A 65,281-nucleotide genomic window follows, 5' to 3' on the forward strand; every position below is an offset into this window, starting at 1 on the left:
AAATCAACTATACTTCAATAAAAACTAAATTTAAAAAAAGAAATAGGCAACAAAAAACTAAACAAGAGGAGAAAGACATTGTATTGAACAAAAAGCATATGTTAAGGTCTGAGAAGGCTCATAAGAACTGTTCTTTACCTTGTAGCTTCTATTACCACCCTATCAGTCTGCATTGCAAATACACATATATTTACATATATGTAAATACCTCACGGTCCTTGAGAGCAGGGGCCCTGCCCTGTCCTTTTTATTCTATGATTCTTGCTGAGGGAAGATATCCTCCAACATAGGGCGTAGTACACAGTAGGCTCTTAGTAATTGTCGATTGAATGATAGGGATGAGAAACCAGTGACCCGGAAGGCGGTGCTGGCCTCCGGGGGATTGGAGGTTCCGGGAGGATGAGTAGGGAGCCAGGGAGCGGTGGGATGGGATACGGACTGCGCTCAAGACTCGGTTTTGCGGCTGGAAACCAAGCGACAGGAATGTGACAACCGCAGCCTCACGCCTTCAATTCTTGCCTTCCCTGCTCAGGAGGGTGAAGAGGGGCCTTGATTCCCAGTGGCGGGGGTGTGCAGTGGGTAGGTCGGCCGCTCTGCACCGTCCTCTGCCCAGAGTCCCGAGGCGCTGGCCACGGTGCTGAAAGCAGTGCTCTCGGAGGAGGGAGGGAGGAGGAGGAGCCGGGCCGCGCGAAGGGGGCGGAGCTCTCTGGTGCTCTCAGCTGGCATTGGGGGCGGGGCAGGGCGGCGCCAGCAGGCCCGAGACCACGGCGGGTTTGAGAGGAGGTAGGAGACAGGAGACAGCCCGGCTAGAGCAAGAGGGGACACAGGCACCTGGACAAGCTTCCCCTGAAGAGGCCAAGGTCATCTTCCCTGTCCTATTAGTCCTCTTTCTTCTACCTTGGAGGGAGCCTTACCTTGTGCCCTGACCTCCGCCTTCTCCCCAAACCTGGCTGAGGGGTGACCCACTTCTGGGCCTCCATCCATCCTCAAAGCCACTTCCAGCCCACAAGTCCCCAGCCCAGGACCCAGTGCCCTCACCATGGTGAAGTTGCTGCCTGCCCAGGAGGCAGCCAAGATCTACCATACCAACTATGTGAGGAACTCGAGGGCTGTAGGTGTGATGTGGGGCACACTCACCATCTGCTTCTCCGTGCTGGTCATGGCACTCTTCATCCAGCCCTACTGGATCGGTGACAGTGTCAACACACCCCAGGCAGGCTACTTTGGGCTTTTCTCCTACTGCGTGGGCAACGTGCTGTCGTCTGAGCTTATCTGCAAGGGTGGCCCGCTGGACTTCTCCTCCATCCCCTCTAGAGCCTTCAAGACTGCCATGTTCTTTGTGGCCTTGGCCATGTTCCTCATCATTGGCTCCATCATCTGCTTCAGCCTGTTCTTTGTCTGCAACACTGCCACTGTCTACAAGATCTGCGCATGGATGCAGCTGGCTGCGGGTGAGCAGGGATAGCCGGAGGGATAGCGGGAGGGCAGGCAGGGGCCCACCATCCCACTTTCTGTGGAGTCTCTGAGCCTCCTACTCAGCTTTCCTCCTTTATAGCGCAACCATACTCAATGCTCTGCAGATGCCTTGGAAGAGTAATTAGAGAGTCTTAGGATGGCTGAGACCAAAAAGGCCTTAGAGATCAAATTGTTCAACCTCCTCTTCTTGTAGATGAGGAACTGAGGTCAAGAGAGGGGAAATGATTTGCCCAGGAGCAAGTCACTTATGGTAGAGTGAAGGTCTTTGTTCCCTAATTATAGGATTCCATGCTTGATGCAGCAAGTGTGAGCATTTGAGGCAGCAAGTGGAAGTGATATTTTGTGATGGGGGAGGGGAATAGGGTCTTTTAGAACTATGTGGGGTAGGTGGCTACTGGTGGTGCTCAGAGGCAAGGCCTTCCCTGTCCCCCTTTTCCTGCTCCTGGCCCTAGGCAGGCCACTGGGTCCTTGGGCCAGCTGGTCCTGCTCTCCTCTAAGCCCAGGAAGCGATGCCTAAGACCTTGTCCTGCAGCCCTTGGTCCCTCCAAGGACCACACACAGACTGTCCATACTAGGGAAACGTCCAGGAGCCTTGTGAGGGACTGAAGTCTAGAGTGAAATCATCTTGACATCATTGGTTAGAATGAGAAGCAGTGTTAGCAGGGAGAATGGAATAGAGATCAGAATCTCATACAACCAAACACGTAGACTCAGGACTGTCAGAGTTGGAGGGGACCCTAGAGAGCTATAGCATCCTCCCCCCAACTATAGATGAGGAATCTGGGACTGAGAGAGAAGATAAGACTTAGCCAAGGCTACAGCAGATCATCTGGCAACAAAGGCAATAGAATAAAGGCAGTGAGTCCCAAGAACTAGCTGTATTCCAAAGACTTTTTTTTTTTTTTTTTTTTTTTTTTTTTGCGGTACTTGGGCCTCTCACTGTTGTGGCCTCTCCTGTTGCGGAGCACAGGCTCTGGACGCTCAGGCTCAGCCTCCATGGCTCACGGGCCTAGCCGCTCCACGGCATGTGGGATCTTCCCGGACCGGGGCATGAACCCGTGTCCCCTGCATTGGCAGGTGGACTCTCAACCACTGCACCACCAGGGAAGCCCCCAAAGACATTTTCTATTGAGGCACACATTTACATAAGTGTAATGATTTGTAAAGTACTTTCACATGTATCATCTGGAGGAGCCTCATCATGCCACAGTGAGGTGGGTTTTCCTCCTGTTTTACAGAAGAGGCTCTTAGCCGGTAACTTGTCTTTTAGCACACAGGTAGTGAGGGACAGAACCTTCGACTCTGAATCTTGTACTCAGGCTACTTACCTGGTTCCAGAGCTGCCTCCCCAATCCCCCTGCCATCTCCCTCTCTCTGTACTCCCTCTATATGATGAGGGAGAGGCTGGGGCAGGGATGAGGTACGTCTCAGTGAACAGTGGGGAGGAAGAAGGGAGAATGAAGATTTAGCAGTTCTGTGACAAAGAGTAGTAGAATGAACCCTGGCATGCTTGCCAGCTGGTCCTCCATATCAGAGCTATGGGATGCTGGAAACACAACCCTCCCTCTCTCATTCTCTCCACTGTCCCACTCCCCCAACCTCCTGCAACAGGTGCCATTTGCTGAACAGGCAGTGCTGGGAGGGCCTGGGTAGGGGAGGGGTCACCAGGCCATTTGAGTCAGATCCTGTCTGGGTCATGGAGCTGAAGACACCGATAGCAGAGGTGGCCAGGTGCCATCCCATGAAACATTTACGTTGGGGGAGAGCAAAGGTGGTGTCATGTTCCATTCTTCCGTGCTGGGGAAGGGAAGATGAGCCAAAGGGAGGGGTGAGGAGGAGGTGTGCCCCACAGCCAGCAGCTGGGAGATTCCTCCATTTGAAGAAACCTAAACCAGCTGGCTTAACCTTGCCAAGAAGCCTGGGGCCAGGGAAGGGAGCAGGAGAAGGGGAAGAGGACTGATGAATGGGGCAGTGTGGGGCTGTAGCTTAACAAAGTTAATTGAGCTTCTGGATGCCAGGTGTAGGCAGAATGTGGTCCCAGATCCTAAAAACACAGGTAGGGCAATTTGCTTGTCTGAGTTCTATTAAACTCATCTGTAGAAGGTAGCAACAGTACCCCCATCACAGGGTTCTTGCGAGGATGGGATGTTATAATGCATGTAAAACACCTTGCATGGTGCCTGACACATAGTAGGTGCTCAGTAAACATGAAAAACACAAAACAACTTTATCAGTCAGGATGGATGGGGTGATGCCACAGTAACAGACAACTCCCAAATCTTAGTGGCTTATGACAAAGGTTTATTTCTTGATAATGGTACACGCTCACTGAGGATCAGTGGAGGGCTCTGCTCTCACTGTGCTCTTCCAGAGCCCAGGCTGATGGAGCATCAGCTGTCATCAGGCTGTCATCATTGCGAAGGGAAAGGGAGCTCTGGAAAGTCTCCATCAGCAGTTAAATGCTCCGGCCTGGAAAAGCACACGGCATTTCTGCTCACATTTTATTGGCTGAAGGAATTTTTATGAACTTGCCTAACTTCAAGGGAGAGAGGTGAGGAAGTATAATCCTACTATGTACCTGAAATACTTGTAAACAGCTCTAATGACAGCCACATCCATCGAGGTTGCTTCCATCTGACTTCAATGCCAATAACAATAGCAACAACTAACATTAATTGGCCACTTACCATGTACCAGACACTGCAGTAAGCACTTTCTATACATGATCACACTTAACCCTCATAACCCTGTTCCAAGTCAGGTATTATTATCCTTATTTTACAGATGAGAGACTGGAAGTCAGGGTAAGTAAACTTGCCTGAGAATACCCTGCTGGCCTCTATTTAGAGCCCTGAGGCACCACAATGTGGTGGACCCCCACTGTGCCCAGGTAGATGGGTGGGGTGCTCCTAGAGGGCTGTGGCACCCATAGTAACAACCTTTTTCCAAGTCGGAGACCCTGCGATCTTTTCTGAACCCCTGTAGGGAGGTGCTATAGAGGAGAAGGGGGCCATGCCAGGTACCACAGGACTTGTCACACACCAAGTGGGAAGAGCACAGGTTTTACCAAAGAGCTCTGGGAGGGTCCCCCTCCTCCATCCTAAGGATCTTCCTGTTTGTCACTAAGTCTGAAATGTCACCACTAAATACATTCGGCTCTTTGGAGAGATGTCTGTCTGGGAGGCTGGGGGAATTAACTTTGAAGTCAAGAAAGTCAGGAGCCATGACAGCAGGTCTTGGCTCTGCCATCGCTAAATGACTGGGCAACTCACTTGGTTTCTGAGACCTCAGTCTTTTAATCTGAAGATGGGATATTAATACATGGCCTACTTCACAGAACTGTGGTAAGGGTCAAGAGAAAAATGGTACATGAAGTATTCTGTAATCTATAAGAGAAGTATGTAAATGAGCTCCTCCTAGAAAAAAACAAGGATGGTTGATACATTTAGGTGGGGAGGTGGGATCCTTTATCTTTACACTTTGTTGTGCTTTTGTTTGATCTGCTAACCTTCCTTGCAAGAACAAGCGGAGCCCCAGGTTGGTGACTTTGGGTCCTGCGAGGTGCTTCTCCATGGGGCTCCCAGGTAGGGCACAGCTTTAGGACTAAAGAGCCTCCAGGCCTGTGAAAGGAGGGCCAGGGGTGGGAAAGTGGCACAGACAAGGGAAGGAAGGCACCCCTTGCCTGCCTGGTGGTTGTCCTTGGGTTGCCCCAGTCACATCCCAGGAATATGTACCTGTCTGGGCAGCTAAGTTGGGGTGGAAATTTGGTGGGAGGGTGTGGGAGTAGTGGAGGGAAGGCGGGGAAGATGAAATTTTTGGCTGTCAACGCTAAATCAATGAAAGTACAGTGTGGCATACTAGCTAACACTCAGGAAATGCCAACTGTGTGTCGGGCAACCTTCTGAGCACTTTTCCAGTATAAACTTATTGTAACCTCGCTGCAATCCAAACAGGTAGATACTATTATTATTCCCATTTTACAGATGAGGAAACTGAGGCAAGAAAACTTAAGTATCTTGCTCTGAGTCACACAGCTAGTTAGTAAAGAGCTGGGCTTGAGATCCAGGCAGCCTTCCCTAGTGTTTCCCAGCTTTTCCTGTTGAATCACCCAAAAGAGTGCTTTTAAAGACAGGGATTCCTGAACCCAACCCTGACCTGGGAATCAGCATTTTAAACACATTCAGGGAAGTGTGGACAACTGCACTGTTCCGTAGTGGGTAATAGTGTGGAGACCTGTTTGCTTGAATGGGAGGTTCATGAAGGAAGCAGCCAGAGATGGGGCTGGAAAACTTCCTGTATTCATTCAATCTAAGATACCTGAGTTGTTAGGACACACCATTATTCTATGTGCTGTAAAAAGGAAAAATACTTCTAATCAAATTATAGCCTAAAGCTTTGTTATTACACTTATTTCAGAGATGTTGGAGTATGAACAAATGTACATCTGAGGAGTGATGAGTTCTCTGGGCTGGGACCAGATTTAGGGAGGACTTTGAAGCCAGGCGCCTCGTCAAGTCCAAAGTGAGGGGTACAGCTGAGGGCCTGGTAGAACCACCTGGTGCTGTGGCAGAACCTCCCAGGGCTGAGGAGCTCTGCTCTCAGCCTCCACCCCTGACCACTGGCCCCCAGGGGCAAGTAGCTTTAGCTCTTGGAGCCTCAGTTTTCTCCCCCGTGTTCTACAAGAAGGATGGCAGGAGCTGCCCCTTGTGCCTCTCAAGGCTGTTAATAAGAAGGGAGGTGACACAATGACAGCAGTGCAAGGTGGGAGGCAGCAGGTGAGCACACACAGCTTGACACCATCTGTACCCCTCCTGCCCCCTCAGCCACAGGCCTGATGATTGGCTGCCTGGTCTACCCAGATGGTTGGGACTCAAGTGAGGTACGGCGCATGTGTGGGGAGCAGACCGGCAAATACACACTGGGCCACTGCACCATCCGCTGGGCCTTCATGCTGGCCATCCTCAGCATTGGAGATGCCCTCATCCTCTCCTTCCTGGCCTTTGTGCTGGGCTACCGCCAGGACAAGCTGCTCCCTGACGACTATAAGGCCGATGGAAACGGTAATTCTCTCTACCCCAGGGAGGTGAGGCTTCCTCTCTGCCAGGTGCCTGAGGTTTGGCCACTGGCCAAGGGTGGGGACACCAAGACCAATCAAACACAGCCCTTGTCGCAGACGCCAAGGGCCAGTGGAGGGTTGCAGGCTGGCATGCGATAAGGCATTGACAGACCTACGTGAAAGGCTGTCTGTGATAGAAGCGTGTCCCCCTGTCCCCCTGCACTCTCAGGGCCTACAGGGGAGACAGCCCTGGTTCAGCTTGGGGAGCTAGGTGTGGCCTCCCGTAGGTGGCACTGAGGCTGGGTCTTGAAATAACAGGGGAGTTTGCTAGGTGGAGAGATGAACAACAGGGGAGCAAAGGGGATGATGAGTTGTTGGGGAAGGAGGAAAGGCAGGTTAGGGCAGAGATGTGACAGCTCCTGGACTGCAGATGGTGGGAGCCTAGCTCCCTTGGGTTAGAGTAGCCTGGGGGTTCTCCGTATATCCATTTTCTGGTCTGAGCCTCATTTCCCCTCATTAGAGGGTAGGAGGCAGGTTTTTCCTCATTTGTAAAAAATACCTACTTCACAAGATTGTACTCAGGAACAAGATAAGGATGTCTGCTCTTGTCGCTTCTATTGAAGATTGTACTGGAGGTTACAGCCAGGAAAATTAGTCAAGAAAAAGGAATAAAAGACATCTACTTTGGAGAAGAAGAAGAAAAACAATCTCTATTAGCAGATGACATGATTTTGTATATGGAAAATCCTAAATAAGCCACTAAAAACTATTAAAGCTAACATACAACTTCACCAAGGCTGCCAAATATAAGAACAATATACAAAAATGTATTTGTATACACTAACAATGAACAATCTGAAAATGACATTAAAAATTTATTTTGCAATAGCAACAAAAAGAATAAAATACTTAGGAATAAATTTAACAAAAAAGTAAATGAAATGTACATGAAAATTAAAAAACATTGTTTAAAGAAAAGGCCTAAGTAAATGGAAACATCCATGTTCATGGATCAGAAGACTTAATATTGCTGACATGTCAATACTCCCCAAACTGATCTACAGATTTAATGCAATTTCTATCAAAATTCCAGCTGGCTTTTTGATTTTAGGATTGGCTTGTCAAGTGGAAATGCAAGAGACCCAGAATAGCCAAAACAATCTTGAAGAAGAACAAAGTTGGAGGACACACATGTCCTGATTTCAAAACTTACTAGAGGGGCTTCCCTGGTGGCGCAGTGGTTGAGAGTCCACCTGCCGATGCAGGGGACACGGGTTCGTGCCCTGGTCCGGGGGGATCCCACATGCCGCGGAGTGGCTGGGCCCGTGAGCCATGGCTGCTGAGCCTGCGCATCTGGAGCCTGTGCTCCGCAACAGGAGAGGCCACAAGAGCGAGAGGCCTGCGTACCACAAAAAAAAAAAAAAAAACTTACTAGAAAGATACAATAATCAAGACGGTGTGGTACTGACATACGATAGACATACAGATCAGTGGAATAAAATAGAGAGTCCAGAAATAAAACCAAACATCTATGACCAACTGATTTTCAGCAAGGGTGCCCAAGACCATTCAATGGGGAAAAGAATAGTCTTTTCAATAAATGGTGCTGGGACAACCAGATACCTACATGCAAAAGAATGAAGTTGGGCCACCTACCACACATCATATACAAAAATTAACTCAAAATGCATCAAAGACCTAAATGTAAGATATAAAATTATAAAACTCTTAGAAGAGATCTTGGATTAGGCAATGGTTTCTTAGATTTGAGACCTAATACACAAGTACCAAAGAAAAAAATAAACTAGATTTCATCAAAATTGAAAACTTTTTTTTTTTTTTTTGCGGTATGCAGGCCTCTCACCGTTGTGGCCTCTCCCGTGTGGAGCACAGGCTCCAGACGCGCAGGCTCAGCGGCCATGGCTCATGGGCCTAGCCGCTCCGCGGCATGTGGGATCTTCCCGGACCGGGGCACGAACCCATTGTCCCCTGCATCGGCAGGCGGACTCTCAACCACTGCGCCACCAGGGAAGCCCAAAATTGAAAACTCTGTGCTTCAAAGTACACCATCATGAAAGTGATAAGACAACCCATAGATTGGGGGAAAATATTTGCAAGTCATAATCATAATGCTATTATCCAGAGTGTATTAAGAACTCCTACAACTCAACAATAATAAAAAATAACCCAATTTTTTAAATGGGCAAAGGATTTTTTTTTTTTAAGTATACAGTTTTAATTATTTATTTATTTGGCTGCGCCGGGTCTTCGTTGCCATGTGCGGGATTTTAGTTGTGGCATGCGGGCTCTTAGTTGCGGCATGCGGGATCTAGTTCCCTGACCAGGGATCCAACCTGGGCCTCCTGCATTGGAAGCATGGAGTATTAACCACTGGACCACGGGGGAAGTCCCAAATGGGCAAAGGATTTGAATAGACTTTTCTTCAGAGAATATATACAAATGGCCAAAAGGCACATGAGAAGATACTCAACATCATTAGTCATTATGAAAATGCAAATCAAAACCACAATGAGACCCTCAGAATGGGAGAAAATATTTGCAAATGAAGCAACTGACAAAGGATTAATCTCCAAAATCTATAAGCAGCTCATGCAGCTCAATAGCAAAAAAACAAACAACCCAATCCAAAAATGGGCAGAAGACTTAAATAGGCATTTCTCCAAAGAAGATATACAGACTGCCAACAAACACATGAAAGAATGCTCAACATCATTAATCATTAGAGAAATGCAAATCAAAACTACAATGAGATATCATCTCACACCAGTCAGAATGGCCATCATCAAGAAATCTAGAAACAATAAATGCTGGAGAGGGTGTGGAGAAAAGGGAACACTCTTGCACTGCTGGTGAGAATGTGAATTGGTACAGCCACTATGGAGAACAGTATGGAGGTTCCTTAAAAAACTAAAAATAGAACTACCATATGACCCAGCAATCCCACTACTAGGCATATACCCTGAGAAAACCATAATTCAAAAAGAGACATGTACCAAAATGTTCATTGCAGCTCTATTCACAATAGCCCGGAGCTGGAAACAACCTAAGTGTCCATCATCGGATGAATGGATAAAGAAGATGTGGCACATATATACAATGGAATATTACTCAGCCATAAAAAGAAATGAAACTGAGCTATTTGTAATGAGGTGGATAGACCTAGAGTCTGTCATACAGAGTAAAGTAAGTCAGAAAGAGAAAGACAAATACCGTATGCTAACACATATATATGGAATTTAAGAAAAAAAAATGTCATGAAGAACCTAGGGGTAAAACAGGAATAAAGTCACAGACCTACTTGAGAATGGACTTGAGGATATGGGGAGGGGGAAGGGTGAGCTGTGACAAAGCGAGAGAGAGGCATGGACATATATACACTACCAAACGTAAAGTAGATAGATAGTGGGAAGCAGCCGCATAGCACAGGGAGATCAGCTCGGTGCTTGGTGACCACCTGGAGGGGTGGGATAGGGAGGGTGGGAGGGAGGGAGACGCAAGAGGGAGGGGATGTGGGAACAGATGTATATGTATGACTGATTCACTTTGTTATAAAGCAGAAACTAAAAAAAAAAAAGAACCCCACAATGAGATATCACTTCACACCCACTAGGATGGCTGTAACAAAAAAGATGAACAATAACGAGTACTGATGAGCATGTGGAGAAATTGGAATCCTCGTATGTTGCTATAGAAAATGTAAAATTGTGCAGTTGCTGTAGAAAACAGAATGGCAGTTCTTCAAATGATTAAACAGAGTTACCACGTGACCCAGCAATTCCACTCCTAGGTATATACACAAGAAAATTGAAAACATATGTTCACACAAAAACTTGTACACATGTTCATAGTACCATAACAGTCATGCATCTGATGACTGAATGAACATAATGTGTATATCCATACAATGAGTTATTATTCAGCCATAAAAAGGAATGAAGTACTGGTAATTGCTATAGTGTGGAAGAAAACATTGAAGCCAGATACAAAAGACCAGATACTGTATGACCCCATTTATATGAAATGTTCAGAACTGGCAAATCCACAGAGACAGAAAGTAAATTTTAGTATTTCCCCGGGGCTGGGAAGAGGGGGGGAATTGGGAGTGATTGCTAAAGTTCACAGGGTTTTCTTGGGGTGATGAAAATGTTCTAGAAGCAGATAGTAGTGATGGTTGCACAATGTAGTGAATACACTAAAACCCACTGAGTTGTATACTTTAAATGAGTAAGTTTTATGTTAGTAAATTATACCTCAATAAAAAAATAAAAGATTGTGCTGAGGATTAGATAGTGTATATAAAGCACCAACAATACCTGCATATTTTAGGTGATGAATAAATGTTAGTTCTCTCCACCTTCTGTCTTTCCAGTACCTCCACTCTTTATATCATCCATCTGCCCAGCCAATAATAGGACATGTGCTCCAGGTGCCCACCGACACCGTTAGGTCCAGGGGGTACAGTGAGGGAGGAAGTCTACATTTGGACCTTAAGTCTAGTAAGGGAGACAATCATGCAAGATGGAATCACAAGCTGATAAACATTATGAACAAAAAGTGCAAGCTTTCTTGAGAGTGAATAAGAGGAATTAGAACTAGTTTGGAGAGGGAATAGTGTGCAGGGAATTATCCTGAAAACAAGGCTTGGTTGTAAACACATACTCTTCTCTTTTTTTTTATTGCAGAGGAAGCCTGAAGCAACAGGAGTGTTGGTGCGTAATTTGATTGGAGAGTGGTCTGTGTTCCTTTGGAAGTGCTGTGGGCTCGCAGAATGACTCATGAAGCTGGGCTGTAGGGCCTAGGGAGAGAGGGGGTTAGGGGGGTGGGTGTGGGGTGGGAGGGGGCAGGAGCTGGCTGGCATCTGAGACCTTCACTGAGGGGCAAACAGGAACCCTTTAATTTTACTTGTGTCTTTAGAAGTGGTAAAAGCACAGGGAGAGAAGAAATAATTTAAAACAGGCAGGTGGTTTCATAAACTCATCTTTTTGTGGAGCCTGGCAAACAAGAACAGACTGTTTTTAGAAGTCATTATTGTCATTTGGACCCTTATTTTCAGAAAGAAGTTTACATGATTTTAAGAGACATAGTGGAAAACCTAATAAAATAGGAAATAAAAGTCATAGAGAAGAAAACAAATATTACAGAAAGCTAGGCTAACAGAATTAGTGTATTGAGTATTAAATTTAGCTCCCTGCTCCCTGATAGCTGAAGCAAAAAGCAAAACACGAATTTAACCAATTTTAATGTCTGGTTGCAAATGAAACACATGTTAATTTCCTTATTGTCATTTCAGTTTCTAAAATGTGATTTAACAAGAACATGAAGGAACACCTTTAAAAAGAAAGAAAGGGCTTCCCTGGTGGCGCAGTGGTTGAAAGTCCGCCTGCCGATGCAGGGGACGTGGGTTCGTGCCCCGGTCTGGGAGGATCCCACATGCTGCGGAGTGGCTGGGCCCGTGAGCCATGGCCGCTGAGCCCGTGCGTCCGGAGCCTGTCCTCCGCAACGGGAGAGGCCCACGTACCGCAAAAAAAAATAAATAAATAAAAAATAAAAAAATAGAAAGAAAGGGTGGGGGAGGAGGGAGGGATGGAGGAAGGAAGAGAAGGAATAGCCCACAACAGTATCACCTCCCTGATAGCTGTCATTTATTGAGGACTTACAGCAGGCCAGGCACTTTGTGTGGGTCGCAGGGATTATCTCCATTTAAAGTATCTTATTGATAATTTTTGCTAAGAACCTTCCCATCTCTGACCACAGACATACTTTTTTGAATAGTGATAAATTAGCATCGTCCACCCCCCCGCCACACACACACTTACGATTCTTAAACGTTAATGTGCATAACTCACCTGGGGACCTTGTTAAAATTCAGACTGATTCAGTTGGAGTGGTGCCAAGCACTGCATTTCTAACCAGCTCCCCAGTGATACACTGCTGGGTAGGGGTCACACTTCGAGTAGTAAACAGAGTATAAATGTTTTCTCATGTTTTTGCCATGTTCCTTACTGAAGTTTTTAAGAGCCACAAACTCCACAGTACTGGTGTACCATTTCATTGCTAAACGAGACCTTAGTTAGGCATTTAACACTGCTATCATAGATAACTTTTTGCTCCTGTTGATAAATTCTGGAGTGGAATTACTGAATCAAAGCTAACTACAGCTGTCTGCTTTCTTCTTTTTCTTGCACTACATTTATTTACATCTTAAAAGACATTTATGAGTTTTTACTTGAGGGACACTGATACTATCTTATATACTAGTGAGGAAGTTTGCACGTCTGGAGTAGAACTGAATCAAAATGTGAGCATACATGGGGAAGTTTTGTGTTTTTATTGGCTTAAAAAATGTCAAATTCTATAATCTTGCAATCTTTTTTTTTTTTAATACCACAGGTCATCTATTTCCCTGACAATGGAAAATGAGGGAATCAAATTCTTCAGAAACAGAAACTTGTTCCTTCCATGCTTCCCTGTATCTGCTGCTCTAGGCCTGAAATCCTGAAGCCTTTCATTATAGGATGACAATCTCCTGAGACAAGACCTCTTACTGTATCCGGAAAACTCCAGCGAGGAAGAACTGTAGTGATCACATCCAAGATGTTCAGAGACATGTGTTTAACTCTCCTGACTGGGGACCCACTTTCTCTTCCTATCCTTTCACACCAGCAAATTGCTTTACCCTCTTGAGGCCTCTCGGTAAAATGAAAGCAGGACAAGTCTATGTCTAGGGGCCTCCCAGGTGAGTCCCTGACAGTCTAATTCACTGAGGATACTTGTTTGAAAGCACCCCAAAATTGACACCCAGCTCTAAGAGGGCGATGAAGAAGAGGTGGCTGTAAGCATGCTGGATCATTTCAGGTTGAGGTTTAGGGGGTCCTTTGCTCTTTTCTTTTCAGGTTTGTTTTCTTATTGATGCTCAGAGATGGGTAAGGATTGGAGAGGTCACCGGAGCCTGAATCCATCAGGATTGGGTGACTTTAGGATCTAAAAACTTTCGAGACTAAATTCTTTTTTTCCCTTTGGAACCAAAAATCACGTTTTTTCAGTGTCCACACTGACCCAATCAGAATGGGCTACCAGTTTTGGAAAGTTGTTACTTGTGGCCAAGTAATTTGTTAGAGTAATAGATGAACTCTCCTGTAAAAAAATACAACTTTGGATTTGGTACGTTAAATGGTGAATCTTTTACCAGTCTCTAGAGGGGAACTCAATTTAGGTAATACCTCACTGTAGCAAATGCCAAGACAAAGATTAGATTCTTTAGGCTGTTCCCTGCCCTAAGGATGTTATGTATTGCAATGGAAACAGGGTTTTGTTGATTATCTGCAGTGAATGATCCAGGAAGAACAGGTGCTTTTTTTCTGGTCTTTTGTCTGTTTGCTCAGTAAAGAGAAAATGTGGGTGCCGTTTTCTCACAGGCAGAAAATGGGTAAATGTCAAACAAAACCTCAATGGATCTTGTTGTTGATCAACCAGCAGTGACACGGAAAACAGGCTTCTTATTCTGGGCTGCAGAGATTATTTAGAGTGCACTGGTTTAAAAGATGCTTTTTAACCAGTGCACTCTGACAACCTGCCCAGTCAGTGCAGTGTTTCTTCTCCAGTTCAGATAGGCTAGGTATGAGTATCCCAGCGTTGTCCCAGTTGTTGATGATGGGGACTATTAGAATGGGATTTAAGAATGATCACTTTCGGGCTTCCCTGGTGGCGCAGTGGTTGAGAGTCCGCCTGCCGATGCGGGGGACGCGGGTTCGTGCCCCGGTCTGGGAGGATCCCACATGCCGCGGAGCGGCTGGGCCCGTGGGCCATGGCCGCTGAGCCTGCGCGTCCGGTGCTCCGCAGCGGGAAAGGCCACGGCAGTGAGAGGCCCGCGAACCGCAAAAAAAAAAAAAAAAAAAAAAAAAAAAAAAAAAAAAAAAAAAAGAATGATCACTTTCATGTTTTCCTGTGCTGATAAAATTATTTCATTGTCAGGCATCTACTTTATGCAAGCTTTTATTTATTACTTATTTTTATTTTTGGTTGCGTGGCTTGTGGGATCTTAGTTCCCTGACCAGAGATCAATCAAACCTGGGCCAACTGCAGTAAAAGAGGTCTTAACCACTGGACCGCCAGGGAATTCCATATGCAAGCTTGATGAATGGATGAGTGACAGAATTTGGCCAATTCTGTAGCTTTGTGACTTTTCTAGATAGACTTGTTCAGTTATTTCTCATTTTACTTTTTTATAAAAGGCAAAAGAAATATTTCTAAAAGCCTCCCTAACTTCAAAATATTTCTGAAATGGCAACCATGGTGGTCCACAGAAGTTTCTGGGGGGCTTAAGGTGCATCTGCCAATAGCCTACACCTTGCTCTCGAGAACAGTGAGTTTCACCAAAGCAGGAGTGGATGTTTACTAATGACCAGCTCTGGGGACGATCTGAAATCTGTTTGAGTCACATGACTCAGCATTTCACCTTTTGCTTTATCAAGGAAACTCAGAATTCAACCTCTCCAATAAAGTAATGATTTTGGCTGACACTTAATAACTGCTTATCAGCCCTTTTCAAGTGGCTTTACCTTTAAATTCTTAAAGATGCCTCAAATATCATCTTTGAAAGGATACAGAAAAATTAATAACCAGCACTCCTCTAAACCAAGTTGAGTTACTTTACTCCTTCCTCTGCCTTGGGCTGGAGCACAGGAATGGTTGTGATGCCCAAGCTTTACCAGTGACTAGCACTGAGCAGGTCAAGAGAAGTAAGAAGGCCTTATCATTTACATCTGAAATGCGAACCAGAAGGGTGTCTTTCCTAAATGCTTTCATTATCTTACATCTCTGTATTAGTTACCTGTTGCTGCATAACAAATTACCCCTCGACTCAGTGGCTTAAAACATTTCAGTTTCTGTGGGTTAGGAATCAGCAAGGCTTAGCTAGGTGTCTCTGCCTCAAGGCTTCTCACAGGGCTGCAATTAAGGTGTTGGATCTGCTTCCAAGCTCAGTGGTTGTCTGCAGGACTCAACTTCTCACAGGTTGTTGGGCGGAAGGCCTGAGTTCCTTGCTGGCTGAGGGCCTCTCCAAAGGGCTATTCACCTGGCAACTTGCTTCCCCAGAGCAAGTCTTCCAAGACAGAGCAAAAGCAGGTGCACAGAAGCACCCTTTGTAACCAAATCTAAGTGACACCCTGCTACATTTGCCTTAATCTGATTGTTAGAACAATCACAAAGTCCAGCCCACGTTAAAGGTGAGGGAATTGCACGAGTGTGTGAATACCAGGAGGTGAGAATCATTGGAGTATTTTAAAAAGTTGTTTCTCATAGTTATTCATAATTAATTTTCTGCTGAAACGGGCATTTACTAGAATGCTTTACTGGAACAAAGATTAGATTCTAGTAACCTTACATACTGATGGATACATGTTTGTTTTGTAATAAATTGCTGAAAATGAAGGGCCCTAACCCTCAAACTCATCCCACTTTTGCTATCTAACCTCAAGGATTTATAGTAGGGTCCACTAATTTCCAACACTGACCATACTTTCCTCTATATTTAGTAAATCCAAAGCAACCAATGAAATGTCTTAAGGGCACAACTTCTATGAACATAGCTCAAATTGCAGGCAGCTGATACACTGATAACACAATCCAGTTCTGCCAAATGGGAGGGCAAGGCTTGTTATTGTATTATAATGGGCAACAACTAGATATGAATTAAGGACAAAAGAGAAGATTATGATAAAAAATTGAACTTGGGAGGATATAAAATCAGATTGATCATCTATGTATTGAAAACCCTCATCCCTTTACAAGGAATGGTACAGTCAGTAACAGAGTAGGTACTAATGTAAACTTGCTTACTTAGTTAAAACTTCTAAACACAAAATGATCTCAAATATTTTTTTTGAACTGAGATATTTCTGATATCATAAGGACTTGGTGTGGATAAATATTTGCACAAGGACTTAAAAGACAAATGCTTGTCACTTTAGTTTTAAAATTCCACCTTTTAAAAACAAGACTAAAGTGACATAAAAACAAACTTCCTCCTCAGTAGGTCTCAAGGTTCGTATATTATCTTTATATAAGTTTACACATCTTTTCATATTGCTTTGTAGACTGAGAAAGAGCTGTAAATTATCAATGCTTTGCTAACTCCAACAGCACCAAATTGGTGGGCAAAACACAAAGGACTATTGAAACTTCTCTGGTGTCATAAGACCTTATTTACAGAGCAAATATAAGTTCAGATTCTATTATCAATAAATCATCAATTTTTTGTGATACTCTAAGAGCAAATCACTTTCCTTATAAGGCCAAACTGGAAGATTCTACAGGCATCAAAAATAAAAGAATGGGGCTTCCCTGGTGGCGCAGTGGTTGAGAGTCCGCCTGCTGATGCAGGGGACACGGGTTCGTGCCCAGGTCTGGGAAGATCCCACATGCCGCGGAGCGGCTGGGCCCGTGAGCCATGGCCGCTGAGCCTGCGCGTCTGGAGCCTGTGCTCCGCAACGGGAGAGGCCACAACAGTGAGAGGCCCGTGTACCGCAAAAAAATAAAATAGGGCTTCCCTGGTGGCGCAGTGGTTGAGAGTCCGCCTGCTGATGCAGGGGACACGGGTTCGTGCCCAGGTCTGGGAAGATCCCACATGCCGCAGAGCGGCTGGGCCCGTGAGCCATGGCTGCTGGGCCTGCGCATCCAGAGCCTGTGCTCCGCAACGGGAGAGGCCACAACAGTGAGAGGCTCACATACAGCAAAAAAATAAAATAAAATAAAAAATAAAATAAAATAAAAAAAATAAAAGAATGAGCAGTAATGAAGTCGATTTGTAACCTGGGCCTGCTCTGGAGCATCTAAATGGTCTCCTGTGGACACTCAGGGCTGTAACTCCACCTCAGTTTGACAGTTCTTTTGAGATAGCTACAAGCTCCCTTAGAACTTAAGTTTTCCAAAACCCTCAGAGTTCAAGGTCCATACATTTAACACAAAGCTTAGAGGAACTGCCTAAGTTTGTCAGTCTGATGAACATACTGGTTTGATGAATTCCAATTTAATTTTTTTGGTTGTTTTTTAAACAGGTTACATTCTAGTCAACACTACAGTATGAACACACTACGTATGTCTTAAGCATGGCTCAATTAAAACAAACAAACAAAACCAGTTTATGTAGCTCAGGGCTGGAGGACTTTTTATGAATAACTTTAAAAATACCATAAATAGGGACTTCCCTGGTGGCACAGTGGTTGAGAGTTTGCCTGCCAATGCAGGGGACACGGGTTCAATCCCTGGTCCGGGATGATCCCACATGCCACGGCGGAACTAAGCCTGTGTGCCACACCTACTGAGCCTGTGCTCTAGAGCCCGCAAGCCACAACTACTGAGCCCGTGCGCCACAACTACTGAAGCCCATGCGCCCTAGGGCCCACACACAACTACTTAAGCCCACACACTCTAGGGCCCACGTGCCACAACTACTGAGCCTGCACACCTAGAGTCCGTGCTCTGCAACGAGAAGCCACCGCAATGAGAAGCCTGCACGCGGCAACTAGAGAAATGCCCGTGTGCAGCAACAAAGACCCAACGCAGCCCAAAAATACCACAAATAAAAATGAAAGGCAAATTAAAAACTGGAAAATGTGATGGAAAAATGACAAAGATGTTACCAAATCATCAAATAGGGAAGCATGCCAAAAGAAAGCTTGGTAATTGTAGGCTAATAACCAAAAACTACAAATGGCCAATAAAACCAATGAAACAAGCTTCTGATTTCACTAGTCATCTAATATGCAAAATAAAACAAGATATTCCCCTTTTGGGGAAATCAAACTGGCTATTAGGAATAAAATGAGTGAGATTACAATAGGCCCATTCAAACACTGTTGGTCATAGCAAAACAGTCCAACTGTTCTCCACGTAAGTTAGGGAACATTTATTAAAAGCCTTAAAAACGTGCTTACTTTCTGCCCCAGCCATTCCATTTCTAAGAATTTATACTGAGGGGTGAATGAGACAAGTATATGAAAACCTGTGTATAATAGTGGTCATCAGTCCAGTGCCTTTGAGTTCACAAAACTCTGACATTTTGCACTTTGTGATCTGTGGGGGAAAAAACCCCCAAATACTGCAAAAATGGTATCAAATGTAGGGAATAACAATTTTCTTAGAATTTCCCAAAATGTAATTTGTTAAATCCCACCTCACGCCCAATTTAAAGACAAAAGCAAAGCTACAAACCCCCCAAAATGGCATGTGTTTAAGCTACCCAGTTTCATGGCATATTTAAATTCAAAAAGCAACTCAACCAATCCTTTCCTCCATTCTGAAGCTAGGTCAGATCAACTTGGGCAACAAATAAACAGAAATCTCCTGGAAACATGTAGGTTATTAAATAATTTGTTTATTGTACTGCATTTACAAAGAAAACAGACAATGCAACCAGTAGAAAGAATAAAAATGTGTTTGGGGTTTTATTTTTTACTGACAGCAAATAGAAATCCTTTAGTGAGATCCTGGCAATTTGACATTATGATTGAGTTCAGGAAAGGTACATGGGGTGCTTGGAAGACCAAATTCTACAGCTGCCTCTTTCTACGGCTTTTAATTCATCTGGCTCCTTAAGTGATAGAGGAAAAGCCCTTGTTTGGTGGGAAAACATTTCCAAAGTTACAGGTTCTCTCTTACTAAAATTTCTCCTGTCAGTTGCTAAAACAGGGCCTTCTATTGGTGTGTGTTTGGTTAGCTCACCTTAATGTCATCACCAGAATTCCTGTAATTCCACAATTGTGATTTTACAGCATAGAAAAGAATTCAGTTCTAGTCTGGTATTGCTTTAGATGTATATATCGCTGAAAACCCAAAGTGGATTAGAATTGCTGAAGGATTTTCCCTGCCGTTGTTTGATACAATCTGTTTTCTTTATTCTTGATAGGTGCATAGAACAGCCTCACTTCAAATTCTTTCTATAGGAACATGTCTGATTTCAGAACTATCCATCAAGGATCGATGAATGGCTGGCCAGTTATTCAGGGTAATATGTTTACGAGTTAAATGGATTAAATAATTGCACCACTTTTTCCTTTGCCTTTGTCGGTAGATAAATGACAGAATCTAGATTCCAATCTCCTGTATAGGAAGCTGCCTACCTAACAGTCTCAACGGTGCTTTGCTAGTAGAGCCTCAAGTTGCACCTCCTTGGCTTTCTGTAAATCAGAGTCCTGTAGCCGCTTCTGGAGAATGCTGTAATCCCCAAGGCCCACTTGGTCCGTGCAGAACAAGCAACTGTGACCCCAATCCTGTCCCTCTTTTGCTTTTCAATATGACCCGAGGAATATACGTAATGTCTAGGGCAAGTCTAGGAGAGGCCCATCCTAAAATAAGATTCACAAAACCTTTTCTCATTAAAAAAAAAAAAAAAAAAAAAAAAGCCTCAAGTACATTTCAATCATCTCAAAATTTAAAACTTACATTATACAAAGAAATAGCAGCAGAGAATGGCTAACCTTAAACCAAACAAAAAGAGAAAAAAACCCCTACAACCTTCAAAATAAACAACAATTAAAAAAAGTGCCATCCCACCCCCCTCCCCTTGGTTCTTGTATCCTGGGGTTTCATTTAAGACCTGAATGAAGCCTCTGAGAAAATGAGAAAGGCAAAGCCGTAGGGGGAAACTGCTTCAAGGCTGAATTCTGGACAAGGTAAAGAAAAAGCTGTAAATAAAAGTTGGGGACTGTTTGTAAAAGAACCGACAACTCTAGGACAGTTTCTTCTCAGATGGGAAATCTCTGAAATCCAGTTTTCCTTTCTAGAGTCATCCTGAATTCTTTAGTTATGGGGCAATAAACTCAAGTGCAATGAGTAAAGTGCCAGCCAGGGATTAAAAAACAAAAACAAAAAATAAAACAAACAGCCAATCAAAGTAACCCTGCTGGTAGAGTACAGAAGAGACATAGGAAAGGACAGTTTGCAGAATATATGTGGTTCTGAAGAAATTGCTAGTCAGTGGTTCCATTTTTGTTTCCATCAAAAATCAGACTGAAGATTCGAGGATCTTATTAGAGTTATTAAAGGATGAAAGGAATTTGACAGTGCTTTGAACAGTGATAAAATGGTACCCAAATTTGGTGTTTATACAGCTCATTTAAAAAGATAGCAGTTTAAAAGTCGCAGAAAAGAACGTGAACATAGAAAACAACAGAAACAATCCAGGAAGATGATGCAGCCTGGATACAGCAAGTTTAATATCTCTGCTGTACACAGAAGTAATACCCTTTCCCCTTCTCATCCTTATGCTGGCAATAGGATATGCACTAGAAAATTTGACTCTTAGAGTCAGTGAATAAAAGGATGAGCTCATACATCTTCATAGCTCTTTTTAAAAGGATGCTTATAATTTAAAGGATGTCCTAATGGAAAGACAAGGGTACAGGGGTGAGAAGCTGTTTCACATTTTAGTCCATTAGTCTTTGGCAGAGCCCAATCAAGGCCAAATTCACCTAGGATGCCCAATGGCTGTGGGGGGATCTCCACAGGGTCAAATAAGCAAACCCAAATGAACATGTTGGATTCAACAAAAAACACCCTAGAAACCCTTGAAGGAAGAGCTTCACCCTGAAAAGGGAAGAGGGAAATGCTTGGAGGGGAGGGGCAGAGGGCCAGCGTGTGATCTCTGCTGCGGTGCTGGGCTGGGGCTTAGGAGTTGAGCCAAGGGTGCCGGAGACAATCAGCGGCAGTGGCCCTCTTCTCGGGGATCAGCTCCAACATGGGCAGTAAGAAATCTGTGAAACCAGCTGCCTCTTCCTGAGACCACTCATACTTCTCCACTAGAACCTCAAAAAGGCCCCAGGGTTTCAGCTTCGTGATGTGTTTCAGGTCACCTACGGTAAAGAGTACAAAAGAAACTGACCAACATTGACAAGTGACAAGATCCTTTTGTGGAAATGCAGGAACTAATCCAGATAGTCTATGAAGAATCAAATTTTGTCATCAGAATCTAATCCTTCTCCATTCACAAAGCACATCTCTTCTCTAATGCATTCCTTAGAAAGAAGTGTCTCCATTTTTCATGAGGGCCTAAAAATTTTAAATAATTTTTTTCTCCACCATTCCAGGATCTTCTATCCCAATCAAATTGGGCAGGCCTATCAGGAACTAGGTATTCACTAAAATGAATATCAAATGCCTATATACTCAGCATGGTCTCATACAGTGTTCAGAGGCAATTTATCACCACATACCAAGAATAATTTGCTGGTACTCTTTTTTTGGCTCAATAGTTTAGCAAATGTTGCTTCGAAATAAGGCAGTGATTAAAAAACAGAGAGCTAAAACTATGTCAAATGTATAAAAGTAACAAAATTAAAAGAACAAATAAACTTTCAGATACAGCTGCATCACACTCTGTACTATTCTGGAACATTACTTTTTGCCTCCTTGAAACAATGTTTTTTTTAAAAAGACAGTCAATGATTAGTGACTTGTTAAGGTAAATGCTGCTTTAAATTTTTTTTCTTACATGACACTTATTTGAAGTCTCTTCTGTGGGCAGTGAGTGCCTAATTACCTACTTGGTACTTGCCGTTAATTTGACTTCGCACACAAGGAGGAAACTATGAAGCACTTCACCATTTTCCTGCCTCAAAGAGAAACATTAAGAAATGTTTCTGAGGATGCCTGCTGTCAAGTGTTGAGAAAGATGGTTTTTCTCAGCACTAGTGTAGAGGTTGTGAGGAAAAAGGGAACCATGGAAAAAAGGCCAGACAGTTTTCTAGTCCCTTCTAGGTCACTGTTTCATACTTAAGCTTTTAAATATATTTAGAATGCATAAGAAATTCATATTTAAATACGCCAACATATATTATCTAGGCAAAAATTTGAGGTGAGAGTTTTATCTTGTGTTTTCTTCACTAATAAGTGATAACATAACTTACACAATTAAAAGTATAAAGTTAATTCATGACTGATGTGTTGAAGTGACTGTGTTAGGTACCACGGACTACAAGGTGAGATGTAGTCCTGCCCTTAAAAAGCTGAAACTACTTGCCCTTTGATAGAACTGCCTCAGCAAAATCTGCCCATTTTTCAGAAGTCCTGTAGTAGGAGTAATCAACCATGTGCCAGCTACTATATACATAGTAACTAATTTAATATGAAGTAATCTCCATTTATAAAGCAGCAAACTGAGGTTGTGTCAAAGGCCACATAAGTAGTGGAGCAGCTGGGATCTGAACCCAGGCAGTCTAGCTCCAGGGTCTGCTAAGTCACAGCTCAGCATTCAAGGTAGGACCATCCTTCTGTAGGTGTCGGGAACACGCACCCAAGCTGTACTTACCTCTTCATTGTTAAACACTTTTGTCCCCTTAATGTCTGGGAACAAACACATTTATTTTACCTTTTTTGGTGAAAAATTCCTTGGAATATTTTCCTGCCACAATGAGCTTGCGAGGCACCTTCCCCAGAAGTTCTATGATCAATGCAATGTGATCTGTATGTTTCAAACATTTCAAGAGGGGGAAAAAAGATATACATAACAGGGGTAACAAATGCAGTTCTAGATATTGGCAGAAAGAGTAGCATGCACACCTCTTTATAAAGCATTTCAGCTTGCTTTCTGTCCTAAATGGGAAGAAGAGGACTCTATCCATCTAATGGAGAATCCAGAAAACCATTAAAAATCAGGTACCCACTCCAGTGGGACTTGAGTGATAAGTAAAAACAATCTTGGTGTGAATGCTCTGCTTCCTGAAGTTGCATCCCTGGGGCCTAGATGAAAACTCATGTTAACAATACTACCTCTGCGATTGAAGAAGTCCTGTGAATATTTCCCACTGAGGGCAAAGCGTCTTGGAATTCTGCCTATCAGCTCTATAATGTGCACAATGTGGTCTAAAATAGAAGGGTAAGAAGAACAGGATCAAGGACAAGCTGTAAAGGAGGTTTTTCTATGAATAGTTTTTTCAAGAACTAGCTGTTTAAAAGTAAGTACAAATAAAACCGAGGATACTCAAGGGAAGACTGGGAAGGCCAAGAATTATTTCCGGTGGTTGGTCCCTTGATAGTAGTTGGCAAGTCCCATTCTGGAGTTTGGAGGCTTAACTATAATATTTTATTTCTATTTTGTCTATATCTAGGTCCAGGTGGGTTTTTCAGCTAAGCTAAAAGAGTGTAGCAATATGCTTTAGACATTCTAGGACAGACATTTATTTATAATAGTGCTCTGGGCTTCACAGAGTAATAATATCACTTTAAGAATGTTCAGGACAAAGCACTCACATATGATCGAGTTTTCACAATCACCCTGTAAAACAGGCCAAAAATTAATACCCCATTTTAAAGGTGAAAAGTGGAACCTCTGGGAGAACGGCCTACTTGAAGCCACAAGGCCAATAAGAGCTAGAACTCAAATGAAACCCCCTATCTTATCATGTCTGGTCCAGAGGTTTTTTTGTTTTGTTTGTTTTTTAATTTAATAAATCACATTATTAAGAAAAAATGAGCACAAACATTTAAAGTACAGCTACTTGACTATCTTTGGCCACTGAAATGTTTATGTCATGTAGTGTCTTGTAACTGTCACAGCAGGCATATGGACTGTGAGCACTGCCAGGGAGGTGGGCAGTCTGTCACCAGGAGACGAGCTTGGGACCAGCCAGCACCCACACCTACAGACAGGTCTATTACCTTTTTCTTCAGGTGACAAAAAGTAAAAATATGAAGAGGCTTTAAAAAGTGACGGCTCCTAGCCACAAAACAGCTTTAAAAATGACTTTAATCCTGTAGTTACAGAATCCAGGTCAAAAGGAATCACTTAAAACTTCCAATAATGTATCTTAGAGGAAAATCATATGCTAGAGACATATACTTATTTGGGAATTTGTGAAGGTTTCAGGTCATATCTATTTCTCATGTAAAGGACTCAGTGGTGTCATTTTAAAAGAACTTTATGAATTCACTATAACTTTTGAGCAGTTTTTACTAAATTTATGGTTTGGTAACAAGTATTTGGCTGCCAAAAAATTTCTGCCAATTTTAGGCAGGATCTGCAAGTAAATATCTTTGTATAAATTATAAATGAGGCTATAATTTGTCTTACTGTAAACTTCCAAGTAAAGTATTGGTTCTTTTAACATTTTTCCTACCAAGGAATTATTTTTCTCTTAAAATTGTTATATTACTTTAAATTCCAGCAACCTATCTCTGGCTTATCAATTAATCATAGGATTAATATATCTGACAGGCAAAATTATCAACTATTATTCCAAGATTTAGGGTTGTGGAATGTCCCTAATAACAGAGGACATGCTACTTAGGCCCCAGTCTTACCACGACTTGTAACACTGTGCATACACTAGCCAGGGGATAGGGTTTGCTTTTTCCTGCTCTTATGGGCCAAACAGTAGTAATCTGAGGTTTTATCTAAGGGCTGGAATAGGAGGGAATAAATTAGGATATAAATATCTAGGGTAACTGGTTCTCCCTTTTCCCTTACTTGAGTCTTTTCATATACATTTCAATTTTCAGGTTTGGTAGCGTAAGATCCCATACAATGTAATTCTAGCCACTATATGAGTCTGTACCACACACTATTTATAGGGAATCCAGGGAAATAAAGAGAAAAAAGTTAATTACCCTTGCAAACGGATATGATAGGGCATTTCTAAAACGATGTTAAGTCTACAGTCCCAAACTTATAACCCAGAAAAAAGCAAGCAGATAACAGGGAAAAATCAAGTGTGTACACAGATAGTAATTACAGTAAAAGGGGCTTATATACAGAAAACATGTCCAAACTGTACCCACTAAAACAGGCATATGGCTATGGTGATTAGTTAGCAGAGCATTTTTCAAATGGTACTTATTAGGAATATCAGCAGGCCTTACTAACTTTGCCTTTTGACATCCCAGGGACCAGTTTGAGAAATAGCATTGTTGGTTCCATAAAGCATAGAACCTGATCTCCCAAAGAATCAAGGAAAGCACAGAAAGTAAAAGACATATTTTCCACATTGGGAGGGTACACTGGTAGTGCTCTCTCAAAGTACTCCCCATTAATCCTGAAAACAAAAGCGCCAAAACTGTATAATAAAGAATGTAAAACATTCCTCTAATAAAGTTCTTTTATTCACATTATTATTTCATCTAGTTACTTGAATGCCACCGTGATTTAAAAAAAATCATCACACATTTAGTTGTCTGCTTTCACAGGCTCTCAGAGCATCTGACACCTTGGGCTTTTCCCACTGGTATTGCAAAATATAAACCAATAATATTTTGTTTTAAAATGGAATCCAAATGTCAGTATCATTTAAAAAGAAAAATATAGCTTTAATTTTCAGAAAGGAGAAAAAAGAATGCTAAATGTTGTACAATTTATATAGACAAAGAGGATATATTCTCTGCATTCAAGTAGTGTGTATCTGATAAAATCGACTTCCAAATAAAGTTGCAAGCATAACTGGGCAACAAGTTGATGAACAGGTAGATCCAAACTGGGTAAAGAATGAATCACTGATTTACACAGGAAGGAAAATGACTAGATGTTTTATAAGAAACCTGGCAAATATTGGTTTGGCCAAAAGGTTCGTTCAGGTTTTTACGTAAGATGGCTCTAGTAGCACTTAGATGTCTTTAACTTCATTCGAAACAATTTTGTTAGACTGTATGTGACAGCTTGTCTTATTAGTGTGCATTTAAAAAAAAAGACATCAAAATTGGTGAATTTTTGTGAAAAAAGCAACATTTTTGGCATATTATGTTTTATTATTTCAAGAAAGGTAAAAACGCAACTGGAATGCAAAAAAAGATTTGTGCAGTGTATGCAGAAGGTACTGTGACCGACTGACTGAATGTGTCAAAAGTGGTTTGCGGGGCTTCCCTGGTGGCGGTTGAGAGTCTGCCTGCCGATGCAGGGGACACGGGTTCGTGTCCCGGTCTGGGAAGATCCCACATGCTGCAGAGCGGCTGGGCCCATGAGCCATGGCCACTGAGCCTGCGCGTCCAGACCCTGTGCTCCGCAACAGGAGAGGCCACAACGCTGAGAGGCCTGCGTACCGCAAAAATAAAAAATAAAAAAAAATAAAAACAAGTGGTTTGCGAAGTTTCATGTTGGAGATTTCTCGCTGGATGATGCTCCATGGTCGGGTAGACCAGTTGAAGTTGATAACGATCAATCGAAACACTGAGAACAATCAACGTTATACCACGCAGGAGACAGTTGACATACTCAAAATATCCAAATCAAGTGCTGAAAATCATTTGCACCAGCTAGGTTATGTTAATCGCTTTGATGTTTGGGTTCCATGTAAGTTAAGCGAAAAAACCTTCTTGACCGTATTTCTGCATGCGATTTTCTACTTAAATGTAATGAAAATGCTTCGTTTTTAAAACAAATTGTGACGGGCGATGAAAAGTGGATACTGTACAATAATGTGGAACAGAAGAGATCGAGGGGCAAGTGAAATGAACCACCACCAATCACACCAAAGGCTGGTCTTCATCCAAAGAAGGTGATGTTGTGTACACAGGTGGGATTGGAAGGGTGTCCTCTATTATGAGCTCCTTCCAGAAAACCAAACGATTAATTTCAACAAGTACTGCTCCCAATTAGACCAACTGAAAGGAGCACTCGACGAAAAGCATCCAGAATTAGTCAATGGAAAATGTATAATCTTCCATCAAGATAACGCAAGACCACATGTTTCTCTGATGACCAGGCAAAAACTGTTACAGCTTGGCTGGGAAGTTCTGATTCAACTGCCGTATTCACCAGACATTGAACCTTCAGATTTCCATTTATTTCAATCTTTACAAAATTCTCCTAATGGAAAAAATTTCAATCCCCTGGAAGACACCTGGAACAGTTCTTTGCTCAAAAAGATAAAAGTTTTGGGGAAATGGAATTATGAAGTTGCCTGAAAAATGGCAGAAGGTAGTGGAACAAAAGGGTGAGTATGTTGTTCAATAAAGTTCTTGGTGAAAATGAAAAATGTGTCTTTTATTTTTACTTAAAAGCTGAAGGCACTTTTTGGCCAACCCAATACAAGCTTTAGTTTAACCAATTGTGGCCTTTTCTCTAATCCTTATATAGAATTCTTTAATATCTATTATAAAATATCTAGTATACTTAATATAAAATATCTTATATTTCTATCTTTTCTGGGACTTACATATACTTAGCACACTAAGAAGACTAAGGCTCTTCAGTACTAGCAAATTACATTAGCCACCGTGCACAGACATCCTTGGTTGAGGGGACTTACCTTCATCTCGAGTGTACTCTTCCCCTGAATGAGGTTCAAATAAATAGTCGCCTGTGGCCAGTTCAAAGGCCTAAGAAAAAGAGGAAAGCTTATGAAAGCATAAAAAAAAAGACGTTTGGGAAGTTTACTGCTATTTGGCTCAATTTTAAGTAATTTTTTCTTCTTGGAAAACCTGCAAATGATTATTTTAAAAATTCTCTAAGATTATTCCTAAAAAGCTTTCCTTTCACACCTGTACCTTAATAAAATGGAGCAGGAAAACTGCAAAAACTCAGTTAATATCAATATGTGGATTATTCCAAGCCCTGTACACCCCAATCCTTCAATCAGTAATTCAGCTCTCTTAAGTTTCTCTTTTTGCTCAGAGAGGGGCATATTTAAGGTGATTCTAAGTTATTAAATTATTCATGAGATAAACATGAATAACTTATAACTTCACATGGCTAGAAATTAAGATTCTGTATCTAAAATCAAAACCAATAAAAATTCAGACATTTTTCTACCTATGACTCTTCAGTGTTTGGTAAAAAGTACATTTTTAAAGTTTTGCTTTGGAAAGCACTGTCCCAGATAGAGAGTTCCCAATTCCTAGGTCAACAGAAAATCAGAAAAAGATTAAGTATAAATGGAGTCAGGAGCTACTCATATTGACCAGCAGGTTAGTATTCACCAACCAGGAAAAGGCACATGTCCCCTATAACAAGAAAACGTCTTGTAAACAGTGTTTGAGAGGGACTGAAAAAGTGATTTCCTCAGGAATAAGTGTCAACCAGTACAGAAGGACAGCATGTGAGTGATGGCGTTATATTAATTTTTCACTGACTAAAAATAAACCAAGTAATTTAACAGCAGTTTTAAAAAGGACCTTATTGATATAAAAAGTACAGTTATAAGTCAACTGCTAGCCATGGGTCAGTTTTGGTTGACTCAATGGTACTAAGTAGCCCAGACAATCTCAAGAACTGTGGAGTGGATTTAGTTGGGGCACATTCTCAATTCAGACCCATGTCTAGGTCTTGGTGGTTTGCCAGTGTTACGATAGAATAGTCTTTCTCAAAAAATGTATAACCTGGGCTGTACCACTGCCCAGAGCAAGGCCACAGAAGCAGAAGTTTCAGGATTGTCTCTAAAATGTCAGAGATGCTGTGGCTTCTTGCTAGGCATAGCTTGTTTTACATGCTAGCAGTTTGTTATGAAACTGAACTACACTGATAGAACAGATACCTGTTTCACCCTCTAATTATCCTGAGGTTTACGGTCTCAAAGCAGAACAGAAACAATTTGTGATTCTTATTCATCAAAGTTTGTCAGTCTCTTCTGAAACCAGTACTTTAATTTTTCCATCTCATAGTGGGGGATTCAGTGAAGATATTAAAGCTAAAAAAAAAAAAAGTAGATAGTTTTCTAGAAGTTTAAAATATCTAAAATTTTCCACCTAGATACTTATAACTAGTTACCTAAAGTTCTCTAAAAGAACTTTATTTTTGGAACATAAGGTAGTTGCTAGTAGTTACAATTTTATAAATAAGATAACAGTAAAAAACAAAACCAAACCGAAAGATCACAACATCAGAAATGAAAACTAGTAGAAACTCTAGATTACAAAACACCTAGTTGAACATCTTTCCTTTACAGATGAGAAAACTGACCAGAACAGAAAGGCCAAGTCCATCCTAGAATCCACGGCTCCTGGTGCCCACTCCTGTGCTTGTCTCATACTGACCAAAGGGCCTATTTTACGTCAGTCAGGGTCATGCTAACAGACAGAGGCAAAATCAGGGAAAGTATAATAAATCCAGTGTGCTGGTACATCCAGATAATGGAATATTATTCAGTGACAAAAAGGAATGAGCTATCAAGTCATGAAAAGACAGGGAGGAACTGTAAATGATATTATAAAGTGAAAAAAAGGTAACCTGAATTATACCGTATGATTCCAATTATGACATTCTGGAAAAGGCAAAACTATAGAGATAATAAAAACATCAGTGGTGGCCAGGGGTTGGCAGGGGGTGCAGATGGATGAAGAGACAGAGCACAGAGGATTCTTCGGGCAGTGAAACTATGCTGTATGATACTATAATAGTAGATACACGTCATTACAAACTTGTCAAAATCCATAGAATGTTTGGAGAAGTTTAAAACATCTATTCTTTATTAATTCTTAATGTTCTTCACAGAGCATTCCCTTCTTAAAACTGTCCTTCTAACTTTGTAGTCTCAATCACTGAAGTGACAGGCAGTCTCACAACTTGCCTTTTTACCTCAGAAAGGGTCCCAATCTTTCCATCAATTAATTGTACTAGATGAAGGATGATCCATCTCTCCAGGCACTTCTGATATTCCAAGATTTATTTTTATTCTCTGAGTATGGTGAAATTTAAAGCACTTTTTCTACATCTATTAGCAAAATGAGAGAAATTTGGGGGAACAAATGGGGCTCAAGTTTTCATGATATTGTCTCAAGTCAGGTAAGTGCTTTCCCTCCTTTGGTCAAGAAAATTCCTGCACATGAGCTGGTCCAAAGAGGGGCCAAGGTTAATCCACCCCCCTTTCATCTTTTTTGCCTTTTTGCCTTCTTAAGCCTGACACTGTACATACTATGTTACATAGCAAGCAGGACCTACTGCCCTCAATTAACCCACTACTAAGAACCACATCATAATAAATCAGATGCCACCTACAAACTAGCTGTATTTTGTATGGCGGCATCTCTATCAATTATTTCCTCTACCAACTCAATCCAAGTCAAATTCCTCAACACAAAGCTTTAAAGTATGGCAAGAAAGAAGATTTTCTTCCAATGTTCTTTCATCTTGTGCACACAATACCAAATCATCTTCAATTTAGACAGCCCTCCCCCTTAAAAGACCACAGACATGCCATAACAAAATAATTTAGAAGGTCATGCCATATTTAACAACATGGTTTAAGCTTTATTATCTTTGGAAGACAAAGGTTTTCAGGAATGTGGGCGTCAAAGAAATCTATGACACAAAACAGGTTGGGGCTTCTAGTCTGTCCTTTCTCTTTTAAGTTTTCCCCAAAGTTGACTATAAATACTAAATGTTAATTGAAATGACAGTTTAATATGTTTCTGATTTAGTTCACTCATTTGATGGCCCATAAATATTTATTAAGTACTATTGTATACTAAAGAATTTGTTTGATCTTGTTCCTGTTTCCTGGGAGGAAGCCTCTCAACTCTTGGGCTTTCCAAGTGATAAACGCGCCTTTTGTTATTCATGGTGGGCCCCTTCGGACCACACTTAAGTTTATACTGATGAGGTGACTCACCGTGGGCCCCTAGACACAGTTTCAAGAGGGGGGCTGGATATGCCACCAAGTTGGACAAGACCAACTGTACAATTAGAGGGTTGAGGCTTTGGGCTGAGTGTTGTCAAAACTGACCTCCCAACCTCTCGGGAAGGGAAGGGGGCTGGAGACTGAGTTCAACCACATGACCAATGATTGAATAAATCATGCCTGAGTAACGAAATCCCAGTAAAAACTTTGGGCACCTAAAGCTTGGGTGAACTTCCCTGGTTGGTGATATACACTGACGTGCCAGGAAACTGATGTGTCCTAAGGACACAGAAGCTTCACCTTTGGTACCCTCTCAGACCTCACTGTATGCGTGTCTTCATTTGGCTGGTCCTGATTTGTAACCTTTATATCAAAACTGTAATATTTTAGCACTTCCCTGAGTTGTGTGAGTCATTCTAGCAAACTACTGAATCTGAAAGGACAATGGAAACTCCCAATTTGTAGCCAGATGGTCAGGAGGTGCAGGTGGCCTGTGGACCCCAGAGCTTGAAGCTGGTGTCTGAAGTGAGGGTAGTCTTGTGGAAAACTATGCCTTTAATCTGTGAAGCCTGTGATAACTCTGGGAAGTTAGCATTAGCAGTGCACTGTACCCACTCAAAATGTCCCAGGCCCTGCACCAGACACTTAGCTATACATTATAGACATGGTTCCTGCCAGTACTTACAATGAGTGGAAGAGAAAAAAGTAAATCCACAATTACAAATTGAAGAGTACACTCCACTTTAGGAAACAATATAATATGTTCCAACATGAGGCTATCTGTGGGAAGTCATTTAATATCAACTAAGTCTGACTACTTGAGTAGTTGCCTGACAAGGACAAAGCAGCAACTTATGAATCCATGGATGACTGAGTTTCATATCCTGTGAGGTGCAAAGATGGCTGAGTGACTGCTAAACTGTACAGAATGAAGCAGTTTCCAGGGTTTCCCCTAATCTGAAAATAGATCAGAGCTGAGAGGGTAAGGGTAACCTCTCCTCATCAAAAGCAGCATCGCGTCTGAGCAGTTGTTTTTAGCCGCCCCGCAACCCCAATCTGTAGTAGGAAACATTTGGTTCCTTCACCTAACAGGAATTTGGCAGGAACCGAACGGAATGTCAGATGTTTGTAACTAAGCTTTTAAATTCAGACCTCTCCAGACACAGGATTCAGAGTGCCAGTGATGAGTCAGAAAAAAAATCCTTTTCTGTTCATTAATCCGCTGGTCTACTGAAATTAGCAAATTACCACATAACAAGTTAAAGTCAATGGGAAGAACATTACCATGCACGCTGTGCTCCAAATGTCAGCAGGGGTATTATAGCCAGATCCTATCAGAACTTCCAAGGAGCGATACTGCCTTGTTTGAATATCTTCAGTGAAATGTTTGTGCTGAGTAAATGAAGAAAGAAACAGTATTTAAAAATTCCTTTATTCTAAAAAGTAATAAGTCATGATTGCTTAATAATGGAGATTAAAATAAGTTCACCGAAGCTTTCCCCAAACCAAAGTTCCCATGTGGCTAACTTCTTAAGTATCATTTAGATGTTAATAGCTCCAAACAGCACTTTTCTTTATATGCTGTCTACTCCAAATTATTTCTCTAAACACGAGTCTGAACTTAATACAGATACACAGGTTAGGGAATAACAATCGCTTTCTAAGAAATGGAAACCTATTACCCCAAACAAAAATTAAGTTGTTCACTTGTCTAAAATTAATAACTTGCATTTCAACAAATAAATAATACAAATAAATAATACAAATCAAACTCTTCTTGCTGTGTGCTCATTATAGGAAAATAAAAGATGTAAGTTTCAAGTTTTAAGAACCTTATAAACACCACCTATAAAGACTTCTTGCCCTCATTCTCTTTTGCCTCCCTCACTCCTCCAAAAATATCAAACATGAATCTTGGGGAAACAGAGACCATGTTAAGCACCATGGGGATGCAATCAGCAAAACGTTTCTTTAACACATGTCTGGGAAAGAAAGAGAAAACCTCCATATAAAAGCAACTTAAGAGACACAGTACCCAGTCTGGCATGCATGGATTTTATTTGGATCTTGTTCTAAACAAACAAAATTAGAAGAATGTTTATGAGATAACTGGCAAAACTGACTGAATATTTGATATTAGTGAACTGTCAACCTTTTTAGGTGTTAACAATAGTGTCATGGTTACCTAAAAGAATCATTTTTTAGAAAGCCGTATTTACAAATGAAAATAAGATGCCTGGGATATACTTCAAAATGATCTGGAGTGGGTGTCAGGGTGGGGATATAGGTGAAAAACAGGCAATGAGTTGATAATTGCTGGGTGACACTAGTATAATGGCAGGGGAGTTCATTCTACTCTCTACTTTTGTATAGGTTTGAAATTTTCCATAATAAAAAATAATACAGAAAAAAGAAGCTTCAAATGTGTCATACACAGGAAACAAAATTCAGATAATATTAAAACATGTAGGGCTTCCCTGGTGGCGCAGTGGTTAAGAGTCCACCTGCCGATGCAGGGGACACGGGTTCGTGCCCCGGTCCAGGAAGATCCCACATGTCGTGGAGCAGCTGGGCCCGTGAGTCATGGCCTCTGAGCCTGCGCGTCCGGAGCCTGTGCTCCGCAACGGGAGAGGCCACAACAGTGAGAGGCCCGCGTACCGCAAAAAAATAAATAAATAAATAAAAAAACCCATGTAGTGTGAAAGATGATTTTCTAATCCTATTAAAACTAAAACAACAACCACAACCACAGCAACAAAAAAAACAAGGAACAGCATTTGTGAACAGGAGAAATTAGGCAGAGAAAGCTTCAGGTAGAAAAACCAGCATTGACCAGAGCTCCACAGGGTACTGGACTAAGTTTGCAAAAGAGCAAAAAGTACTTCAGGTGGAGGGAACATCATAAATAAAGGCACAGAAAGACATCTGCTAAAGCCAAACATAGCTAACTCCTAGGTTGAAGAGTTTCGATTTCATTTGGCAGACAAGAGAACACCACTGCACGTTAGTAAATAGGACAGTGTACTGTAAGAAGACTGATAGGACCTGAGAACACCATTCCAGTAATCTTCTGGTTTGTGGTCAGATTTAGGCTTAGTAATGAACATCTGAACAATGGCTGTGGAAATAGGAGAAGGAAGAGTTAAAACCAAGGACATTCACAGAAAGAATGAGCACAATTTAAAAATTCAATTCAAGTGGGAGACAGGAGGAAGAGTCAAAAAGAACTTTATGGTAGAGGCTGTCGACAAAAACACGGATGGAGAGACTTAGAGAGGGAAGTGGTTTTACAGGAAAACAATGGGTTCAGATACTGAGTTTGAAATGGAACTGTACTACAGGTGATACAGTTAGAAAAATGAACATGCTGTTCAAGGGAGTTGTCTTTACTCATCATGCCTCACTACTGCCTTACAAATACACTGTAAATGATAAATGAGGTCAAGAATCAGCAAAAGTGAAGAAGGTGGATTGGAAACATACACATCCACTCACTCCTGAAACTCCACTTTTGTAGCGAATCCAGTGTTAATTTTTAAAGCATAAACTGACAAAGACAGAGAAGGCAAAGAAGTCAGAGCAATACTATTTAGAAGGTGGAAAGCAGAGAGATCACTGGCAAGTGTCTTAATGGATCCAAGAAAGCTGAATAATAAGACACTGGTGAAAGCGGAGAAGCAGTGTGAAGTATTCCACAGTAGTCCTCCCAAGGCTCAGGATTCGGTGGTATCAGGTATCTCTGGAAGTAGCGGGGAGGGTGGGATTCAACAAAGGAATACTGCTTTAGAATATCTTTTAAAGAAACAGAGCTCCAGAACACAGGGCATGATGCAGTATAACAGCCTTTCCCTGGCCTGACAGACACTTAGAGGTTTTCTCTGGAGTGGGTAAAACAGTTTCTGGAGGATGCCCGGCATGGTTGAGGGGAGAGTACTATTCTGAAAACAGGGAAATTAAGTGACTATATGTACTTGCATGTTGAACCCCAGTTTTCTTGCTTAACTCAGTTTCCAAAACACTAGCAGCCAGGCATTCACTCCCCGGGTAAGAGATCTGAGGAAGACTGTAAGTTTTCTGCAGGAAGTATGACCAACCCAAGACCCTGACGTCTGAGGATGAAATGAAATAGCTCAGACAAATCATTTTATAGTGAATGACAGTCAACAAGACCCACCCAGGCACAAAGCTTCCAAACAGCTTTCTGGCACTCCATTCATATGGTCAGTTTTTTGTTTAATGATCCTGAAAAAAGAAGGCAAGAGACACTATGTAAAGAAGAAGAGGACTTCCCTGGTGGCGCAGTGGTTAAGAATCCACTTGCCAATGCAGGCGACAAGGGTTTGATCCCTGGTCCGGGAAGATCCCACATGCCATGGAGCAACTAAGCCTGTGCGCCACAACTACTGAGCCTGTGCTATAAAGCCTGTGAGCCACAACTATTGAGCCCACGTGCCGCAACTACTGAAGCCCACGTGCCTAGAGCCTGTGCTCTGCAACAAGAGAAGCCACCGCACTGCAACAAAGAGTAGCCCCTGCTTACCGCAACTAGAGAAAGCCCGCATGCAGCAACGAAGACCCAATGCAGACAAAAAAAAAAAAAAAATCAGACACTTGTGAATTACAGGTTGATAAAATGAATATTTAAAAAAAAAAGAAGAAAGTGTCAAAAATGAAAAAATAATCAATATCCTCTCAGAGATAATCAGGGAACCAAAGAACTCTTGGAAAGTAAGGATATAATAGGAGAAATAAGAAAAAATAAGGCTTAAAAGAACAAGCTGAGAAATCGCCCAGAAAATAAGCAAAAAGAAAAATACTAGAAAATAGGAGAGAAAGGTAAGAAAATGAGAGAACCTGCATAAATCTAACATTTGAATAATGAGATTTCAGAGCTAGAGAATTAAAAAAAAGAAAAAAATCAAGAAAGAATCAAAACCAAAGAATCAGAGTGTCAATACTGAAAGTGCACACTGGGTCCCTTAGCTAATCGATGAAAACAGACCTCATGAGGCACATTGCTGTGAAATGATCCTACAGACTTTCACAGGGAAAAAGGCTTCATACAAAGGTCCAAGAATCAGAATGACTTTGGTCTTTTAGCAGCAATAAGACGGAAAACTAGAAAACAATGGAGCAATGACAAACATTCTGAGGGAAAATGATTTTCAACCTAGAATTTTACATGCAGCCAATTGAGTGTAAAAACAGAATAAAGACATTATTAGACATACAAGGATGCCCACTCCCTCAATCACACACACCCTTTCTGAGGAAGCTACTAAAAGTTGTATATACTTCAAACAAACAAACAAAATAGGGAGGAGATATGGGGATATATGTATAGGTATAGCTGATTCACTTTGATATAAAGCAGAAACTAATACACCATTGTAAAGCAGTTATACTCCAATAAAGATGTTAAAACAAACAAACAAACAAAAACAAACAAAAACCGTGATGGAGTAAACCAAGAAAGAAGATCAGAGAGACAAGAAACGGGATATAAAAATAATCTCCAGGACGTTTATGAAAGGAAATCCCAAATGGCAGTGATGCAGCAAGCCTACAGGGCAACCCAAGAGATGAACACAAATTAGCAGAGCACAGGTTCCAGGATAGAGTTCTTTAGGAAGAGAAAGTTGAAACAATACCCAAGGTATCCATGTGTATTAAAGTGTAATCATAGCACTGGATCAAAGTGTGGGGTGGAATTAAGTGATAAGTAATACAGAGACAACTAAGCAAATGAAACACAGTGTTAGGCAGAAAGGGAAAAGGAATCATACCACAATATATGCTTAGTTCAGCTGAAGACAGCATTAGAGTCCTAATAATGTAAACATGGAGTCATTTAGCCAAAAGTCATATTAAATTGACAAGATAGGGGATGGTTGTAGTGGTAGATAAGTCCTACTTTCCAGGAGGCAGAAATACCTAAAACTGAAAACAAGAATTGGAAGCAATATACCCAAGTTATTTATTAGCAAGGCGAAGGTAAATACCCTCACATGGGGAGTGACAAATTGGCAAAGGGAGGGGGGACAGATTTTTGAATCAAAATCTATGTAAGTGTCCCTAAACTATATATGCATGTGCATAACTGATGAGCCAAAGTATAATATTTTAAAAAACCAAGCTCTTTGAAAATCATGTAAAATTCCATTACCAAATACCACACGCTGCTGTGCTTAAGAGACCAACAAGATGTGAGATTAGACCAGGATCCAGCAGGACAAGGCACCCATGTCCAGTTCACCACTGTCTTAGTGCCCAGGTCAGAATATGTGCCCATATATTTGGTGAATGAATAAATGGATGAGAAGAATGTAAAGTCATTTTAGCATAGAGACACATTAAAAAATATATATAATAGTTGAAGAGAGAGAGATTAATTCTGTTGTAGTAAAAATGACAGGAAAGACTGCACCCAAATAAAGCAGAGTATGCCAAATGTATAACGCAGGCATGAAGGAAGGTGTTCCAAACACAAAGGCAAAGGAGCTTGAAACATGATGTGAGCAGAAAACTGACAAACATCTGAAGTTTATACCATGTGATATTTGTTACAGAGTCAATATTTTCCTCTATAATTGTTTTACTTAAATATTTAATGAGCACCTCCTATGTATCAGGCACTGTTCTAAGTACCATAGATATAGCAGTGAATGAAAAAAATCTCTGCTGTGATGGGACATACATTATAGCGAGAGGGATATTAAACAAACAAATATCTAGTATCAGATTGGGTTAAGTGCTGTGGAGAAAAAAAAACTGAGGGAGGAGAGGAAGAAAAAGAAAATGGGTGTAAAGAGTGGTGGTTTGCTAATTACTGTATGTTAGGTGTTCAGGGGAAGATCTCCCTGGTTAAGATGACATCTCAATAGGAACGTGAAGAAAATGAAGGAGTGAATTATACATATTATCTGGGAAGAGAATTCCAGGCAGAAGAAATAGTAAGTGTTTTTTGCTTGTTGGTGTGTGGGCCATGGTAGGGACTTTGGTACTCATTCTGAAGGAAGCCACCACAAGGTTTCGAGAATATCTGACGTGACTTGCATTTAAAAGGATCACTCTGAGAGCTATGTTGAGAACAGTCAGTAAGAGGGAAGGACAACAGAAGAGAGAAGTGAGGAGGCTAATTAGTCACCCAGGTGAAAATACATGGTGGCCTGGACTGTCTGGTGGCGTGGTGAAATAATTCTAATTCCTTGAAAAGCTTTTCTACATTTCTATCAGTCAGCGTTAAGCACTGACTTCATTTTTTCCACAAAGTTATCACAATATTCTAGAATCGATATTGAAAGTGGGATCCTTCTAGGTTATGAACCACTAGATATAGGATGTCATGTGGAATGGGGAATTTGAAGTACAAAAGTAAACCTAAGACCTATTAAAGTGGATTTTGCCTCAAACAGTCTCTAATATCCCTGTTTACAAAGCATATAGCTCTTTGAATAGTATCATTTATGTGCAAATCATTCTATTGTAGATTTTTAAAAGATATTCATTAAAAATAACACAAAAAGCATTCTTAACTAGGTAAACAACAGTATTAATATGACACTATACGTCAAAAACCTCCTTTAAAAAAAGTACCCAACTTCTGACTTAGTAATTTCATGTCTAGGACATGTCCTAAGGTCAACTTCAAAAGACTCATGAGCAAAGATGTTCATCACAAAGAACTGTCAAGACTATGTAAAGGTTATAGTATACTGGCAAATACCACATAACCAACTGAATTTGACGTAAATTTCTGGTTGACAAAAGTGTTCGAAATATATTAAATGAATTAAAAGGTTACAATTAATAAGTTAGACACTGATTTTAAAAATAGGGGGAAAGTATGAACGTGGGTATTGAGAGTATGAAAGTCAATGAGGATATAGATAAAACAAAACTGGCCAGGAGTTGACATTACTGAATCTGGGTGACAGGTACCTGGAATAGGGGCAGGATCATACCATTCTCTCTACTCATGTAAATGGTTAAAAGAAAAAGTAAAAAAAAGTTCACTAAAATGTTAACTGGCAATTTGGGTATAGAACTGCAGATGTTTTCTTCTTTTAGCATAACTAAGTCCAAGTTCTCATTTATCCCCAGTCACTTCAAAAGACTGAGACAAGTTTAACTTACCACCCAACAGGCATTTCCAAGATCAGCAATCTTCACTTGGAGCTTTTCTGCATTTTTTGGCTCAAGGGGATTAACAAGAAAATTTCCAGCAGTGGATTTTCCTATAGACAACAGGTATCATCAATAAGACTGTTCAATGAACACAGAAATATCCAAAGGTTAATGAAACTCTACGAAGTAATTCACCCAGGTCCCCAGCTGGCAGCTTACAATAAATTTTCTAAAATAAACCAAGTAAAGCAACACCTTGACTTCCCAGAATTAAAACCTCTGCCTTCACAGCAATAAGTAAAATGCTGTATATTCACTGTTTAACCAATAAAAATCAAACTGAGCTACACATTTACACACTGAAGGTAACTTGGACACCTGCTGTAAAGCTACATTTATAACAACAATGGTACTTTTAGTTTAGAAATTCATGAAAAAATTTTTTCTATGTGGTGAATTTAAAAAAATTGTATAGCTGATTTACAACATACTAGTTTCAGGTATAAAACATAGCAACTCAGCATTTTTATAGATTATACTCCATTTAAAGTCACCACAAAGTAATGCTATATTTCCCTGTGCTGTACAATATATCCCTGTAGCCCATCTATTTTATTATATATGGTAGCTTGTTCCTCTCAATCCCCTACTCCCACCTCTCCTTTCCCCTCCTCCCTCTCCACACTGGTAACCACCTATCATTCTCTATACCTGTGAGTCTGTTTCTGTTTTGCTGAATTCATCTGTTTTATTTTTTAGGTTCCACAGATAAGTGATAACATACATTATTTGTCTTTGTCTGTCTGACTTATTAGAAATTCATGGACATGTTATGCAGGGAAGGAGTACTGGGGAAGTACCTTTGTTGTCTAGTGGTCCATTATGTTCTTGCTCTTGCTCATCTTCACAGGGTATCTCTGCTCGAATGCTTTCTTGAAGTTGGCTAATGTCCTGTTCACTGAATGACCGGTCTACATTTGATGAAGACTGGCACATCATGGTATCTGACACCTCAGAGGTTACAAGTGTACAGGAGTCTGTTTCTTGAGATGTGCTGCTGTCTCCATTTTGGGAACTTAGAAAACTAGGTTCCTGCTTCAAATTTTGGACATCACAGTCATTAGCATTATGTAGATCCTGTTTAAGCCTCAATGTTTCTTTATTATTGTTCTCAGTATAATTAACGACTTCAATTACTCCATTGCAATTTATTTCTGCTGCACCACCCTCTACACCATGTTCCGTAAGTGTCTGATCCTGGTGAATGGTACTTGACTCTTCTAAGGAACAAAGACAAAAAGGATGTACGTGTATGCATATGCGTGAAAGAACAAAAAAAATCTCTCCACAAGATTAAAACGTTTTCTAGAACTTATACAGGGTGACATAAAAACATGACTGCACATCTAAAATCTATTTATGAAAGGACAAAGATCTTCTTATTCTTACCCAATTGTTAAATGAGGTCTACGTTGCATTTCCTGAGAAAAGTTAGAAATTACATTTGAATATTACCTACCTAACATTTATGACAAATTCTGTATTCTTACTGTATAACGACACCCCCAGAGATGTTGTATACGCATGAAACCACTATATTATAAAACAATGATAAATTAATGTTAAAGTTTGCTATAAAGAAATTTTTGTGATGCTCTATTTATACCAAGTTTTTCTTGGGTCATTTTATTAGGTGGGTTCTCTTTCAAGGGTCTTTCAACAGGACTCTCTGATTCTTCTTGCTTGTTTGGTCTTTTTTGCCCAGGGCCCGACTCTTTCTCCATTTCCTCAATTTCCTGCATTCGCTTCTCTAGTAATTCTGCCTGGCGCTTCTGCTTCTTCTTCAATTTCTTCTTCTTATTCTTTGACATTTTGTCAGCCTGGGCGGAGATTACAAAGAGATAAAGCCTTCAGGTGGCTAATCCATTATCCCCAGTTGGAGAGAACTGTTAATTTTAATTACTTCCTAATTAAATTCCACTCTTGTCGTAACATAGCACTTAAGCTTTTCATTAATTAAAAAAATGCAGATACTCTTAAGAAACCAAATTAAAACAAAATTAACAACAAATCTTGGAACTCTGAACAGTCTGTGGGGCTGGTCCACTCTCATGCTCAAATTTATGGAAACCTCACCAGTACAAACTTGCTGAAGATGCACAGGAATTTATTGGAGAAAATTACAGAAGCACAGGAATATATTTTTTTTCTGGTTTCCAAACTCTAAATAAACTGTGATCCATAACAGAAGAATCCCTGCCCATTGCCCATAGATCAGAATTAAATATAGAAACACTATACTTACTGGTTTAGGCTGGGGTGCAGTACTGACTGAAAAGAAAAGAAAACCAAGTAAGAATCCTGGCATTCAGCAAGCAATATAAACTAAGACACCCTACCAGGGCTTCCCTGGTGGCGCAGTGGTTGAGAGCCCGCCTGCCGATGCAGGGGACGCGGGTTCGTGCCCCGGTCCGGGAGGATCCCACGTGCCGTGGAGCGGCTGGGCCCGTGAGCCATGGCCGTTGAGCCTGTGCGTCCAGAGCCTGTGCTCCACAACGGGAGAGGCCACAACAGCGCGAGGCCCACATACCGCAAAAAAAAAAAAAAAAAAAAGACACCCTACCAGAATGAAGTCTTTCTTGTACAGTTTATATTGTAGAGAGAACTACTGTTTTTAAGCAATTTTGGTAGAAGCAACATTATTTTTTTAAAAAGAACAAACAATGCATACAAAAGTCAACAAACTTAAAATAAATTTAAATAAATTCTTCTCCAGATAGCATCAATATATGCAAAGAACCAAGTCCTCCTTTCTGACTTACATCATTAATGCTGCTAAAAACCCATTCCCATGTACTGCTTAAAACAGAAAAGGATAGGCCAACAACCCTCTCACCCTCACCCAGGACTAATTCTTCCCTGTGACACTTGTCAGTTTTAAAAGGAGAGTAGCATCAAAAGCTACAGTAATTTATTACATAGCATGTTATGGATATTAGTTTAGCTTAGGTGGGAGATAGAATCTTCAGTCTTCCTTAAAAAAAAAATTTTTTTTTTAATTGTGGTAAGAAACTTGTAATATACAATTTCCCTCTTAACCATCCTTAAGCATACAGTTCAGCAGTGTTAATTTCACATAGTTGTGCAACATTTCTAGAACTTTTTCATTGTGCAAAAATGAAACTCTATGCCCATTGAACAACTGCCCCTTGCCCCCTTTGTAGGTCTTCTTTTTCAAAGGAAGTCTCTGGATAATTGATATTTCAACTTGAGGATCAAGAGAGTTCCTCAAATATAATTAAACTACTAAAATTAAAATCTGTACCACAAATGGAAAAAAATCATTATAATCATAGTAGCCACCATTTATTTAACGCATAATACTGTGTGGCATACTACTAACTGCTTTAACATGAAATTTAATCCGAGTAACTCCTGCACGAGAAAAAAGAAGTCAAGTCATGTGCCCAAGGTCATTCAATGAATGAAGCAAGGATTCAAAGTAGGTGTGTCCACTCCAGTGCTTAAACCCAAGCTCTTACTAGCAATGTTATCTTGCCCCTGCACAGGGATCACTGATTCACATAGGTGAGCATGTATGAACATCAAAAAAGACCATCAAATCACAAGAGAAAACATTTTAACAACAACATGAATCAGCTTTTATAATACACAACATATCTGGACCTAAAAGGCACAGTCTTCTTCCTCTACGGGAATAATACTGAGTATAAAAAGTCTTTTGAAGGCTGGAACTATTTATGTAAGTACTTACTGTATCTTACTGTTAAATGAATTAGTGGTGCTTTACTTTTACTTAACTGTCAGGTAACAGAATAAAAACAAGAACTTCTCTTAACTTCTAATGAAAGTGAAGTCCCCAAAGAAAATATACCTGCAGATCCAGAAGGTGGAGGAGCTCCAGATCGCTGCCATTCTGTTGCTTCTGCAGCCAGCCTCCGGATGTACTGTTCATTCACTGACAACAAGATGTTTTCTGGTTTAATGTCAGTATGGATGATACGGCACTTGGTGTGTAAATAATCCAGACCCTGTAACACCTGAATGGGAATAGAGCAGTAGACTTGCAAACACAAAATACAAGTCTTTCTGGAGAAGGAAAAAATCACAATACAACATTTTGAAAAAATAAAAAGTAAAAATGATATGGTAGTTTTCTACTACAGAGAAGAAAGCATTTTTTTTAAAGCACAACAAACTTCCCCAGAAAGATTAATTGTAAACTATGAACGAAAGCAAGAGTTTATTTACAATAAAAAGTTCTTCCAAGTTTTACAAAGCTAATTCTATTTGGAGATATTTATTGATACATTACAGAGACGAAGAATAAACGGTTGACACTGTCCTTTAACTACTGAAATGTAGGTCATGAAAGAGATTTAACTATCTTTAAATTCAAATTTCCTTGTTGATGAAGAACTGAGGTCTCTTGCTTCCCAGTTTGGAGCTCTGTCCAACAAAACACATTATCTAAACAAACTGTTTGCCCTCTGAAGTATTACCACCTTCCTGATGACAAACTTCTTCACTATATATTGAAAGCTATTTAGAATATGAGAAAATGCTCATGAATAATGTTATATAAAGAGACGGTAATAATTTGACAATTTTCTATTAATATATAATCAATTTTCGCAACCAGAACTTCTGGATAAGGGCTCCAAATTTCTAAAATCAGCTCCCCATCTAATAATTATTACAGAAGATGAACCTGGGGGAAAATGGTTATGCTAAAACATTTAAAAATAGAATAAACACAATAAACCCTAGGGGCTGAATAAATAATTTCAGCAATTAAAAAAACCTTGTTTTAAAAATAAAAATTCTATTGGAAATAGGAAACTCCTGACACTTTAAGAATCTAAAAAAATTACCACATACAAACTATTATGTATAAAATAAATAAGCTACAAGGATATACTGCACAACACAAGAAATATAGCCAATATTTTATAATAACTATAAATGGAGCATAACCTTAAAAAAAACCCACCACATAGAAAATATTAAGATACATACTTGTTGAATAATTTTTTTGACACAAGGCAAAGGAAGCCCTTGATAATTGGACTTGATGATCCACTTGAGCAGATGATGCCCCAAAACTTCAAACACCATGCAGATATCTAGGAGTTTGTTAAGGAGGAAAAGGGAGACAGAAGAGAAGAAAGGGGGCAAGACAAGCTGTGTTCCACCTCAATGAAATTATTATTGTATTCTTTCAGTATAAAGAGTTATAGAGCTTGACTAAAAAAGAAAATCTAGCTGTCAATATTCTGAAATTCTAAAGGTTAATTAATGCTTTAGTCACAGAAAATACCCAAAGTATGGAAAACTCTGGGGTGTGCTGGTTTATTAATAAAACTATGCACATTAAAACACTCAGTGATAAAAATAAAAGTGAAACATATACATAAAGTTAGTGAAAGCACTAGGCTTAAGGTATTGATTAGTCTCTTCCCTGATGTCGAAACTAACGTCCAGGGTAACAACGCCTACTCTCATAGTATCAAAGCAAGGAAAAATAAAATTGGCTTTAGCGAAAGAAGACAACGTACCAAAACGAGCTAAAAAATGTAAATGTCAACATTTAAAAAAAATAGGAAACTGACTTGCTTTATGCTCTTTACTTTACAAAACTAATCTTGATTCTACTGCCACCATGTGTTCTCTTATGTATGAACACCCTAATCACGCCTCATAACAGGAATACTCTTTGGGCCTAGTAGTGCCAGGGCTAGGGCACTGCAGGGATTTTAGTCAGAAGATGTTGGTATTTTCAACCTCTAGAAGCTTCTACATAAATTGGAAAGTCAAGACATACATATGTAATAATGATCTAGTGCTCAGACTTTTGTTTTAAATAAGATTCTCTGCTAAAGGAAAACCTGGACTCCTTAAAGAAATGGCCAAATCCAGGGAAAACCTGGAATACCTTGCTGTGCCAACAGTAAGGAAACACGTCAGGAGGAAACAGGAACCAGCTTGAAGAAGCCACTGGCCGGTTAAGAATCTGCCTGCCAATGCAGGGGACACAGGTTCAAGCCCTGGTCCAGGAAGATCCCACATGCTGCGGAGCAACTGGGCCCATGCACCACAACTACTGAGCCTGTGCTCTGGAGCCCGCGAGCCACACTACTGAAGCCCACGTGACACAACTACTGAAGCCTGTTTGCCTAGAGCCCATGCTCCCCAATAAGAGAAGCCACCGCAAGAAGAAGCCTGCGTAAAACAACGAAGAGTAGCCCCACCTCGCCGCAACTAGAGAAAGCCCGTGTGCAGCAACGAAGACCCAATGCAACCAATAAACAAACAAACAAACAAACAAACAAATAAATAAAATCTATTTTTAAAAAAAGAAGCCACCGGCCAAAGCTGAGAACATTTTAAAGAGTGAAGTTATGAATTAGCTTATAAATTAAAAACAGAATGAATCCAAATGGGATAATAAAATAAGTTTGTTGTTCGGGGGAGGAAAATGTCTTCTTCAGAGAAAAAGTCAACTAATAAATACATAAAGTATGACAGAAATAAAAAAATTACCATTTTATCATCACTATAGTAATAACTGAACTGATTCAGATAAGAATTAATGAATACTAAAACTACTAAGTGAAGATTGCTAGGGGAAAAAGAATTCTCACAGTGTTACACTATCACCCCATAGGTTGCTTATTAATTATAAAAGGAAAAAGATACTTCTAAACAGGGAAATCGAGCAGACACTGCCTTAACCATGTAATCAAACATATCATCACCAATGATAAGCACCAATTCATATTATGTGCCCTCTGATGTAATACACTGAGAAAAATAAAACATCCATGTAGTATACTTGACAAAAATGATTAATGAACTTAATCATGAGGAAATAATCAGACAAATCCAAATTAAGGAACAATACAACTGGCCTGGATTCTCTGGCCAGTGGCGGGGGGTGGGGGGGATGAGTGAATGCCATGAAAGGAACCGTTCTTAATTAAAGGAGATTAAAAATGGGACATGACTACCTCAGAAAATACAAATCAAAATTACAGGACGATACTATTTCAAACTCAACAGAATAACTAAAATAAAAAGACTAACATGACCAAATGTAGATGAGCATATGGAGCAATTAGAACTCCCATATTATGCTAACAGAAGTATAAAATGGTACAACCACTTTGGAAAACTGGTTGGTAATTTCTTAGAGTTAAACAAACATCTAGGAACTTCTGCTTCAGTCAAGATAGAGTAACAGGGACTGGCTTAACCCTCTTGCTTTAAGCGACAACAAAATCAGACAAAATACATAAAACAACAGATTTAAAGACCCTGGACAAAGAAGACCTCCCTGAGAGATCACTGTCTTCTTACTGTCTTGAGACTCTCCAAGCAAACCCCTTGAGTTAAACAGACGGAGCTGAGAGTCCTGGGAGATCAAGGCAGCAGCTATGGTTCACAGAACAATACTAGCGAGGAGAGAGCTGCAGAGAAAGAGAACCCTGGAGATCTAAAAAGGGATCCCCCTCAAGTATTCGGTAGAGTAGTAATCAGCATAGGTATATGAGGAAACTACTAGAGGGGAAAAAAATCATCTGAAAGGATTAGAGGGAATAGTGCCCAGCATTCTCACAGGGCTCCAACAGTATCTGCTTTCATCAAAAGGACTAGAAAAATTCAGTCATAGGCCAGAAATAAATCCACACATATATGGTCAATTAATTTACAACAAAGGAAGGAGCCAAGAACTTACAATGGGGATGGTAATTTCAATGAATCATGGGGGGAAAACTGAACAGCTACATGCAAAAGAATGAAACTGGACCATTATCTTACACTAGACCCCAAAATCAACTCAAAATGGATTAAAGACTTGAACATAAGACCTGACACCATAAACTCCTAGAAGAAAACACAGGTGGTAAGCTCCTTGACATTGGTCTTGGCGATGATATTTTGGATCTGACACCAAAAACAAAGTCAACAAAAGCAAAAATGAAGAAGTGGACTACATCAAACTAAAAATCTTCTGCAGAGCAAAGGAAACAAAATGAAAATGAAAAGGCAACCTATGGAATGGGAAAAAATATTTGCAAATCAAAGATCTGATAAGGGGTTAATATCAAAAATATATAAAGAACTCATATAAATCAATAGGGGGGAAAAAACCCAATCTGATTAAAAAATGAACAAAGAATCTGAACACATATTTTTCCAGAGAAGACATACAGATGGCCAACAGGTACATGAAAAGGTGTTCAACATCACTAATCATCAGGGAAATGCAAATCAAAACCACAGTGAGATACCACCTCACAGCTGTTAGAATGGCTATTATATAAAAAAGACAAGTGATAACAAGTGTTTGTGAGGATGTGGAAAAAAAGGAGCCCTTGTGCACTGTTGGTGGGAATGTAAACTGGTACAGCCACTATGGAAAACAGTATGGAGGTTCCTCAAAAAAACTAAAAAGAGAACTACCATACATTCCAGCAATTCCACTTTTGGGTATTTATCCGAAGAAAACAAAATCACTAACTTAAAAAGATGTGCACCCCCATGTTCACTGCAGCATTATTTACAACAGCCAAGACATGGAAGCAGCCCTAGCATCCACTGATGGATGAATGGATAAAGAAAATATGGTCTACATACACAATGGAATATTATTTAGCCATATGAAGAAGGAAATCTTGCCATTTATGATAACATGGATGGACCTTGAGGGTGTTATGCTAAGTGAAATAAAACAGAGAAAGACAAATACTGTATGATCTCACTTATATGTGGAATCTAAAAACAAAACAAAACAACAAACTCATAGATACAGAAAACAGACTAGTGGTTGCCAAAGGTGGGGGGTGGGGGAAATGGGTGACGGTGGTCAGAAGGTACAAACTTCCAGTTATAAGATGAATAAGTCTGGGACTTCTCTGGGGGCACAGTGGTTAAGAATCCGCCTTGCCAAAAATAAATAAATAAATGAATTAAAAAAAAAAAAAAAAAAGATGAGTAAGTCCTGGGTGTGTAATGTACAGCATAGTGACTATTGTTAATAATACTATACTGTGTATTTGAGAGTTGCTAAGACAGTAAATCTTAAAGTTCTCATCACAAGAAAAAAACTAAGTATGTGTGGTGATGGATGTTAACTAAACTTACTATGGTAATCATTTTGCAATGTATACATCCATCAAATCATTATGTTGTACACCCAAAACTAATACAATGTTATATGTCAATTATATCTCAATTAAGAAAAAAAACTAGAAAAATTCATAGTCATGGGGCATTGGGTAGATTATTCAGAAGACCTTGCCTCAGTAGAAGGAATGATTAGCCCTAGACTGAACACTGCTCTGGAGTCAACTAACAAATCATAAAAGTAAAATCTGAAAAGGATCAAAGTGCTTCCAAGTAACAACTGCATCCCAGAACAAAGCTCAAGATTTATAGCTATACAACATATCCAGGAGCCAACAAGGTAAAAATCACAGTGTCTCAATCAAAGACTACCAGGCAACAAAGGTGCAGTAAAATGTATCTGAAAATTAGATACAGTAATAAATCAATCATTTGAAATTGACCCAGAACTGACCCAGATGTTAGAATTAGCAGATAAGGAAATTAAATAGTTACAGCAGTATTCCATATGTTGAAAAGAGATACAGAAGATATATACAGAAAAAAAGAGAGATGCAAAGATGATATGGTGTATATATATTAATGGAATGTGACTCAGCCATAAAAAAGAATGAAACCTTGCCATTTGTGACATGGATGGTGAGATGAGTGAGACAGAGAAGGACAAAACTGTACGATTTCACTTAATAATGTGGAATATAAAAGACAAAACAAATGAACAAACATAACAGAAAGTTAGATACAGAGAACAAACAGGTGGTTGCCAGAGGGGAGGAAGGTGGAAGGAGGAAAGAAATAGGTGAAAAAGATTAAGTAGTATAAAACTCCAGTTGCAAAATAAGTGAGTCATGGGTGTGAAATGTACAGTGTGGGGAATATAGTCAATAACTATGTAATATCTTTGTATGGTAACATAAACTAAGTAGACTTATCACAGTGATCATTTTGAAATGTATAGAAATATCAAATCACCACATTGTGCACCAGAACTAACATAGTGTTATAGGTCAATTATACTTCAAAAATAAACAGGGGCTTCCCTGGTAGCACAGTGGTTGAGAGTCCGCCTGCCGATGCAGGGGACACGGGTTCGTGCTCCGGTCTGGGAAGATCCCACATGCCACGGAGCAGCTAGGCCTGTGAGCCATGGCCGCTAAGCCTGCGCGTCCGGAGCCTGTGCTCCACAACGGGAGAGGCCACAACAGTGAGAAGCCCCCATACCGCAAAAAAAAAAAAAAAAAACCTCAAAAGAAAAAGATCACATCTGTGGTTACCAGAGGTGGTGGTTAGGGGAGGGGAAACTGGATGAAGGCAGTCAAAAGGTATAAATTTCCAGTTATAAGGTAAGTACTAGGGATATAATGTACAATACAATAAATATAATTAACAGTGCTATATGTTATATATGTAAGTTATTGGGAGTAGTCTAAGAGTTCTCACCACAAAGAAAAATATTTTTTTTTCTATTTAATTTTGTTATTTTATGAGATGAATTATTGTGTGATAATCATTTAATGATGTATGCAAGTCAAATCATTATGCTGTATTCCTTATACTTATACACTGCTGTATGTGAATTATACCTCAATAAGGCTGGAAGAAAAAAAAAGAGACCTAAATTGAACTTCTGAGATGAAAAGCAGAAAAATCCCATCCAGGGGGATGGGATAAATGGCAGATTAAGCACTGCAGAATGAGATTAGTGAACTCGAAGGTACAGCAATAAAAACTATCCAAAATGAAATACACAAAGAAAAAGTAATACAAACGAACAAATAAACCCACCTACCCACAAAAGTAAGCTGCAGGGGCAACTTCAAGTGACCCAGAAAAGGAAGGGGGGGAAGGGAATGAAGGTATTTGCTCTTTGCAATGGATCAAGAAATCATAAAAGTGATGGCAATAATCAACCCAGTAGCAAAGTATATACCTAGTGCCTAGATTCTGTTCCCCATTTCCCACTCACAGGAATTAAGGCTTTTTAAAGAAATGGCTGACCCCAGGTTTGAGACAGGAAACGCACAAAATGAGCCTGGAACATTTTGATGTGCCAAATCATAAAGGAACTGTCAAAAACCTTGTGGCTCCTGACTGAAATTAAAAATAAAAAAACTAAAAGAAAAAAAAAGTATAAGACATTTGGAGAGACTGAAACACTGACTAGAAAAAAGAACTTAAGAAACTCGTCCCCAATTTTTTAGAAATAATAACTGTGTTGGGGTTATATTTTAAGTCTTTGTCTTTTGGAGATACATTCTAAAATAATTACGGATGAAAAAATATCTTTAAGATTGGCCACAAAATTATCAGGAGATACAGACAAAACAAGACTGATTGTGAGTTGATAACTTCTGAAATGGGAATGATCTATGAGGATTCATCAAACTATTCTACTTCTGTATATATGAAACATATCAAAATAAGGTATTTTAGAATGCAGATTAAACAAACAAGAAAACAGAATTTTTAAGTTATTTTCATGTTCCTAGCTTTAATATTAACTTTCATTTGTTGAGAGATTACAATTTGACAATGTTATTTTAATTTGTAAGCAGTGATATAAAAATGACCAAACATTCAGTAGCTTAAAAAACAAGAAGAACTGGGTAAAATATCAAAAGAATCTGTGAAAAAAAATTTTGTGGGAGATGGTGTAAAGGAAAAAAAAAAAAGACACTAATGTCAGTATTTTTTTTTTTTTTTTTTTTTTGCTGTACGCGGGCCTCTCACTGTTGTGGCCTCTCCCATTGCGGAGCACAGGCTCCGGACGCACAGGCCCAGCGGCCATGGCTCACGGGCCCAGCCGCTCCGCGGCATGTGGGATCTTCCCGGACCAGGGCACGAACCCGTGTCCCCTGCATCGGCAGGCGGACTCTCAACCACTGCGCCACCAGGGAAGCCCCCTAATGTCAGTATTATATAAAGATCAGCTGTCCCTTAATCACTCTTCTCCCCTCACCACGCATGGAAGTAGAATGAACCCATTTATACTGAAGTCTGTATTAACTTCCTAGTTCAGAGTCCTGTGATACTTCAATATGAGAAAGGACAGTGCTCCAGAGAAAAAGCAGTATGCTCACATACAATGAAAAATACAGATATATAGCTCCATGCAGGTATACCTGTGTTGTGAAAAGAGATGAGGGGCAGGAGAATGACATAATCCATTAAACCTTAACTCAGTGCTCTGCGTTTTATCCTTTCTAATCTCTAGAAGCAGCAAATAATGCAGTAGCCAAGAAAGCTGGGAGACAAGTAGGAGGAAGGGCAAAGAGAAATGGCTAAGGATAAAGGGAGAAATGAATAAAATAGGAACTCAGTGGATAGAAACTACAGAGAAACCATCTGGTAATGTCTGGAAAATATCTTAAAGCTTGAAATTCAAATCTAATAAGATATTTCAATAGTTAAAAACAAAGCTTTCTTGCTTAGGGTCAAATAAAGGTACTCAGCATTACTGAGGAGACTATTTAGAATACTTCTACAGTTTTACTATAATATTCCCAAATTAATAGGAAAATGTGGCACAGTGAGGAACATTACAAGATCAAGAAATAGGGAAACAGAACCTAACGGCCATCATGACATCCTGTATGGTTTTATTTCATGGTTAGCCTTCCTCTCAATTCTTTGAAAACATGCATACCACACACACACAGAGTAAGTCATCTATGAAATGACCACAACAGACGTAAAATGATGATTCACATGGAATGCTTCTTGTACCACTTTCCTTAGAGATTTGGGGAAGGGGGGGATTTGATTTATATTTCTCCAAGGAAGTAACTGAAAACTAACTTCAGAATGATAGATAAAATCTTTATGTTATCACCTGTTCTCTCTCCTTTTTCATCCTCTCTCCTTGCTTCTCTGTTCAAATCTCTAACCATAGTCCACATGATTAGAGATGGGACCTATGTAGCCCATCTCCTTAAAAAAAGATCATCACTGGCAATTAAAAATGTGCGCTAAGAGAAGCTAAACATGCAGGGAAAGTAGAATGATATATGCAGTGTCTTTTCTTATACATTTTAAAAGTTTATAAACAGGTTTCAGACTCTCCAATCCAAGTGAGATTCTTCTTCATCTTTCATTCTAAAAAATGTGATAGGCCTTTACAAGCATAGCTGTTGCAACAACCTTTCAATTACTTCCGTGCATGTCACTCTGATATTAACTTGTGGGGGAAAAAATAGCTAACATTCCTTCCAACTTTAAAATTCTAAAATTCCGGATCAAAACATACAACAAGTCAGTTTTTCCATTATGACAGAATGTGAACAATTACACCTGTTTAGATTTTAAGCATACATGTACAGCCTCTTAAATACTGAGATAAAATTCTTGTTTACCCAGTATTTCTTTCTTTTTTTTAAATTTTAATTAATTTATTTATTTTTGGCTGCACTGGGTCTTCATTGCTGCGTGTGGGCTTTCTCTAGTTGCGGTGAGATGGGGCTACTCTTCGTTGAGGTGCAGGGGCTTCTCACTGCGGTGGCTTCTCTTGTTGTGGAGCACGGGCCCTAGAGTGCACGGGCTTCAGCAGTTGCAGCTCGCAGGCTCTAGAGCACGGGCTCAGTAGTTGTGGCGCATGGGCTTAGTTGCTCTGCGGATCTTCCTGGACCAGGGATTGAACCCATCCCCTACATTGGCAGGCAGATCCTTAACCACTGGACCACCAGGGAAGTCCTTTACCCAGTATTTCTCATTAACTCCATTAAAATTTCTGCGCTAATTGATAAAAATCATAGAAGCTACTTACTAGTACAAGGTTCTTTTCTTAAAAAGTTTCTTTTGGGTTTGGTTTTAATTTGCCTGAAAAAAGGAAAAAAGTGTAAAACCAATAGCCTAAAAAATCACAACATACGAAGAGAGACCCGATTCATATCTGTGTTCAAAAGTTTACAATAAAATAAAGTAATTTGATTATAGTTTGTTTTGAGAGATGAGACCAGTGCTACCTGTACAAATCTTGTTCCTTTCTTTGGGATAAAGTTATTTCATGATTTGTTTTCAAATAGGTTTTAAAAAGGATACGTGTTCCATTAACTCCTGATATTTTAAAGTCATCTAGTAGTTGAACAACCATTTCTCTATTTGGATCATTAGGATCTGAATTGCGAACCTATAATAGGGAAGAAACAATGCTTAGCAAAAGGGAAACCATAGAAATAAACCAAATGGTGGTGGGGGAGGGGATACCTGCAGCAAATAGAACAAAGGATTACTCCAAGAAAGAGCTCATACAAATCTATGAGACAAACATAAAATTTTAATAGCTCAAACAAAGAACTTAATATAAGCAGTTCACAAAAGAAAACACAATCAACAAAGACTATTGTTTAATTATACCATCTTGCTACTCCCAAATTAACTGCTAGTTACCAGACCAGGAGGAATTCAGGAGCTTTTGCAGGATGCAGTCAACCATAGCACTAACCATACTGTTTATTCAGCCTTCATTTTTTTTCATAGAAAAACTTTCTGAGGGAAGGAAGCAGTACACTGATTTACTTTGGGGCATGACCTCCTTATCTTATCACAGACTGGCACTTCAAAAAGTACTTCCTTGGAGCTCTCCTGGTCTAGCTTCCTCACTTTACAAATGAAAAACCTAAGGCTCAGAAGAAATAAAAAGATGAGTTGAAGGATATACTTGGATAGAGCTGGCCCTAAAACTCATGTTTTCTAACTCTGAGTTTAAGCTCCTTCTACTACACTGACATTTACTAATTTGTAACAAAACTGAAAATAAGTTTTTGATAATATTTACCTAAGTTTCCAGGTAATAAAGGGAATTAGTAAAAATATAGTGCTTATTTTTATATATTTGTATAAGATTTTAAAACAAAATAGATATTATATATTTATTCACACAACTTTTTTAAACTATAGCAGGAAAGAAAAACATTCTTTGTGCTATCTGGCACATAAAACATACTCAATAAACATTTTTGCTTATTTGCAAGGTTATTTTCCATTGTATATGTAGGGAGAATTCCCATCACAGCATATTCCACCAGTTCCCTACCACATACACAGGATGTGTAAATACTGTCTTCCTCTACCTCTTTAAGGATACTAGAACTTTACAGTAAAAATGAGCCATGCCAAAGAGTATACACTTGGCATATCTTAACTGAATAAAACTTTATTTATTTATAATGCTTTGCAGCTCACAAATACAATCTAATACTTACTGATTTCAGCAACCGGATTTCATCAAGCGCTGTTTCCGTATAATGTTCAGCACTTTTAACTACTTTCATTGCCACAAACTTCTTCCCCCTAAGAAACAAACAGGCAATTAAGACTAAATGCTCTACCTTTATGTTAGGAAGCTAAGATTTAACTATAACTGGGAGACAGCGACAGAAGTACAAACATTGATTTCATATTTCCCTGTACTCAAACACGAACTACTACTATGGGATCACCTGTACCTCTTAATAGCACTAACTGGCCAAATATAACTTATGAGAAGAAAATCTGTTCCTGGGTAATGTCAGTCACCAAACATTTCCTCTAAGTTAAAATCTACTTTCTGAATGTTCCGTGAATCCAAGTAAAACCATGAAGTGCGGATAAATAAGGGGGAAAGCTCCACCAAATCAGAAGTATTCTGTATATCTGTATAGCAAAACCTAAAAGGTTAAAAGCTACAATACTTTCCTCTAAGAAGCCAGAAGAAATACTTGGGTGAAAAACTGATAAAAAATTAAGCACACAGATAGCAACTGCTGTCTCACCAAAGATAGATGGTACACTTTTAGGTAAACATCCAATGCTAATTGCCTGTGATTTTTATGTAGAGAAGTTTTACACTGAACAAATGGCTGAACAAATCTGTTATCAAAACAAAATACAAAAAAATAGGTAATTTCACAAAGGTTGGTCTAGGGCATCATCCAAAAATTTAGCTCTACTCCAATGAGAAAAACTATGAACTTACATACTACACTTTCTTTGGGTATTTGTAATGTTTTGAATTTGGGAGTTTCAAGCGCCTTACTGATACTAATTTAATCAATCTTGTGTCTCCTCTAAGCTGACTCTTCATCCGAGGAAAGTCATTTGCCCAAGAACATAAAGATTCTCAGTAATAAGATTCTTATCAAGAAATCAGTCTAGAGCTTAGACTAAAAGTGGAAAATCAGACACAAACATTTAGGAATCACCTAATTCTCTTGCAGGATCACTAAAACTTACTGAATATCCCATGATAACCACACTGTTGAAAAGTGTCCCCAGCCCAACTTTCGGATCACATGATATCTCCCATTGAATAGATCTCCGATTTTCACAAGATGATAACCTCCTGGAAGAAACAACGGGAGGGAAATAGTCACTTAAGTAGTAGGAAAAGGTATCTCACAACACGTTTTTCAACATCTATACACCTTTTAGCAAATAAAAATGGTTTCTTCTAACACAACCAACTCAACAAAAGAAAATGTTAAGTTAGCAACACAGTATTATTGAGCTCATGTTACAAAAAATATCTTAAAGAATAAGAGTAATGATTTAGAGTGAGCAAGTGATGCTTTGTGGAACAACCAATAATTACTTAAAAAAATAAGTCATCCTCAAACAAAAATAAGGTTATGTTTCACAACATTCTTGCCCCTCAGTAATCCAAGATTTATCTAAACATATAAATCTATTTTGAGACTAGTTGTAGTCTCAGGATGTTTTTTAGGAGAGAGATTAATGAATTCCATTTATTTAACTTTAAAAAAAGAAATTGCTTTTCTAAACCATAAAAACCAGGAAGGCCTGAAAAGGCTGCCAACAGTGGCAGGAATCAAGGGATTTAAACATGCATCTCTGCCTACTGAGAAGAAGAACCAGGTTCTCCTCAATGATTAAGAGATATTCTGTTATAAGATCCTACCCAAATAGGGAGGGTGGGAGGGAGGGAGGGAGACACAAGAGGGAAGGGATGTGGGAACAGATGTATATGTATGACTGATTCACTTTGTTATAAAGCAGAAACTAAAAAAAAAAAAAAAAAAACAAAAAAAAAAAACAAAGAAGATCCTACCCAAGAATCCTGGAAAGTTTCATAATAGAAACAGAAAAGATAACAGGCAACCGTATGACACAGTTTAAGTATCTATAATTCCAGTTTAATGTATCTTAGCAATCATCACTTTGAGAAAGGAATAGTGAAAGGTGTTTTTCAAAAGTCTACATACCAAATCTTAGCACTGGTTACTTCTGGGTGACAGCATTACAGACAGCTTTTGTTTTCTTTTTGTTTAACATATTTCTGAAATTTTCTAAGGTAAATATGCACTATCATTTTTTTTTTTTTTTTTTTTTTGCGGTATGCGGGCCTCTCACTGTTGTGGCCTCTCCCATTGCGGAGCACAACCTCCGAACACTCAGGCTCAGCGGCCATGGCTCACGGGCCCCGCTGCTCCGCGGCATGTGGGATCTTCCCGGGCCGGGGCACGAACCCGTGTCCCCTGCATCGGCAGGCGGACTCTCAACCACTGCGCCACCAGGGAAGCCCTGCACTATCATTTTTAAGGAGCAGAAACAAATTTAATTTAAACTAAGCTTTAATTAAGTCAAAGTAAAAGGAAATACTAATTCCTATACTTAGAGAAAAGGATGCAATAAGCAGAAAGCATCAATACTGTTTACGCTGACAGACCAAATATTCAAATGAAAAACTGCATATACATGGATCACATCTTACTTAGTATCTCCTCACAGAAAATCTTACCTTTACAATAATCATTGGGATCTTCCTGCTCATCATCATCAGATCCCAGAATCTCCTCTTCCTGCTCTGGGAGGTCACTCTCAGAGTGGGGAGCAGAGCCTCGGTGCTGAGTTTCAGATCTAAGAAATAATACAAACATGTTCATTCCATATGGACAGAAGAAAACAGGACCAATTAACAGATACTACAAACAGAATGTATGTAGTGGCAGCCTAGGAAAACATTACCTATCACTTTACCTCATGTTAGGAAAATATTAGTTTTTTAAAAGTCAGTACATGACTAAATAAAATCTGGAAAATATATAAAAGTACAAAGGGAAAAAATTACTTGAATCTCAATATCCAAACAAAATTGCTGATAAAACTACCAGACCTTCTTCCAGTAATTTGCTGTATTTTTATAAAAATATATATCGGTAATCACATGCTTTATAAACAAATCTGTATCCGGCTTTGACTATTACACTATAAACTTTCCCCCTTATACCTATGCAATCTCTTAAGTCTTACATATTTCCCTTAGAAGCATCACTATTTACTCTGGTACATTCTGCTCAGCTGGACATTTGTTTCTAATTTTTCACTACTAAAAAATAAAGCTGTTGAGTATTTTTAGATAATCTTTATTCTGTATTTAGAATTATTTCCCTAAAGTTAAACTACCAGATAAAGATAGAAACATTTACCCTATTTATAAAAATAACATGTTAGGACTTCCCTGGTGGTGCAGTGGTTAAGAATCCGCCTGCCAATGCAGGGGACACGGGTTCGATCCCTGGTCTGGGAAGATCCCACATGCCGCGAAGCAACTAAGCCTGTTCGCCACAACTACTGAAGCCTGCACCCTAGAGCCCACGTGCCACAACTACTGAGCCCACGCACCGCAACTACTGAAGCCCGTGCGCTCTAGTGCCCACGTACCACAACTACTGAGGCTGTGTGCCACAACTACTGAAGCCCACGTGCCTAGAGCCCATGCTCTGCAACAAAAGAAGCCACCGCAAGGAGAAGCCTACGCACAGCAGTGAAGACCCACTGCAGCCAAAAAAAAAAAAAAGTTAAATGTAGGAAATTGGGAAAATAATTATTTTGTTAGATCTCTACTCTGAACATATTAACACTTTGGACTATTTCCTTCCAGTCTGTGGCTGTGAACAGTTTTTAGGATTATTACATAGTATGACTTTTCTGATAGGGTTGTAGTGAATTACATCTCCAGCTACACATGGGCTTCCAGTATTTAAGTATTACTAAGCTCAGAAAACTTAGCTTATTTAACAGGTAAAAATGTTATCTCGTTTTATAATGTATTAAACACTTTCAAATTGATTCCTTTCTCTACATGCCGTCAATTAGCTGTATCAAAATTTTTGAGGACTGAGTAGTAGTTCAGGAGGCAGAAAGACTTGGAATTGCATTCAGGCTCTGACACTTATTAGCTGCCTGATTCGTAAAGCTTTAAGCAAAAGAAACAGTGTCCACAGCACTCTTTTCAGTAGTTGTAGGAAAAGGAATTTTAATTCCCATTTTCCAGTATTTTATTTGTGTTTTCAAACCTGTTTCATCAGATTGTTTTTTCAAAAGATTCAATTTAACAGAAAATTACAATAACAGAATCAGTTACATGGGCTGTTGAGACATAAGAAATACCTTGGCAAGCATTACTAGATTTAGATTTCTGGTGGCCATTCCAACCTGCCTCAATTCTTGGTACTTTTTTGTCCCCCAGAGGATACAAAAGTAGTTATAAAACTGCATAATTCAATGTGTTCATTCTCAGTGAAAACATGTCTTTGGGAAATTTATTCAGTATGGAACTACCTGGCTTACTTTTCTAAGTGGAAATAATGAGCCTGAATGAACATTTCCAAATTTATGATTAAGACATGTTTCTAAAACAAATTCTCTGATTTCAAACTTGTTGCCTTTTACAATTAAAATTTCATTTTAAGAACTACAATTGAGAAATTTTTGAAAAGTAGTGAAATATAAGTAGCGAAAAACAGACATGAAAATGCTGGAATGTTACAATTCCGCAAGTATCATGGGAGTAGTAAAGTTAAAAATTTATTTTTTAAAGGTTCGCAGCATTTTTGGAAGAATATGTATTTGTGAAGTTGTTTTTAGTTATAAAACCGAACATTATTAAGTATCATTCCCAGTTCAAGGATTCAAAAAGGGATTATAAGTTCCAGGTCTCAATGTAAAATACAAGTCTCTATCCTGACCATGGCTGGTACAGAAGAAAATCCTGTCTCGTTCTAAATTAATAAGAGAAATTGATCAACTAAGGGGGAAAAAAATCCTATTTTTAACTTTCAAATTTCATTAAAAATACACTTAATTTATATTTATTAATTTTAAGTATATACATGTCTTAAATGTACTGTCATCTCTGTGTGTGTTGGATGTCCTGTGTCCTCAATCCCACAGTCTTCCTCTATCTTGATTTACTCCATTTTCATAGTGCACATTTATCAGTAACTTCTGGAGAATGAGTGCATGGGAGGTAAATTTATTAAGATCTCTCCTATCTTTATTTTATTTTATCCTCATCCTTGACTGCCAGTCTGGGTATAAAATAAATTGCTCTGTTGCGTTCTAGCTTTCAGTGGTGCTGTTGACAAGTCCATCAATGCCTTCTGAGCTTTGAAATAGGGCTTGTTTTTCTCCCTGGAAGGTGTTTTTTTGTTTGTTTTTTGTTTTGAAGGACCTTCTCTTTAATCCCCATGTTCTGAAATTTCCAGAGTGGCTTTAAAAAAAATCCATCTTGCTAAGTACTTTCTATGTACTTGCAAAACAGAGATTCATTCAGTTGAGAAAATTTCCTGTAATTCACTGAAAATTCAATCTTCTTCATATTGTCTACTCTCTCTGGAACTCCCCCCACCCTGCCAGATTCTGGATCTACTGGCCTACTTCATTAATCTTCTTATATTTTCTCTTATTTATGCATCTTTAAGTTTTTCATTCTACTTTCAGATTTATCTTCCTAACTTGCATTATCCTTTAAATTTCTACCGTATTTTAGTTTCCCATACTTTTTTTTTTCTCTCTTGAACATTCCTTTTCAACAGACTCCTATGCCTTCTTTTCTCTTCCCAATATGATTTATAGTTTTTAAGTTTCCTTCTGATCCCTGCATTGTCTTGGCTTTCTCAAACTGCCCATGCTTTACTAATGCTATGCTTTTATACATGATGTCAATCAACGAATATCAGACAACTGAAAAAAGCCTCTGTCAGAGGAAGGCAAAAATGGCCTGGCAACCACAAGCCCCTCACGATAAATATTGCCTTTTAATGACATCCTCAGTCTAATTTTTTCCCAGCCTCGTGCCAAAACACACACACACACACACACACACCCCAGTTTTACTGACTAAAGGTCCCAGTTTTAGACATAAAGAACAGACTTGTGGTTGTCAAGCAGGAGGGGGTGGGAGAGGGATGGGCTGGGAGTTTAGGATTAGCAGATGCAAACTATTATATATATAGAATGGATAAACAATAAGGTCCTACTGTATAGCACTGGGGACTATACTCAATATCCGGTGATAAACCATAACGGAAAGGAACATGAAAAAGAACATATTTATATGTATAACTGAATTACTTTGCTGTACAACAGAAATTAACACAACACTGTAAATCAACTATACTTCAATAAAATAAAATTTAAAAAAAGCCTCTGTCAGAAAAAGACAAAAAACAAAAAGAAAATTTGAGAAAACAGAGATAGTTACTATTAGATAATGAGGATATGACACGATTAAAGAGCTCAAAATCACTATAACTTTGATTGATGGTTGTTATAAGAAAATAGTATAAAAAATCTGAAAACTACAGAAAGAAATTTCAGCTTATTAACATTTGAAAGTGAAAACAATTCTTCCTAGAACAAAAAAGGAGAGTTCTAAAATACTTTCAATCTGTGATTTTAAACTCTTCATATCTATTTTCATGCCTCAAGTATTTGCTATTCATATTCAGAAGACAAAAACTGTATCAGTACTTTAAAGCTCTCAAAGCATATAAAATTTAACCCAGTACATCTACAAAATCTCTAATATAAACTGAAATGGACAACAGATCAAATTTTAATAGCAGTATGCTTCCAAAGGAGTCAATCTATAACCTGATCAAAACACCAGAATGTTAGAAATAGGAATATATTTGGCTGTGGTACAGAATAGAGCCAAGGCAAAAATCTGGGAGAAAGGCAGAAAGTAGCAGAAAAGCTTGACAGATTTGACACAGAAACTCTGGAGTGTGAACAAAGAGATGATAAAAGCCAAATTAGAGTGTTTTCTCTTATTTCCAAGGATCCTTTCAAGATTCCATTTCTGGTATAATCATCACTAATCACCCAAATAAATAGTAAAACCAAAGTACCAAACAAAAATTTACTGAATTTTTTGCAGCCAAATATTATATATTCATAACTATCATAAATATGCTATTTTTGAGTTTTCACTTAAACATTTCATGAATTTATATACTCAAACTAGCCACGTGAGCTCCCTCCTCCCCTGTTTTCTAAAGAATAAATGAAGAAATTCTTATAGCTCAAAACAAAAATACCCTGCAAACTCTATTCTAACTCACTAAAATTGGTTTATAACCTACTAGTGGGTTGGGTTTGAGAAATACTGTCCTAGAAATTATCTTTCACTTCTTTAGTGAGATATAATTCACATGCCATAAGCTCACCAATCTAAAGTGTACAGTTCAGTGGTTTTAGTATATTCAGAGTTGTGCAATATCACCACAAACTAAATTTAGAACATTTTCATTCCCCCCCCCCAGCAACCCCAAAAGCCCTAAACCCATTAACAATCACTCACCATTATTACACTCTTCCCCCAGACTCTGGGAAACACTAGTCTACTTTCTGTCTCTATGAATTTGCTCATTCTGCATATTTCATATACACGGAGTCACATATTATGCAGTCTTTTGTGACTGACTTCTTTCACTTAACATGTTTTCAAGGTTTATCCATGTTGTAGGATGTATCAGTACTTCACTACTTTTTATGGCTGAACAATATTCCATTATATGGATAGAACACATTTTAATTTAACCATTAATCAGTTGATGGACATTTGGGTTGTTTCTACTCTTTAGCTATTATGAATCTTGCTGCTATGAACACCCTAGAAGGAGCATATACAATTGTGTTCACAGCAGCACTGTTTGTAATAACGAAAAGCAGGAAACAACTAAATGTCCATCAAGAGGAGAATGGGTAAGTTATAGTATTTTTTTTTTTTTTTTTTGCGGTACTCGTGTCTCTCACTGTTGGGGCCTCTCCCGTTACGGAGCACGGGCTCTGGAGGCGCAGGCTCCGCGGCATGTGGGATTTTCCCGGACCGGGACACGAACCCGTGTCCACTATATCGGCAGGCGGACTCTCAACCACTGCGCCACCAGGGAAGCCCAGTTATAGTATTTTAATATAATAAAATATTATACCCAACAGTGAAAATGAATAAGCTACATGCATCAGCTTGAATAAACTGCACAAACATAAGATGAAATGCAAATAGCAAGCTGCAGAATAAATACAATGCATCACCTTCAATCAAATTTTTAAAACATACAAAACAGCCAATAATATAGTTAAAATATAAAGAATTACACAACTGCAACGAGTAGGTAAATAATTCCTAGAGATCTAACACACAGTACAGTGATTACAGACAATAAAACTGTATTAAAAACATGAAACTTTCTAAGAGACTAGATCTTAACTGTTCCCACCACTGGAAGAAATAATAATTATGAGATGTAACAGAGGTATTAGCTAATACTACAATGGCAATCATAATGTAATATAAATCCATCAATGCGATATAAATCCATCAAATCAATAGGTTGTACACTTTAAACTTACACAATATGTCAATTATATCTGTTTTTAAAAAGCTGAGAAAAAAGAATGAAAAAAGAAACAATACAAAAGAAATACAGGACAAATTCAGGATAGCTATTAATTCCACAAGTGAACTATAATATAGAGATATGATCAAGGAGGAGTATACGTGGGCATCACCTGTACAGTAATGAGATTTTCTTAAGCTGGGTAGGAGCTTCCATGTTACTATTTCTTCTTTTATTCTTTTTTCTTTTTTTGTATATGTCAAATATTTTGTTTAAAAAATATTGGCTCTGATTGCTTTCAAGTTCAAGTATGAATCTAACATATGGTTGGCTTATTGAGATTTTGCTAAAACATTATCATACACTTGGGAATCTTATTGACCTTATCCATCAAGTTACCCTCAAAAGTGACTTTATTTTGCTTCTCTCAGGTTAATCATGGTTTTATCACAAAATACAAATGATGGCAATGGGGAAAGGGGAGAGATTCAACTGCATGCCTAATTCATGAAAAAATCTATACCTGCACAAAAATTTTCTATAGTTAACTTAGATTCTTCTGTTTGTTTATGGAGAATAAACAATTCAAATAAATGAAAAGTATACAGAGAGAATTTAAATAACAAACAAGTTTGATCTAAATTGATATATTCATATATGTAACTTTATATCCATTCTTTCCAAACATTGAAAAAAATTGGCATACTAGAGAATAAAATGAAAATATCTTGGCAGATCTTGATTTAAAGAGGAAATGAAATTAAAAATTTCCAAGTATTTAGGTATAAGTGCATTACATGTTAAAATCTATGACATACTCAGCTTTACTCAAGAGAAAAATTTATAACCATGAGTATACCAATTAGAAAACAAGAAAAGCTGTTGTTAACTGAATAAAGAGCTAGAAATAAAAGGAGTAAAATTTTAACTCTAAATTGAAAATTAATTATTTGAAAAAGATTAATAAGATAGATAAGCCTCTGGCAAAACTAATTTTAAAAAACCCCACAGGGATATAACAATCATGGAGATTAAAAAATTGAAGAGTCACCCCTAAAAGGCAACAAGGTCAGTTGGTCAGACAGTAAGGTCAAGTGCTACTACATTTTCAACGAAGAATACCATTTAATAAAGTGTACCAGTGTATCTCTAAGAGTTGGAAAAGCTTTCCAGTTAATTTGAGAGCACTAGCATAACCCTGACATCCAAAGCAGAAGAGAATAACACACATGCATGCACGTGTGTGCGTGTGTGCACACACACACACACACACCAAACAGAAACCTACTGGTCAGTTTCACCAGTGAACTTCATATACAACTACTGAATATTGTAATATTCACAAGCAGACATAAAAGGATAATTCAAACAGGAAACTTACTGTTATTCACTATTTAATATATGTACAGAAGAAAACTCTTAGAAAAATTATGAAGACATCTGACAAAATTCAAGATGCATTTAAGACTGAAACACTTCGTAGTCTAGGAACGAAGTGGAGAGAAACTTACTCAACTCAGTTATCTATTAGAAAATCACAGAAACATACGAGCATTCCTACAAAAGACAGATGTTCATCACAATTACACAGTTTAATGGCTACTTCTCAAAGTTGTACTTGCAGTAACAGATAATAATTTAAGGCAAGAAAAAGAACCAGAACTGTCACCATTACAAAGTGGCTATTTACCTAGAAAATTGGAGAAAAATAACCGAAAAATTAGTACAACCAATAAAGGGTTTTAGGCAAGGAAGAAACAAACTACCATACAAATTACAGAAACAAAAGTATTTCTACATAATGGAAATAACCAATAAAAAATGTAATAGATAAAAAGCAATAAATTTGCAACAGCAACAGCTCTAAAATCTAGAAACACACACATCTGAAGGGTATATGATGCTTTAACAAACTAACAAAAGCAAGCTATAGAATACTCCTAGATGGGAAGAATCAAACCTTTAAGTGTCAATTTTCCAGAAAGTAATCCATAAATTCAAAACAATCTCAACTGAAAGCAACATGGTATTCTGTAGAACCTGACCAGTAAAATCTTGGAAAAGGAAATCAGCAAAAACAGCCAAAAAATTTTCAAACAAGAGAAATAATTGGGAATTTGGCCCCCAGATAGCAAAATATAACACTATAGTAATTAAAACTCTGTAGTCCTGGTACTGGATCAGAATGAAATCTAGCCACAGACTCAAATAAATATGAGAATTTAGTATTAATAAAATTGCATTTCAAAACAACGAGAAAAACTGAAGTTGTTTGGGAAAGGGGTCCTTCTAAG

At 39.3% G+C, this 65,281-nt stretch overlaps 2 protein-coding genes across 2 annotated transcripts; one reads left to right on the top strand and one right to left on the bottom strand.

Annotated features, from left to right (window-relative positions):
• Positions 1-1,039: 1,039 nt before the first annotated feature.
• On the top strand, positions 1,040-6,691 carry LHFPL5 (LHFPL tetraspan subfamily member 5; the record flags this gene model as incomplete). The annotated part of the gene is made up of 2 exons (XM_079712633.1): positions 1,040-1,451; positions 6,300-6,691. 2 exons carry the CDS (start codon positions 1,040-1,042, stop codon positions 6,689-6,691), a joined length of 804 nt encoding a protein of 267 aa, XP_079568759.1.
• Positions 6,692-21,217: 14,526 nt separating this feature from the next.
• SRPK1 (SRSF protein kinase 1) lies at positions 21,218-54,648 on the bottom strand (the record flags this gene model as incomplete). Its single annotated transcript, XM_079712634.1, has 12 exons — positions 54,567-54,648; positions 53,404-53,491; positions 44,257-44,363; positions 43,112-43,277; positions 41,522-41,547; positions 40,883-41,096; positions 40,077-40,496; positions 39,226-39,326; positions 32,374-32,481; positions 27,784-27,853; positions 23,318-23,410; positions 21,218-21,402 (listed from the first exon to the last, which is right to left on the bottom strand). Exons 1-12 carry the CDS (start codon positions 54,633-54,635, stop codon positions 21,218-21,220), a joined length of 1,647 nt encoding a protein of 548 aa, XP_079568760.1. The 5' UTR covers positions 54,636-54,648.
• Positions 54,649-65,281: the final 10,633 nt, after the last annotated feature.

Source organism: Hyperoodon ampullatus, assembly GCF_949752795.1.
Source record: "Hyperoodon ampullatus genome assembly, chromosome: 10".
Taxonomy (NCBI): domain Eukaryota; kingdom Metazoa; phylum Chordata; class Mammalia; order Artiodactyla; family Ziphiidae; genus Hyperoodon; species Hyperoodon ampullatus.